The 50879-nt window shown below is 39.5% G+C and overlaps 1 protein-coding gene and 1 long non-coding RNA gene across 3 annotated transcripts; one reads left to right on the forward strand and one right to left on the reverse strand.

Annotated features, from left to right (window-relative positions):
• Positions 1-5576: 5576 nt before the first annotated feature.
• Positions 5577-41142, reverse strand: HLF (HLF transcription factor, PAR bZIP family member). 2 transcript variants are annotated; one of them, XM_083148646.1, is made up of 4 exons: positions 40869-41142; positions 37415-37750; positions 13504-13724; positions 5577-11105 (listed from the first exon to the last, which is right to left on the reverse strand). In XM_083148646.1, the coding sequence occupies exons 1-4, from the start codon at positions 40981-40983 to the stop codon at positions 10890-10892; spliced, it is 888 nt and encodes a 295-aa protein (XP_083004772.1). In that variant the 5' UTR covers positions 40984-41142; the 3' UTR covers positions 5577-10889. The 2 variants fall into 2 exon arrangements, with proteins under 2 accessions (XP_083004772.1, XP_083004770.1); XM_083148644.1 differs by having other exon boundaries at positions 5577-11108.
• On the forward strand, positions 22822-50104 carry LOC146008869 (uncharacterized). The gene is made up of 2 exons (XR_014444582.1): positions 22822-23002; positions 49731-50104. It is a non-coding gene; the product is annotated as an uncharacterized LOC146008869 (long non-coding RNA).
• The last annotated feature ends 775 nt before the right edge of the window (positions 50105-50879 follow it).

Genomic DNA, 50879 nt, shown 5'->3' on the forward strand with positions numbered 1-50879 from the left:
AGCCTGAAGCTAGCTTACAAAATACGGGGGACCCTTCCTCTTTTTGTCCCCATATTTTGGGAGCGAGGATTAGGCCAAGAGCCTGGTGCTATAGAAATACAGGGAGACCCCAGGCCTTTTTTTCCCCTGTATTTCTGCAACCAGCACCGGCTCAAAGAGCCCAGGGCTGGTTATGCTCATGGAACATAGAAACACCGCACAGATCTGACTGATCTGATCAATGCTTCAGCCTTGTCCATATTTGGCTGCCAGGAAACTCAACAGCTAGATATGAATCACTGATCAGAAAATACGAATCCAGACAATATGGCAGATTAGTAAATTAGCCGTATTCTCAGGTCTTATTTTTGGACCGATCCTGATCGTACACATTTGTACCGTGGATAGGACGTGATCGGCATTCTTAGTAAAATTACCCCATTTGGGTGTTATTTTAAATGGGGTTTGGAATGATTCCAAGTATCTGCACTACTGGTCCTTTAATTGCAAATCAAGACTAATATTTTCCTGCTACACCTCTAAAGGTGCCCATACACGGTACAATTGCCGGGTGTGATGAGATGCACGCTCGCGCGCACAGCCCAACGAACAGCTCAAAAAGTATGTGCTGCATTTTTGTACTAGATTGCAACTCATTGCATTGAAAAATGTAAGCGATGCGATCTAGTCCAAATTGCATAAAATAATACCCCTTTTAGACCAAAACGCCGGGTCGCACCCGGCTTTTTGGACCCTGGTTAAAGCCGGGTGCGACCCGGCGTTTAGGGGCATTTACACCGGACGGGCTTAAACGCCCGCACCCCCCTCCCGGCACTTGAAGATGACAGCGCGATGTCATCTTCAAGCGCCGATCGACGCCGCCGTACCCGGAATGCTGCTGGGGGCAGCCCAGCACTAAGGTAAGCTGCTAGGCTGCCCCCAGTCCCCGCGCGCACCCCCCGCCATTGGACAGGAGGTGAATGGATGCCGCACACAGGCATCCGTTCACCTCCCGCCGCCGCCGCTGCTGTCTGCAGAGTATAGCAGACAGCAGCGCCGGCTGTCAGTGTCAGACTGACAATCCGTCCAACCTGCGGACGCTGCGGTCCGCAGGTTGGACGTTCCCCATTCATGTAAATGGGAGCCGGGTCATCCGACCCGGCGTTCCCATTTACACCGCCCTCTACCTAGGTCCTAGTCGTGTTCTACCCAGGTCAGGACCTGGGTAGAAGTCCCGTGTAAAGGGACACGGCGGTAGGGATTTACACCACCGAAGATCCGGGTCTGACCCGCCGCTGACCCGGATTTTTCGGCGGTGTAAAAGGGGTATAATTGTACCATGCATGTGCACCATAACATAACACCTACAAGAACTGTTTATTAACTTTCACTTTTTTTAAATAGCACATTCTACTGTTTAAAAAAAGAGTGCCATTAATACCAAGCCTGTTAGCAGTTCCTATGCTACTTTTGTGATATGTTCATGTAGCCAGCAGATGTCAGTATTGCTATTCCTATAACTAAGCCATTGTTTTCCAAACCTTTTTCATTCACGGCATCATAGAGAATCAGCTTCTTTTTCTTTTTCTTTTTCTTTTTTTTTACAGCACCCCTAGGATAAAAGGACCCCTAGGATAAAACAGCACCCCTAGGATAAAACAGCACCCCTAGGATAAAAGGACCCCTAGGATAAAACAGCACCCCTAGGATAAAAGGACCCCCTAGGATAAAACAGCACCCCTAGGATAAAAGGACCCCTAGGATAAAACAGCACCCCTAGGATAAAAGTTTTTTTATTGATAACTTTAGAAAAAAAATACATGAAGTAATTTGACTGTCATCCTTCTGGTCAGTTATGAGGTGATGTACAGTTGTGTTTCTGACTGTCCACTTTGACTATAATTTAATTTGGTCTTGGACCAACATAAGACACCCTGCAATAGCCTTGCAGCACCACAGGGTGCCTAAGCACACAGGGCCTTATTCTAGTTCACTCTTTCTGACAAAATCCTTCTTAGATGGACAAAACCATGTGCACTGCAGGGGGGCAGATGTAACATGTGCAGAGATAATTAGATTTGTGTGAGTTATTTTGTTTCTGTGCAGGGAAAATACTGACTGCTTTATTTTCACATTGCAATATAGATCTCACTTTGAGGTAAAACCCCACCAAAATCTAATTCTCTCTGCACGAGTAACATCTGCCCCACCTGCAGTGCACATGGTTTTGTCCAGCTAAGAAGGATTTTGTCAGAAAGAGTGAACTAGAATAAGGCCCACAGTTTGGGAACCAGTGAACTAAGCCAAGACTTTGGCTATTTACAATTTCACTTCACAATGTGTTAACTAACATTTCCACTGAGATTTGTCATGTTTTCATTTGGAACTCACTCATTGATTTTTCACATTCCTCTCTAACACACATTGAGCGCAGGCCTCACAACCCCCATCTCGATAAATTTACATGAACATTTATTCAAACTGCTATTTGGAACAAGCGTCCCTTCTTTAAAAGTCATTACACGGGTGGATACCATACCTCCCAACTGTCCAGCTTATCGCGGGAACATCCAGGGCCGGCGCCACCACTAGGCAGCTCTAGGCATTTGCCTAGGGCGCCGGCACCTGGAGGGCGGCAGTTCGCCCTCACCCCCAGCATGGAGGGTTAGCGAACTGTGGTACCTGTGTAAAAAACTTGCGTCCCTGCAGTGCTGGAGCGTGCAGGGGTGTCCGTGCCGCCGGGGGAACCTGCGGCGCTGTCATTGTTTATAAGCTGGCCGTGGCTGGCGGGGTCCCTACAGTGAATAGAAAATAACTAGCGCTATGCGCGCAGCGGCGCGGGAAGCGCTAGTTATTTTCTATTCACTGCAGGGACCCCGCCGGCCGCGGCTAGCTTATACACAATGACAGCGGCGCAGGTTCCCCCGGGATCCCGGCGTTCAGAATTCCAACGCCGGAATCCCGACAGCCGAAATGCCGACAAGGGGGGGACGTGGGTGACATTTTTCGGGACTTACTCTAGGGGTAAGTATTTTAAAATAAGTGCAGCGTGTGCTGTGTGGGCCCATTACCACTCCACCCATTATAAATATGCCACTGTCAGGGAGGTCCTAGTATAGCAGACATGGCTGCCACATCTACTGTGTGGGCTGGTGGTGGAAAGTAATTCTCCATTTAAGGGGGGGGGGGGGGTTTTGTCCTACGGTAAGGTTGCCAGACCTATGTAGCTAGAGCTGACAAGGAATCAGGCGTACCATTATTCTTGGTTGGTGGATGATACAAAGTGCCTCCAATTCCAGTTTAAACCACCATCATCTTCTGCAGCAGCTTAGAACTCAATCTATAACTCTGTGCCATGTGTGGAGTGAAGCACACTGTATTGTCATGCTTAGTGAGCAATGGGTTCTTTTGGATTATTTGGTGGCATGGTGGCCTCTGAAATAGGAATGGGGCACCCCTAGTCTTGATGAATTTATAGTTTGCCATCAGGAACTCTAGTTGATTCCTTTTGTATTTTATAGTGGTCTCCAGTATAGTGAATAACAGTATAACTACTTCTTGCAGTGTTCACAAGAATGCAGTCTGTATTGCAGAGGTTTAATTTTGTATTGAGAAGAAATAGTGAGTTTATTAAGACACTCCGTACATTTTTTTATCAGTCATTTCCTACAGTATTTCTATAGTAATTAGCAAGGGGCGCTGAAGTGAATCATGAACTCGATTTAATTTAATAAAATTTATTAGGTACACAAATTCAGTAAATTCTGTGCGTGTGCACAATAAGAATAATACTATACATACAATAACAACAATAATAAAAATAAATAGAAAAATAGAAAAGAAAAATGAAAATGAATAGAAAAACAAAACATGAGGGGGGGAACAATGGACGAATAGTAAAAACAAATTAGCAGCACTGATTTATCAGCCTATATTAGGCACAGAGCACCGTCCAATTGTGTGATATACAGATACCCGCGTCCGGGTATAGAAGTGAGTCCTTAAGCATGTTTGGCTTTAGTTAGGGATATCCTTGATCAAAAAGACTCAGGTATTGCTATAATAAGCACATCGGATATTTAGTGGTTTAAGGCCAAATGCCCAATAATTTGCAAAGGACAATGTCAGCAATAAATTTTATATTACCGGTCCTTGGGCTGAATGGTCGCCGCTTTTATGGAGGGTCTTCACTTGGACCTGATGCCCGGAGACGCCGCTTAGATGGTGCGACTTTCTTGTTGGTTCACCGTTGTTCATCCTTGGACCACTTTTGGTAGCTACTTACCACTACACACAGGGGATGCCCCAAAAGACCTGCCATTCTGGAGATGTTGTGATCTAGTCTAGACAATTTGTCACTTGTCAAAGTCAGATCAGATCCTTACATTTGCCCATTTTTCCAACTTAAAGTATAAGGCATCAAATGAAAGCCCTGACTGCTCACTTGCTGCCTAAAATATCCTGCCCATTCACAGGTGGCAGTGTAATGAGATAATCAATCTAATTCACTTCACCTGCCAGTGGTTTTAATGTTATGTCTGATGGTTTTCATTTCAGGCATTGTTTTTCACACCTTGGGTGAGATGCTGCAAGCATCATCGCCAGTCTCCACATGCATTTAGTAATGTCAATGGATAGCTCTTGTGGTAAAAGACATATTTTGTGATTATAGGACTTCCGGGTTATGGACCCTGAGTATATGCACATGCGCCAAATGATAAGTGCTATCAGGGATGCTGGGAATGATCCAGTTGGATCCCTCATAGCAGAAAACTGCAATAGAAGCCCATAGGCAACACTGATTTGAAAACCACATTTCCCACTGCGTCCAAGCCCCAAAATGTATTGCAATCCGGGCTTGGTGTATATGGAGGGTGTGGCCAAATCTCGGAAAACGTACATTTTGGAGTGTTCCCAGGGCAGAGGGTAATTGCTCCTGATGATTGAATAGCTGCCCAAGTGATAGCCAAGGTGTGGGCTACGGTAGCAACTTATGGAGCTTTCTGAAGAAGTTGTACTATGCTGTGAGACCCGTATGCTGCAATGCTGTAACCATTCTTGCTTATGCTGATTACGTGGTATGCTGTGTACCTTCCTTCTACTAAATAAAGACCAAGACTTCATCTTATCCAGTGTGTGTGATTCCTTGTTACATAGGAAACTAGTAAAGATGGTGTAATAGCATTACTGCATCACAGCACCACAGCCTGTGGAGGTTATATATTTTCCTTATAGATAGGTGGGTTTCCTCTGGGTACTCGTTTCCTCCCCCAATCTAAAAATATGCTAATACGTTACTTAGCTTCTGACAAAACATTAACCCTAGTGCGTGAGTATGTACGTATGTTTAAGGCAGACTAGATCGGTCAAGTGGCTCTTATCTGCCAATCAATTGCCAAAACAGAATTTTAAATTCAAAGAATTTGTGCATCAATAAATCCAACTTTAAAAATAGATATCAATTAATGGCCACACTAAAAATGTACTAGTTTGCTGTAATACAATTACTAATGTTCAGCAATGTTAGGGTAGTTTTGGATAATGTAGTTTGCAGATCACAGGACTGAATTATTGTTTAAAAAAGCACATCTGAAAGATTTATTTTTTAAAAGTTTATTGTACATTACAAATAAAGGAAATGATTGGTATCAACAAGATGCAATTCTGTAAAATAAAAAACATACACTGCTTGGTAACTTTATATCAACAGTATTATTGTATGGTGTTGTCGATATTATACAATGGTTTATCTCCTTTGACTGATTATTTCCAATACTGTATTTCTGTAAAACCTATAGTTTATCTTAAAATTTAGTTGTTACAAATACAGATAGCAGCTTTTCCCATTCATTTTCAATAATACCTAATCATGTAGAAAAATAGATCATCTTAGCATTGAAGTTATGAGTTTGACTGTAATAAACATAAATATGCATTTTTTTATGTAAATGTAGTCTTTTAATTAGTTATTATATAATTTCGATAGTTACCTACTGTATAACATTTCCAATAGGATGATCGATCCCATAAATGTATTAGTAAAACAATTAAAGTCATAGGTGTAAAAATGCCCTATGAAAAATCCCAGAGGGCAGGTGTAGGTTGGATGTGTGTTACAGTAAATGTGAAAAAGCCAATTGTGGACCTACTGTAGCACCCAGTTCTGAATTTTGAAATGAACTGGACAGACCACTTTACTGACAAAGTGCTCAGATCTGGGAGGCTGGTCTACTCTCTCACGAGCCCATGATAAATACCCAATTGCCTATCTATGACCTTCTAGTGAGATTGTTAATCAAATAGTACTATCCAACTCCGAATTTATCTATGTGTCACACAGAACAAGGCACCAAAATATAAGTAGACGAACAACCTCAAATCTACCTTGAATGCCTATTGATCATATTAGCAAAAGATCTGACACATTAATTGTCGCATTGCCATTAATCTACAGGCTGAAGAGGTGAATACTGTTATGGGTATATTAGTCTCTAAATGTAGAATTATCAATCCAATATCGATGATATATGCCTGTATACCAAGATCAGGTCACTATTTAAATATGCTATAATTCTGTACATCTATCATTACAGTTACCAAGGCAAACAGTAACCCTTTTCTGATGACATTTGCTTCTCAACAACATAACAATGGAACACTATTATACAACCAAAAATAAAATTTTAGCTTTATCATATGTGATCACTATTTATTTACCCATTAGCAATTATTATGGGCTTTTATTAATGTTAGATATGCAAATCAGACAACGGTCTAGGGATGAACACTAGTTGATCCATATAGCAGCTGGTACTTCTTATGTTTTGCTCAAAATAGATATCGATTGGACACAACAGTTGCCAATATGGTTTACAACTAAAACTAAATCCGTTATCAAAATAGCTCTACGTGGCCTGCTGTTATCAGGTTAGGGCCATTATGATGATGTGCTATGTTAACTAAATTTAATAGCTACAGTAGGTTAACATTTTTGGTATGTTTTCCTATCATTAGAAGCAATGTGTTTGGCACTGCGCACCCAAGATGGATCGTTCTTCCACTCAAATGTACAAGTGGTAAATTGTTCCCATAATAAAGGGCATCTCCTTAATACTGCACAATAAAGGAAAAAGTATGAATACAGATATATCCTCTCTTAGTTTATTCGCTGCATGCATATGCATCGTGGATCATGGAAGCATACATAGTGCGCCAGAACACTATTCACGGACATCAGCTCACGATTGATGTTGCTACCCGCTAAGATGAGTTAGGACTCACCTGCAGATGCTCCTTAATGTTCTAATGAACCAATTTGTGTTTCAAAATGGAAACTCATGGAATAATACTAAAGTAGGCCTATCAATTATTTTTTTAATACTATTGTTAGAAGTAAGAAGACATTTCATGGCTCATTTGTCGTGACATTTTTTTGCCATTGGGACTGTCAATTGGCTATATTCCTCAACTATAGACACTGTCGTCCTTTGAAACTTTGGCCCATCTCTTTCAAAAGCAGAATTTAATGCTAAAGGTGTGGACATCCCCAAAGCACATATCATAAGATTTTTTGTTGGCTCTGGACAGTGGCTGTATTGGACCAATAACAGCCTAAAATTTCCATGACTGCAAATTCTTATTGGTCAATGCAGCCATGCTTCCTTTGCTGTTTTACGCATTTTGGGGCCGCTACAGTACATACCGCTGGTGGGCTTGGGACTTTGCAATGGAGAGAATTGATTGCAGTGCTTTTTTTCACCCATTACCATCTTTAAGTATGCAGCATAAGCTCTTTTCTTTAACATTGGGGCATCAATAATAACTATTTAGTGGCATTTGTTCTTATAATTAACATTCAAAAGCTGTCTTGTTGATAAACACACGACATTTTGAAACCAGCAGAAATATAGACCTTACATAAAAAAGTAAAAATAGACATAATATATTAGCTTAATATATTTTTTTACTTAATATATTCTCTATATTTTTAGATTATAATCACTGTGCAAAATAACTTAAAATATATTAAACCCTGGGATGTACAACCAATTAATATACATTTTGTCTATGGAAAAACCTCATATTAGTCAGATTAACCACAGTATAAGACAACACCATAAATTTCCTTATATTACACATCTCTTACATTCTTTCTGCTACAAAGCAAGCTATTGGCCCAGTATGCAAATAGGACAAGACAAAATGAAACTTGTCATTCAGTATTGCTGTAGTGTGGAAAAATGGCAGAATAATGATTAAAAAAAATAATGATTTTCATAGTCTGTAACCTATACAAGAAATACTGTCCTTGGGTTCATTCCATTTTTTAACACTACAGCTTAATTGTTACAGAAATAAACAAAATATACAAAAGGGCAATGAGTTAACTTTTCTTACGATTTACATAATAATCATATTTTGCAAATCAAACTCATTTCACAGCTACCAAGTTTAAAATGACATCACAAAGAAAATACATATTATATCTGAACACAAATAAACCACAGAGTTCGTTACAAAAATTGAAACTGTACATGCAAATATTGTGAAATGCAAGACTTATGAACAAAGGCTGGTGTGGAAGGTGTAAGTGTGAACAATTCATCTTGATCTGAGCTGCAACATTTTATAAGAGTGTTGAAACAATTCATCTACAACATTGCACTTAATTTGTAGAAGAAGGTATGCATATTTTAGATAAAAGAGAATGACCAAAAGAATTATCAATAACTGTAATGTGTCAACGCACATATTTATTGGCAACATTGGAGAAGGTCATCAACATACACATTTACATTTGATTAAAGGGGATGACTATCAGATCCCACTTGTTTTAAATGAAACACCCTAATGCAGGGTACACACCAGAACGATCATGATCGTGAGACGATCGTATAATGGTTGCACGATCTGTTGGAGCACACGATCTGCACACAATCTGCATACGATCCGATTACAATCTGTACCCAATTGAAGGGATCTTTTACAAAGATAGGATCTCCAAAATTACCAAATGACCAGCAGGGACGTGCATCGGATTTGAATCTGATCTAAAACATGCCTAAACAGGCCCAATTTACATACAATCGGTCAAAATTGCATTAAAATTGACGGGCTTGTGGCCAAATCATTATGGTGTGTACCCGGCATAAAGGATCTGTAGATTGCTAATAAAAAGAGACATTTCTTAACCCTTTGAGTGCCAACATCTCTATAAGAGATGTGTAAAATAGCCCCTATAAAAAGCCAGTTTCTCTCACATTTGTTATATAAAGTCAAATAAAAAATGTGTGTAAAAAAAATTATATATATTTTCTATATAAGGTAAACATTACAGGTCATTATGATGAATAAAAATGTTTGCTTAGCAATTTTCACACCTGTTTCTACAAATTCACTTGGCTCTCAAAGGGTTAAAAATACATTTGTTCCAATGTAGGTCTTCATGTTACAGTATTTGTATAGTCCTAAGCAGATGGTAACCTTGGCAATTTCAATTTGTACAGCAAATCTGCTTATCTCTTCAAACATACTGTACCACCCTTATCTGTTTGATAGATGTTATTAAACAATCCGTTCGCACTGGTGTCAAACTCATGGTCCTCCAGCTGTTGTGGAACTACACGTCCCAGCATGCCCTGCCACAGTTTTAGCAATCCATTATATAAAATCTGTGGCAAGGCATCCTGGGACGTGTAGTTCCCCAAAAACTGGAGGGCCATGAGTTTGACACCACTGCAAAGCATACTGAATATGAAATAAAAATACTAAACCCTGTAAAACCAGGTCAACTATTGTGTTTAAACTTTTTTCTGTAGAGAACACAACATACAAACAGGGTGTAATACTCTCCATCTCACAATGAAGAAATTAGGGGGAAAGGGTGTTCTAGCAGGGTTAGGTTGCTCACCACATCAGAAGAAAGTGGTTTATAAGTCAATGTGATTCAGATTCAATAACTCATTTTAAACCACCTTCCTTATTACCATGGAGAGCTGTTTTAGAAATGAAGGGTAGAAGTGCATACTAATTAACTTGAGAAAGAGAACAAAAGTGTAAATTTACTTAATAGGACACTCAAACCTTCAACTCCACAAAATAAGAAACATGTAAATGTGTTATTTGAGCCAGTGAAGTCTATGCAAGTGGCATGTCGAGTGATAAATATTATTGCTATAGGTATATGGAAAGTGCAATAATTAAGCATTGGGCTCCTGTAAATCTTAATGATTTCTGTCAAGGAAAAAAAATGAAAATATAAAAAATGTATACAGATTAAAAATCTAACAATGAACACTCCTATCATGCTGTTTGTTATACAAAGACGGATGAAAATAGATATTGTGATGCAGTATTTTATCATTATATACTGTGTGTGTGTGTGTGTGTGTATATGTATATATATATATATATATATATATATATACATATACATACATACATACATACAAGTATTACACACACTCACACATTTGGAGTTTGTTGCCGACTCAGAGACGTTTGGTGATGAAACACAATGATGGAGTATGTTTGTGTTATAGTCTGATCTGTGGTGTTGAGGAAGTTTAACATACAAAGTTGATTTTAAAAATCCTTCTTGCTCCAAAGTTTTCTAGTATCACCATAATTTAAATCCAAATCAAAAATGGTGGGGAAAAAAGCACTTTCTACAGCAGAATTTTTTTTACACAGTCTTTGTACCCTTCTATGAAGAGTTTTGTAGTATACAAAGTGCAAAGACAAACACACATACAGTAAGGAAATTAAAAAGAAAAAAAAAAGTAAAAAAAGAGAAATTGCAAGTCTGTTTCTTTTTCCAGTAAAGTGCTGATAACAGAATTAGCTTGGTTTGTGTTTAGTGCTATTCGGCAGGGATGAAGGTGTCCATCTATCTCCATGGCAAGAGACGTTTACACAGGCCCGTGACGGGCTTCATACTTTGCCAAAATGTTCTTGCATTTGCCAAGCTCTTTCCGGAGGTCCGCAACCTCCAGTCGTAAGGCAGAATTTTCCTTCTCAAGGAATGAGGCCCGGATGGCAATCTGATTCTCTTTTAGCCTTCGTGCATCTCTAGACCGCTTGGCTGCCATGTTGTTCTTTTTGCGCCTTGCCCAATATTTTTCATCCTGCTCATTTGTTCAAGACAAAATAGAACATTATTTTAGATTTTGGAATAATAGAACATAGAATGAAATACACAGGGGAATACTAAAACAGACACTATAAAATACTTTTGTAGGCTTATCTAGAGGGCAAATATAATTTTTTTATGTTTAACGCAAAGGTTCTCAAACTCTGTTCACAAGACACCCTAACAGTTCAGATTGTAAGGATAAATATGCTTGGGCACAGGTGACCTATTTAGTGCCTCAGACCATTTGATCTGTGCTCAGCCACTATACTTAAAACTTTGTCCAACTTTGAGAATTATCCTAAAATATTAATACAAATGCAAATTACCCTAAAATACAAATTTCTGGGCCGTGCTTTATACTTGTGCCCTGGGTATCTGACCCTCTAACTCAGCACTTCATACAGCCCTGGGCACAACAAAAACCTTGTCAATTAGATTTATTTAATTTGCACTTTATTGATTAGGGATAGTTGAAGATAGCCTGTTAATTGGTTAGTGCAACATTGTATTTAGTCTAACAAAACCTTGACTATATAAACATGGCCCTTATTCAGATCTGATCGCAGTACAAATTTGTTCTCAAAATGGACAAATCCATGTGCACTGCAGGTGCGGCAGATGTAACATGTGCAGAGAGAGTTAAATTTGAGTGGTTTGTGTTGAAACAAATTTAAATTGCTGAGTATAAATAATGCAGCCAGTATTTACCCTGCATAGAAAAAAAATAACTAACTCAAATCTAACTCTCTCTCTCTATATACATCTGCCCCACCTGCAGTGCACATGGTTTTGCCCATTTTAAGAACAAATTTGTACTGCGATCAGATCTGAATATGGGCTGATGTGTGCGAATGAGAGTTCGTCACAAAAGATAGAGTAATGTGTTTCTTTTGGCACAGCACAAATACAATTCCAGTAATGTGTCAGTCCCGTACTTTCTTTCAAACTCCCCAGGGATAGATTTACTATCATCTTACAAGACATCGCACATTATTATTACCTGGAAAAAAAATGCAGCTGGCCAAAATGTAATCTTCAATTTTCCATCTAGCTAACCTGCCACAAAATCAGCTTTGAAGCAATTAATTATGCAGTCACTCGAGTCACAGCCATCCTTATTTTAACAAACTGCAAAAGTAAATCTTTTAATCCTGCCATGTTCAAGCCAAGGTTGGCAAGCTGTGATCACGTGCCCTCCGGAGGGGATTGTCTGGCTTAATCTCCCTAACCTGTCCCTAGAATCAAACAGCCAATCAGTCTCCTGTAATAGAACAGTGAGCCAGGATTAAGTATTCCGATAAGTGACCAGGCCAAATGATGTGATTAAAGCAAGACTGAGGCACTCTAGATCATTGGCTGGAACATTTAACTGGCTGTCTGGTGTCAAATTTCCAAAATAATTTGAAAATGTTTTCCTATTTCTCATGTGACACTAAGAGGATGTGTATCTATATTGTATCCAAGGTTTCGGTTCCATGGGGAAACAAAATGAAGCAAAATAAAGAAATCTATAATTATCCCACGATTTATAATGGAGGGCGCCAAACTGAATCTACTGTACAAACAATTCACATGCAAGCGCTCAAGTTACCTACAGGCCTAAGAGACAATGTTCACTGTCACTTCAGAACCACTTGAAATAAGTTACTTTCCGTTATCAGAAGTTATTTTTGCACAATACGTGTACTGTCTCTCACCTATATATGGATGTCGGAACAGATTTAGTTACTCGGCACAAGTTATTCCGCACCCTGTTAATTCACATGTCACACTCTGTATGGTCTCCTTGTGACCAGATCTCATCACATGGCAAACTACGTATTTAATGTTTTGGATGACCCTCTCCATTGTACTCAGTAATTTAACAACAACACCCAATGCTGTTTCGCATGACATGCTTGCAGTTGAGCAGTTTCACATTAAAGATATGTCTTGTCTTTTAAAACCGGTCTTTTCTCAAAAGTGTATGGGGCCATAGATAGAGCTTTCTTTCCATTTTCATTAGACTTTGGTCATATTAATAAGTGTTGGCCGTTTACTCTGTATGTCCGATATTTTGATTATTGAGAGATGGATGAAGGACAGAAAGTTAAACAGAGAATTGTGGAAACACTCTGGTACAGTGCTGTTCCTACAGTTCAATGTTGAAATCAATCATCTGTCTATTCATCCCTCCTTCATTCACTTAAAGATGGAGTAGGCAACCCCTAAAAATATACTGAGAAAAACAACAATCCACATACGCAAATGAAACTCTCGATAGACGATATAGGTCAACCCTATTACCAAATTACTTCAACTGAAAATCTGTTACAGGTAGGTCAGAACAATTCTAATTGGGGATATGAAAACACCTGAAATATAGATCTTATACACCGTTTCCAACTTACCTTCAGATCATCAGGTATAAAGATTTTACGAGCCTTTTTAATCATTGGCTGTGGCTTTAGCTCCTCCTCTGAGAACTTGTGTTTTCGTGGATCAAACATCTCTTGCCCTGGAATACTGGAAAGGGCGAGATCTGCAGGGTCTGGTTCATATCCCACAGCCACTTGAATGGATTCTGGGTCAATTGGACTTGGGGTATTGCGGTTTGTGGGCAAAATTTGACCTGAAAGAAAGTCAGTAGATTTCATTAGATCATATCTCCTAACACTTCTCTTTACTGCTTATAGTATACTAAGAATGTTAAATACACCTAGGCAGATGCATTCATATGACCGCATGCAAATTGGCAGACTGCATGTTTAGCCTTTTATGTTTTCAATCATCCGGACAGGCCAATGTCCATGTGTAACAGCCCATACACACTAGAAGATTAGCTTTCCAATCTTGCTGGTTGGAATGAAATTCAAGAAATTTCTGGGAACAAATTACAATCAACCGTTTGCTCCCAAATGCTGGAAAATGGACAAAAGCACTCATCTGCATAAACTGATTGAACCAATTTGTCTTAAGGACCAATTTTTTTCTGTTTTCCATGTTTAGGAGCAAATTGTCAATTGTCATTTGCTCCCAAAAATTTCCAGCTTTTCATTCCAACCAGCCAAATTGGAAAGATAATCATCTAGTGTGTATGTGCCTTTATTTAGCTTTTCTCCACCTGCCCCAGTGCCGGGGATGCTAATGAAAATTTGCTCTCAACAGTTGCAGTGGACTGTAGGTCAGTGCTTTTTTGTCATAAAGGTGCAGAAAATGTATTTGAGGGTTTCATTTGAAGACATATCTATATATGTTTTATTAAATATATGCAAATAGGGAGCAAAAAACTTACAGTTTGCTTGTAAATGGCTCAATGATTATTTGTAGGAAACAATCTAAAAAAAGCACCGGGAATGAAAAATAAGAGGACAATGACCTCTTTATCCTTCAGAAACGAAACAATCTACACTAGATGCACTTTACGTAATTATGGTATATTTCAATGCTGTACTGTTCTATTCTCTCCCTCGTTGCTATGGGATACTTTCCAGATATACAGTATGCCTGGTTTTATCATTTTGATTTATTTCCTAAATCCTATAAATTAATGCTTATATAGAAACATAATATACAAAAGCTAAAAATATTTGAATGAATTCATACACGATACTGTGAATACCATTTTATGAAATGGAAAACTAAAACGATGAAGTGCATTTTTACATTTTAAAGCTTTACACGAAAATACATTGCATGGGTGCCAATATTCTCTGTTTAATATTCTAGATATAATTTCTCTCTGAAATATCAAGCAGTACAAATCACTGGCACACAACTCTTGCATGTCTTCCAAGTGATTTCCCCCTCATTTAATCTAAATTGTATGTCTTGGACTCTGCTGTAAAGATTGTGCAGTGCTGGCAGATGCAGCTCATATACAGAACCTTCTTGACGGTTTGTATGAATGACAATGCTCCTATCCTTAGCATGGACAACTGGCAAGTTCTCCATTACATTAACACAGTAAATACAATTGATGATCTGTCTCAAATCCCAATTTTGGGCAATAAATAAACTGTCATATTATATAATCTGCTACAGCATTTTAACCTTTTTACTGCATATATATATATATATATATATATATATATATATGTACAGAAAAGAAAGGGAGGTCAGCACCAGGTAATATAACAGGAGAGAGAGGAGCTAGGTGCCTATTCTACAAGATACTCCCCCTACTACTTATTAGGGGTGTCTGCTCAGGTCCTAAAAAGACAGTGGTGTACTGTCTCTATTGGAGAGGGGTTATTGTGAAAGGTACTTAGAACCCGGCGACTACGGTTAAAAATATATATATATAAGAATAGGCTTAGTGTTAAAAGATTAATACATTTATTTTACAGGTGAATAAAACAATCAATAAAAAATAGGGGTGGGGATACCTCAACAATATATCAGACTAGGGAGAAATTTCATATACAATAGAGTGTTATAAAATGACAAAAAATATATATGCTAAAACGTATGCACCATTTAAATGGATAAAAATACAGCTCAGAAGCTGCCCGACATGTTTCGTCTCTAAAGGACTTCCTCAGGGGGTGGGGACAAGCTGGTGGGAGCAGATATTTATGCAGTGGCAGACATTACATCACTTCCTGTAATTAATTAATAAATCAATTAAGAGCTAAAACGTGTGCTTCCATAACATTGTGCTATAGAACACTCATAAATGGACCGATAATACTAAATCATGCAGATGTTAGCAATTAATTAGTGTACACTATTGTAGTTACTACCATGCATACAATATACGATCGGGATAGCGGTGGAGTGGGGCGCAACGTCATTTCCGCCGAAATGACGTTGCGCCCCACTCCACCGCTATCCCGATCGTATATTGTATGCATGATAGTAACTACAATAGTGTACACTAATTAATTGCTAATATCTGCTAACATCTGCATGATTTAGTATTATTGGTCCATTTATGAGTGTTCTATAGCACAATATTATGGAAGCACACGTTTCAGCTCTTAATTGATTTATTAATTAATTAATTACAGGAAGTGATGTAATGTATGCCACTGCATAAATATCTGCTCCCACCAGCTTGTCCCCACCCCCTGAGGAAGTCCTTTAGAGACGAAACATGTCGGGCAGCTTCTGAGCTTTTTATTCTCTGCACTAAAACTAAGCGATTCCATTCAATTCTTTTACTTTGATCATATTTTGCATCTTATCTTGTTTATGAAATATCTCTCAGTATTTGTATCCATTTAAATGGTGCATACGTTTTAGCATATATATTTTTTGTCATTTTATAACACTCTATTGTATATGAAAGTTCTCCCTAGTCTGATATATTGTTGAGGTATCCCCACCCCTATTTTTATTGATTGTTTTATTCACCTGTAAAATAAATGTATTAATCTTTTAACACTAAGCCTATTCTTATATATATATTTTTAACCATATTACATACAGTACCTCTCTGTACAGTATATTGCCAATCTGTGCAGCAATATCATAATAGCCTCTCCGAGCTAGTATATAGTGAGATTTACCATACTTGTGTAACTAGTTCGTACTATACCTTCCTATTTCTTCCTACATTTGCATAAAAAAGATTTTGTGCAAGCTACATGTAACAATTGATCGATGTTTTAGAATGTATAACAGTTTATTATCATTTATGTATTTTGGGTCATTTATATATTTTTAGTCACTTGTTATTTTTATTTTGTATACTATCCACTATTCTTCTTGCATTGTCCTTATTTCCTTAGTAAAGGTTTCATGAATTACCTTACAACTTTAAAACAAATAAGAACAATGACTACTGCTGTCTGCCAGCAGAGGGCGCAAGTCAGTTAGGTTACTGCTTAGACACATCAATGAGCTGAACTGTCATTAAACAGATGAAAATCCTGATTAAAACTTTATTCTGGAGGCAGCAATCAAACAGAAAGGGTAGAGAAAGCAGCCTGATTAAGGAGTCGTCCAAGTGCTTGATTGGCGTGACTGAAATTTGCCAGTGACAGAAATAGCTTTGATGCAATCACATGATGTCTTCAAATTGGATACATTTGATGTATTCCTTATTTAACCTATCATGTACCATAATACTGACATTCTGGAAAAGTAAATGTACATATGCTGACCCAACATCTCTCTACCCCTATGTGAGTTTGGGCAGAATCAGAAATACAATATAAGCCCCAACCAATCAGCTTCTGTCATTTTTCAAACACAGCCTACTGTATAAAAGGAGAATTAGAAGCTGATTGGTTGATACTTTATCTCTCTCCAATGTCTGAAATATCTACTCAATATTTTTAAGGTCTATACACACTGGGCGACTATGCCCAGTGTGTATGGACAGTGATGATCGTGTTCATCGCTGGGGGGAAAGCCGTTCAGTGCATACACACTGAGCGACTTTCCCCCTGCCCGGCACCACCAGCGGGGAGAGGACGGCTTTGCATAGCGCAGCGCTATGCAAAGCCATCATCAAAGCCGCTCATCTGCTGGTATTACCAGCAGATAAGTGGCTTTCCCAGCGATGATGCGGGAGTGCGCAGCAGCGGGGGCATACACACTGGGCGGCTTTAAGCTGTAAGCCATTCAAACTGGGTGTTTTGAGCGATTTTCAGCTCAAAGTCGCCCAAAGTTGTGTGTGTGGGCCTTTTCAAGTTTTAGCATGTCATGTATGTATTTGATATACAGTATAACACACAATCTCACTCACACACACACACACACACCCTGCTTTAATACATTATTCCATACAACAGACACTCTTAAGGTGCCCATACAAGTAAGATTTATCTTCAGATCTGGCTGGTTGGAACAGAAACATGGTTATGGATGAGTGACAGTTTGTCAGTTTTCCAGCATTTCCAAGCAAATGGCCAACTGTCATTTGCTCTCATCCATAACCATGTTTTTGTTACAACCAGATCTGAAGATAAATCTGCGTGTGTATGGCCACCTTTAGAAAAAGGCTATGCATGGATATCTCAGAAACTGTTGGAACCAGAAGTTTAACCTTTTGAGTGCCAATGTTGCTATGAGAGATTGTGGAATCCGCAGTGCCTGTATTCGGCGAAAATAGCGGCGGGGGTTGAATACCCCATAAGTTTATATATTTTATCACAATCATTTTTTTTATCTTCTTAGAACTTATTAATGAATTGGAGCTTTTAAAAAAAAAAAAAAGATTAACAGACTAAAAATGATGCTTATTTAGTAGGTGCTGTACTTATGTCACTTGTTCAGCCCAAACTGTCCCTTGAGATTTTTTTAAAAAGTCAGTGTGTACGGTATATGCATGTGCCTCAGCTCTAAAGGAAGCAGAGTTCCATCAGTATGTATACAATCATGATTCTTTAATGTCATACTTTCGTAAAGATACTATTAAAAAAAAAAAACTATGCCGTCTAAACCTGGCTTTTCAAATCTTATTTGCTGGAAATGTTCCAGACATTCAGGGTCGAGCTGTTAAAACCAGTTCACAATCCTAATTTTACTTACTAATCCTCTCTAATATTAACTCTCCACATGCAAGACTGAAAGGCTGTACTGTGTGGATGGTAACTAGTAGACAGGTGGTGCATACTGTACAAGGCAGATTAGACCAGGCTTATCAAGATTCTGCTCCCGTAAGGCACGTCCACCTAAATAGATCTTCCTTAGCCCTTCTAGTAGTGATTGATCAGCGAGTCACATGTCCGAGTCTCAGTTCAGTGCTTTCCATTAGCAGTGTGCATTCACAGGGGCCAATACTCCCTTGTACGCAGAGCTGTTTAGGAAATGGTAGAGATTTATCAAATCACGGAGAAATATAAAGTAGCAATCAATGAGCTTCTGTCATTTTACAGGCTGTGTTTAAATATCCTTTCCTGTCCTTGTACCATAGACATGTGCTTCATAACAGTATATGATTATCAGAATGAAGGCACAATACTAGAGTCAGCAAAAGTACGCACCAAAGATTTATCTCCACAGTGGGAAACACAAGCAAGTGACTACATCCACCTGGTCATAATACCTAGTCTGACAGGATCATATTTATAGGAAACAATAATAACAAATCCTTTATCATGTCCTCTCAGTCACGCTCCTGCAGCCAAGCACTCTCTGCTCCCATATTGCTGATGGTAAGATATGTGGGATTCTGGGAAACCAGACTGAATAACATACATTTCTCTGTGAGCTATTCTATAAAAAAAAAAAATGTATTGTCTTAAAATGTCTTCTCAAATATCAAGTTTCTGGTCCTGCTTGTGAGTGCACGTGCAGGGAGACCCTTCTCTTCTCAGAGCTATGAGAATACCTTCTCAAAGTCATTTGCATATATGGCCTTCATAAATGATCTTTTGCTACTGAAAAACATTTGACTTGCTGCTGAACATATTTCTAAAGGCTAGTGCGAGAGTTTGCCCCGTATCTTGTACAGGACACATTCTGTACCAAGAGTTCACCCAAACTGCACCAGACATAATTATTAAGGCCTGAAAATAATCTTTCATTTTTGCGGGGTACTTTCCAAAGCGATCAGTGGGTGATAGGCTGTCTGGACATATGGATACAAACAAAATATAAGCAGTTAATACCAATGACATGGCAATTGATCAGCAAAAGGACATTAATAAATTCATGAACCTGTCTTATACCAAACCTAATGTGACAGAACCGAAAGCTCTGGTAGTGCTGCTAAGTTACCATGGGAGATATTGATCCAACCTTCTAAAGAGGACAGAAGTTGCCCATAGCAACCATTTAGATTTTTTCTATTTATGTTCAAGAATATGCTAGATAAATGATACCTACAGATGGAGCCCGCTTCATGTAGTGGGGGTCTGGAGGTCGGATCGCCAACCACCAGCCCCCAGAAGGGGATGCATGCGTGTCCCCTTACAATGGAGCTCCCTGCCGGTACCCACCGCCCGGAAACTGGGCCCATCCCAGTTAGATGAAGCGCCAACTCGCCAGTGGGGGCATTCTGGCGAGCCCCGACGCTGGCTGAGAGGCGCTCCATCTGTAGAAGCTGATTGGTTACTACGAGCATCTCCTCCACTCTTGAGAAGCTTTGATACATCTCTGCTATGTCATCTATTAAACCTAGAGGCATTGGTACAGAAGCTTAGGGAAATAGTGTAGAGAAATAAAGTACAAGCAAACCAGCTCCTAATTGCCATGTTACAGGTTGTTTGAAAAATGACAGGAGGTGATTGGTTGGTACTTTTATACCTCTCCAAGGTTTGATGCATTTCCCTCCTAGTACTGTTAATAAATCTGTTAATGGGTATGCTGCATGTACTCCGATAAATTGGCAGGATTGTTACCAAGGGACTGTTTAGGGAGTTTGATCCGTTAAGATGCAAAATTGCAGAATTATGGCTAAGACTTTAAAAAACAAAAACAAATTGTTCTTAAACAGCAAGAGTTGCAACCCAAGACGGGGTGGGGATTGCAATGAACAGCCAAACAGGGATCGCTGGCACTGAGCTGCAACAGCAACACTGTATTTGGTATGAAAAAAACATGGTTACTTTTAAACTTATTATTATGGTTCCAGAAGTAGTAAGCGAAATGAAGTCATCATGCCCTTAATAATCAATGAAAAAACTAACAAAAAAAGGACCCCAAGCGCTAATAAAAATGAGAAATTATATATATCATAATTTTTTGGAGCAGTAGGTATGTTTTACACATGTAAGATATATTCTATTCTTGAAACTTGCATTTGTATGATACATATGTGCATTTGATTAGCATGGTTATTATTTGTACACGACTTTCATTCGACAATATTAAATATATATAAGAAATAAGAATACAAATATGTAATGTGTTCTGATATCTTTATTATATCTGCCATATTAGATGTGGTGTACTGATTTTTAAAAGATAATAAACAACGAGCCTATAAAACTGGTCCATTCATCAATCTATGAAAATGCATCTTTAAAATGACTATTACCTTTGTTAGACCTCACAGTATGTATGAAGCGGACTTTGAGAAAATATAGCAATTATCGGAGCCGAAAACCCCGAAAATTGTATGTGTATGTTATATATATGGAATCGGTACATCTGTCAGACCAGACTCAGGTCTACAGTCATTAGGTCGACCCCAGAAGGTCGACTGGCCCCAAGGTCGACCTTGGTCCATGTCGACCTTAAGTCATGTCGACCTTGACCCATGTCGACCTTTAACTCTGTCGACATTGGGGCCAGTCGACCTTCCGGGGTCGACCTAATGACTGTCGACCTAAGTGTGGTCTGACAGATGACCGTTTCCCAAAATAGTAACAGTGACATTGGGGCAGATGTATTAAGCTTTAACAAGAGATAAATGCAAGGGTGATAAGGAGAGATAAATGTCCAGCCAATCAGCTCTTTACTTAATTTTTTTCAAACACAGGCTGTAGCATGGCAGTTAGCAGGTGATTGGCTGGACGTTTATCTCTCCTTATCACCCTTGGATTTATCTCTTGTTAAAGCTTAATACATCTGCCCCATTACATCTGTATGCAATTAAATTAGACATCTGTGTACAGTCATATGCATATGAATTCAGCTATAAAAGTTCTGTTATTTTCAAGCAATGTAAAAGGAACTGCAAATCTAGAATTTTGATGCAAATAAGGATAAAATATAGGAATATTGTCTTAAACATAAGGGAGGCAGCTACTTTAATATTGTATAGATAGAATTTTAATAGACAACCCTTTCAGAACTAAAATGTAACATGTACAACACTGTACATGCAGAAATTGCTTTTGTTTATTACATATTCCCTATTTTTTAGAGGCCTTCACATTTGTACACTGTGGGTGGCAAAGAGAGAAAATACACAACAAAAGTGGTGATATTAAGGTCATCACCAACTGAAGCTGAATCATGAAAGTCAAATAGCTTTTTGCTACCACTCAAAGATGATCGCAATAAAGACCTCTGTTTTTTTAGGTTGATGCTTCAGATTATTGTCATAAAGAACCTCATAAAACTCTACATAAAAAATCCAGAATTTTGCCACTAGTTAAAACAGTTCCCATGGCAACACAGAATGTAGAAAATTTCCCAGACAAATGTTCAGCTTCTTTAAAAAAATGAATTGCTGATAAAATGGACAATCTTTTCTTACAAACTTTTCAGCTACACTTTGCTGGATGTCCCAACCATGGAAATAATTACCTTTACACCTTAATGATATTAGCGTACTTTGCATAATATCTACCGGTAGCTTAAAGCCAGATTTACTGAAAGTGACCCTTATTCTCACACATAGCGGCTCGTACCTTTTTTATCCACCCCCCACCCTGTCACCACCGCCGCTCCTCCTGGTCCCCGCAGCGTTCCTGGCACCTGTGCTATGATGACAGCCACTGGGACTGGTGCATGCGCAGTACAAACCTCTGTACTGTGTATGCGACCAGCTTCTATGGGCTGCTTCAACAACAACCCATAGAAGGGGAATCATGGTCCCAGCGCCTGTATAATACCGATGTAGGTACTGCGCATGTGCAAACTTCAGATTTTTCGCTCGGCAGCCCATATAGAGGCGTCCCGGAGGGAGGGAACACCTCCCAATGGGACTGTCTTGGTGACTGGCAGGTCAGACTTCCAATAGGAACTCACTGCCAGTCACAGTGAAGCCAGTGCAGTCTCATAGGCTTCAATACAGTAGCAGATTTTACCTGGGGGGCTGCAGTCCTGCAGCCTATAGGTAAAAACCACCACTGCACATATCACATGAATGCCAGCCCCTCTTATGCAAATTGTACATTTATATGATGACAAATAAAAAGAGCCTCAATGCCATAATTTAAACTATTTAAACATGTAATAAACTTTTTTTTACAGCGATTTTGTGTTTGAAGAGTCACTAGACTGCAGGCTCCACAGTCCAGGAAGAAGTTTGCCAAAGAGTTAAAGGCTTCATGCTAGAGAAAAGTAAGATTTACACACCAAACTAATGGGGAGATTTATCAACGCATGGAGAGAGCTAAAATAGTAACAAATCAGTGTTTGTCATTTTACAGTCTGCATATAAAACAATGAAAAGAAGCTGATTGGTTGGTACTTTATCTCTCCCCAAGCTTTGATAAATATTCCCCTGAGTTTACTGAATTTCGTTAACAGGGATGCCTCATTCAGGGGCAGATTTATTAAGCCTGGTGAAGTGATAAAGTGGATGGGTATGACGCACCAGACAATTACCTCATAATTGTCAAGTTAAAGACTGGGTTTGGAAAATGACAGTTAGCTGCAGTCACTTTATCACTTCACCAGGCTTAATAAATCAGCCCCTTATTTCCTTAGCTTCAGTTAGGCATCAACTAAATGTAAGCATACACCCACCTTCAACTTTGTTGTATATGAAAGTATAAGCCCCTTTACTGCTGATAAGCAAACAACTTTAATGCAGGTTAGATTTACCATTCTCATTGCCTATCATTTTTAATTCCTCTCCCTTAGATGCCAGGAGTGGATAAGCTAGTGGGCCTCAATGGGTGCGAGGCTGGGCTAATGGCATTATTAGCATTAGAGATGTGCAGGTTCGGATTTACCAAGATCTCAAAATGGGATCTTATTGGCTATCTTGATGTCACATGTTTTGGAGCCAAAACATGTGAGAGCCAATAAGATCCTGTTTTGAGATCCATGTTAATCCGAACCTACACAGCTCTGATTAGCATTGGGGCAATTTACAAAGAGCAAAGCTAAAATGACACAATTAGCATACAATAGTGTCATTAGGCCATGTCCCCTGTGCAGGGACAGTGTTATATTGTATAAATTTCCACATTCTGCAAACTTCACTAGAAAGTGGGAGCAGGAGGGGTGTCTGCTCCTCTGTATATTAGAGAACCCCAACATCAGACGCATACAATATGTTAAGTATATATCAGACTGTCTCAGTGCATGTTTACTGTACAGCTACAAGAGCAAGGTATTAAAGGCATTTAATATGAAAATATGGTAGCCAATTTCACTTTCCAATTCTAAACCAAAGCAATTATTTAAAAATTTGCCTTTGGCTATTGATTTATTTAAAAATAACTATATCCTATCTCTGAGTAAACAATATAAACAGTTAATTGTATAGTTCAGAATGTACAAACTATAATAGATGTAACCTTGAATTTCTGTGTATACTAAAATATACTATTCACATATGGACTTTCCCAGCCTCATGTACAGTATATTGATGATTACCTGACAAGGTAAACAACATACAGTATGATGCTATAACAACCTTAGCATAAACATGGAATACATAGAGGTACAGCAGTGGATACCAGGGCAGCAGATGTTACAAAGCATTGCAGCTGGAGGGTTTCATCTTTGGTTTTCCAATAATTAAATATCACACACAGAGATTTATATTGAAGAAATTAGATAGATAGATAGATAGATAGATAGCAAATTAATTTGTGGCCAGTTGGTCTGCCCTGCCCACACAGCCTGTTTCATTAAATAATGTATCCAGTAATATGCAACATCATTTCACTGTGTTGAATAAATTGAACATTGATTTTAAGTGGGTTTATTTGTTTGTACTCCAGGCTAGTTACAGTACACTCCAATCTCTATGGTACCGACAGGTTCTCCAGCCCTGGTGTGGATCCTTTCAGTCACACTGCTGTTGAATTGCCTTCCCAGTTTAATTAGGTTAATTACTTACAAAATGTACCGTAGGAACAAATGAGAAGAGAGAAGCAGCAGTATTTGGGCTGGTGCACCCTAGTTCCCCGTGTAAGCGCAGCTGCACTGACCGCTCTCCTGTTGCACTAGCAGAATCCTACTTGATCATGCTGGTGTTCTCCAACTGGAGGTCCTATGAGGCAAAGCCTCACAGCTAAACTCAAAGTGACAGTAGGACTGCTCCTACAAGCTCTGGGACCATTTCTTATGGAAGCCATATTCCATATGAAAGGGACAACAGACCTTGGGCCCCCAAGTCCCAAGCTGAAGAATCCACACATGAGTCACACAGTAGGGTCACAAAAGAAATATATTTGAATAGACACAGGGAACTGTCCCCCAGAGTAAGAATTCACCACAAAAACATTTATTTAGCAATGTGCCCTTCACTTTTGTTTATATCAGAGTAACAGCCTTGACACTGTGCAAACATTTGAGTGAAGTCAATGGTATAGCTCACACTTCAAATTTGTGCGACCTTGAAGTCTCTGTCTAATCAAGAACTCTGTTAACATATGGACTTTCCCAGCCTTCTGTATAATGATTTAACATATGCTAAACAAATATAAGCATTTACTGTAAATGAAACGGATTCAGTACTGAATCCCGGCGGTCGGGATCCCGGCGTTCAGAATCCCGACAGCCGAAATGCCGACAAGGGGGGGACGTAGATCGCCCCCCCTTGCGGGCCCGGTGCCTCGCTACGCTCGGCACACTAATTTATTCTCCCTCCAGGGGTGTCGTGGACACCCACGGAGGGAGAATGTGTCGGGATTTCGGCGGTCGGGATTCCGGCGTCGGGATCCCGACCGCCGGGATCCCGACCGCCGGGATTTTAACTGCATCCCAATGAAACACAAAGAGGGCAAGGGAGTAACTTCTTGGGCAGCACTTGCTAAATGGCAGATTATTGGCTTCCAAGCATTCAGGTCACATACCTGTATATAGTGTTCATTCTAGCACCCACCATCTTTGAAAACCCATGCAGTTCTTCTTCCCCGCTGTAGTGCTTCTAGTACAGTGTGGTCTGTATATCAGCACTGATATGCAAACCAGACCTGTGTTTGAAACACCACAGTAGACAGCGACACCCCAGGCAGGGAACAGGAACTGCATGGGTTTTCAAAGATGGTGGGTGCTAGAATGAACACTATGGGGGAAATTTACTAAAGGAAATTTGTAAAAAATAGGTGTAAAAATAGGTGTATTTGTATCCAGAAATACACTTATTTTTAAAATTTTCTATCCCGAAAATACGGCAATTCATATTCGTATTGATAGCACATCAATACGAATACGAATTGCCGTATTTTCGGGATAGTAAATTTCAAAAATAAGTGTATTTCTGGATACAAATACACCTATTTTTACACCTATTTTTTACAAATTTCCTTTAGTAAATTTCCCCCTATGTATATACACTTAGCACATTTTGCAAAGTAAGTACCTCATCAGCTAGTATTGTGTATCTTGCTGGTGAAAAAGAATAATTGCTGCCACAACCATTGTTTAGGGAAGGCACAGAGGTGTGCAATTAGCACAGTTGGTAAAAAAGTCAAATAGCGGTATTAGTTGTCAGTAACAGCAGTACACCAATGGTAAGAAGCGAAGATACATTTGTAAAACCTCTGACACCAAGGAAGAGTATGCACAGGTGTATTAAAAAGGTTTGGGGAAGTGTATAATTGTATTAGGGGGAGATTTACCAATGCTTGGAGAAAGATAAAGTAGACAGGGGTAGTACCGATCAATGTCTAATGTGGGGCACACACCAGGGCGATATGGCCCAAGACAAGCGAATTTAGATACATTCTCGACCAATTGTATGTAAATCGGCCGTGTTTTGGGCCATTTTTCTGCCTTTTTGATGCGATCCCGATCCGATGCCAGCCCCGCGGGTCGGTCAGTCTTTTCTGAGATCCTACCTGCTGCACCCATTTATGAATAACACTTATGACAATGACAGACTACCCTATCCTGAAAACATGCACTGCAGCATTGTACATGAATCTCCAAGCTACTACCTCTTAAAAGGGGTGTGAGAGCACTTAAGGAGTTTTGGAAATACCAGCTTTCGCACTATGGTGATTATTCAGATCTGAAATTCAAATTTGTTCTCAAAATGGACAAAACCATGTGCACTGCGGATGAAGCAGATGTAACATGTGCAGAGTTACATTTGGGTGGGGTGTGTTGAAACTGAAATCTAAATTGCAGTGTAAAAATAATGCAGCCAATATTTACCCTGCACAGAAACAAAATAACTCACACAAATTGAACTCTCTCTATATGTTACATCTGCCCCATCTGCAGTGCACATGGTTTTGCCATGTTTGAGAACAAATTTTTACTGCGATCAAATCTTAATAAGGGCCTATGTTGCAGACATTTGTTAAAAGGCAACCTACAATATCAGGCAGTATACTGTAGGTAAGGAAATTCAACAGTGCTTATACAGCATTAGATACAGGGGTGCTGTATACATAGTGTATACTGTAGTATACAGCATGGCTTTACTCAAAAGTGGTTCCTAAACTGACTTATCCCAATATATTTCATTATATTGGGATAAGTTGCTCTATCATTTTCCAGGTTAATGCTGAGTATTTTACTGTATTTACTCAAAAAGCTGAGCCTCAAATGATTTTATCTTCTGCTTTTAATAATAAAATACTGCAAATAGCATTACCATATTGTAGTCCATGGCAACCTGAAAACAGGCACTACAGCTGTAACGGAACGAAAATAAAACTTTAACACAAATATAATGCTGTCATTTTTTTAGGGACTATTTTTGTTTACTTTTATTAAAACACATGATATAATTGAAAATATATTTTTCTCTTTTTTATTCCAAAATACCTGGTGAATAATCCGTGGAGTAGTGAGTTTATTATAGGTTTTCCCTGACACTGTAGAGAGATGTCAGAGGGTACACACAGGTATATCTATCGGTTTTAATAATGAGTAATCGTATTTGATATCTGGCCAGCGAAGATTCATAGTCCACCAGCAACCTGGTTCTTCATATGGAAAAACACAAATAAAAGAATGTATCATTGGATGGTTATTATCACTGCCTTAACATCAGCTGTTTGTACTGGATATTAGCACCTATACTTTGGAGTAAACATATTTAGCAGTGTGAATAGTATTGGCTGCACAACTAGCCAAGAAACACGAACATACAGATGTGTAATAACTTGAACGGAGACTCTTGCTCAGTATTACTCTTTATAGTTTCCTACTGAAGTATTGTATTAGGCAGGAGCAGAAAGAGCACGAGGTGTGGATGACCCTCAACCACTGATGGTTAGAAACCATGAATGGTTGCCAGCCAATGGTAAAATGATTTACTATACCTTTGATGGGGATGATACCGATAATTTCCCACCACTAATAGTAGCCGTGGTCCAGGTATTTTTTTCTTCCACTCTTGCATAGTGGTCCAGGAGCTGCGCAGGGCTACTAGGCTGTCAATCGGTAGCTCTGCACCATGCTTGGCTTACACCAGCGGTGTAGTTAGGTGCCACGGTGCCTAGAGCAAGGGCATGTCGCCCCCCCCCCCCCCCCCCCCCCGGAGGCTCTCTCCACAAAATGTACACTAACCATTAGAATATAAACAAAATAGTTCATCATAAGCAGCAGTAACCATGACCACATTTTGTGGATTCTTCCGAAAATGGTCCTACATCCTATGTCTTCCTATGTTACTAAAAAGAGGTAACTCCATACTTTACTATACTGTACTGTACTGTACTGTACTGTAATGCCACAATATTTCTCTGTTTCTGGGATTTGCTGTGTGTGTACAGCAAAAAAACGGAATCCATTACAGTTACAGAAAGATTTATAAGAGAATTTTAACTTGGCAACAGAGAGGGGTTTTTTTTGTTATTTTTTTTTTCCTCTGGAACCATTTAAGGAGACATACAGTACAGCTGAAAGCACAGGAATTATGTTGTGTGCTGAAATCAGACAGATACTCTGAAACAATTCATCTGAAATGAGCAACCTTCATGTTCTACACAAAAATAGATTCCAATATGTTTTTGTACATGAATACTTTTTATTATCTTCGCTGAATCTGCTGGAGTCTTTTTCATTCAGTTCTGCAGGGCAATGGGAAATGTCTTAATCTGACCCAAATAAATAGGTTTACTTTTTATCTCTATATTCAATAATCTTCTTCTGCTTGTGTAGAAGATGGAATGTGTATCCAAGCCTCTCTTTAAGAGTCAAGTCCAATTGCTTTCAATGATGTGTTATGTATTTTCTTAATCCATACTTACTGACTTCTTATCTTTACCCTCCAGGAGAGTTCTCAAGTGGTCATTGGAAGGAGGGAGGGGGGTTGTTTAAATTTATGTCATTATAGCTCCATTCACTATAAAGCAATGTTGCAAATTCTGAGAGCAAGGTGTCCGGACCAATACACCATCCATATACACCAGCCATTAAGAAAGAAAGCCATCAATTATTTATTTGTTTACATTTCTATGAGAATTTCTTAAATCGTTTTCCCCTCAGTTCCCTGGTTCTAAACTTTAGTCTGTGCAAGTGGCAGTGACTGTTTAGGTTGAAACAGTGACTTGGAGGCAGTTATCTCCTATTAGATTCTACCTATAGAGTATTAAATTAAAAATACAATAAACTAAGGGAAGGCTTCAAATAGCCACAGATGCTGCAAAAACAGGATTTGCTTGTAATCTTATATTAGCTAATATCTGCTCTCATACTATGGAGGTGACAGGAGAAATCACCTCCCGTGCTAATTGCATCTTCCCATAATTGTCTTGTAGCCAACTTATCATGCCTTTACATTCACAAATACATTTATATATATATATATATATATATCTAGAGAGAGAGAGAGAGATAGATATAGATATATAGTGGGGGTAGGTCAGCACTCTGACTGGTAGTGTCCCGGTACCATGTTGCCTTCCTTGTTGGTAGGTACAATAGAAAAGGAAAGAGGCGGCACTCACGGTTTTTGAAAAAAAAAATGTGTCTTGACCACGTACAATCCGACGTTTTGAGGTTTGTAACCTCTTTTTGAAAAAGAGGTTACGAACCTCGAAACGTCGAATTGTATGTGACCAGTACACGTTTGTTTTTCAAAAACCGTGAGTGCCGCCTCTTTCCTTTTCTATTATATATACACAAGTGTAGGATATAGAAGTGCGCATAAATTCTCACCAATTGTCTTATGTGACACATACAATTTGGAATAAAAGACAATGATTTTATTCAAATACAAATACAGATGCGGTCATTTCCATCAATTCAGTAAGCAATTCTTCAGAATAGTAACATCCAAGTTCATATATGACAAATGAAGAAACCCTTCTGGGTGGGAATGGAACCCATGACCTCATTGCTCTGAGGTAGTAATGCTAACCATTACACCACCCGTGTACTGTAGTCCATACGGATTAAACCATTTTGTCATATAGACACCATGTTCGCACTCTGGAAAAACTGACTTAACCATATGATGGAAGAAAACTTTTAGGAATATTGAGTAAAATGTGGACAATTTAAAAAAGTTAGATTGATTTATCTATACTCAAAGTGTGAGCAGCTGCTTGTCCTTTTGGTGTGTGTGTGTGGCCATTATTGCTTGTATTGACGATGTAGCCAAGTATAAGCTTTGTATATTTTTAAGGACTCTTATGTGTTTCAGATTTTATTGTGGTGATAGAAATAGGTTTCCCTACACAGGGTCGCTGAAAGCCCTTGACCATCCCGTTCAAGGGCTTTCAGCGACACTGTGTAGGGAAACCTATTTCTATCACCACAATGTAGCACTCCCAATATTTCCAGTTAAGGAGCTGCCTGATGTTTCTCCATTCAAGTGGCTAACACATATGTTGGTGGTGCAACTGAGACATAAAACACAGATCTGGTGATGTACTAAGCCTAGGAGACTCAAAGTGGAGAGAGAGAAAGTGCAACCAATTAGCTCCTGACTGCCATGTTGAAGAATATATTCTTCAACATAGAAAATACTTTGTATTTCTTAGGCTTAGTATATCTGCCCCTGAATGAGTAAGTTTATAGCACTCCTGTTCTAGGGTTGTAGAGCTGTCTCTGTCTGCTTAAGTTCACTAAACACTTATTTTTGAAGTTTGTAAGTTGTGTAATATATAGGAGATACTATAAGAGTAAATTTATTTGCCATCCCATGGCTTAGTTGTTTCAAAATTAGTTACTACATTGTATTATTCACTGAACAATATAGTATTACAAATATAATTAGAGTACAGTATGTACTGTACTTAATTGCTTACAGTGTACTGTACATTCTCACTGATGATCGTGAAAGTGAGTGGAAGTTTGTACTTTCTAGTTAGCACAAGTCATGCCACGTGACATAACATCATACAGTTCACTTCCACACCCAGGACACAGAACACTGCCAACTATCTCCTACTTGTTCATCCAGATGTAGAAAAGAATCTTCAAAGTTACAAGACTTGGCAGAGTACCTGGACAAGCAATGCATACACAATGTACAGGAAGTGCCAGTGTGTCCTTTGGGTTCCATGTGAACTAACTAATGACAAGTATTGAACAATTCTGTTTTATTTAATTCACAAATATTGCACATATGGTGTAATCCAAGAACAAAATGTTACACTAGAACCTAAAGTGAAACTGTATTCACATTGAGATATCTCTCTCTCTCTCTCTCTCTCTCTCTCTCTCTCTCTCTCTATATATATATATATATATATATATAGTTATTTAGAGTATAAAAAATTATGACCATTTTGGGGATATATTTGGGAAAAAATATCACCCAGTTAAGTAGTTAATAAAGTGTAAATTTGGGAATATTGCACAATAGTAAATTAATATATTACATTGAAAGTAGTGGTGGCAGCTTGCACCAATAAGGAGGCAATGGAAACTACCAAAGGGATTCAGATGCGTATCGCTGAGCCAATTACCAATCATCAGAGAAGGTGTGTTTTCTCTTCTACTTGTCATATCATTCACCCAGCACCATGGGTATAACATGCCCACTACAAACAGCAGACTTTAAACCAAAAAAATAATAATAAAGAACACGATGGTGGGTGCAGCTTGTTTACTAAATGTCTTTGAACAGGCCCATCAAGCTAGCCTTGGGCCTAAATATGTAGACTGGTTTATATACACATACTGTACAGTGTTATAGGAGTAACCAGCATTTTCAATAATAAAAAGGGATATTGTCCACAAGCCTGTTTGCTTCAGGAAAGCTGCACTTTGCTTTTACTAAAGACTGACTGATTGAATTGAATGTACTGTGAAGGCCTTGTGACCAGGGTCAGACGCTTGTGACGCACTGCTACAGCCCAGAGGGACTGAATTATGGCTTTAAATAAAAGTCTGTTTGTTGATCCACCATTATAATAAAAATGCATTATTTTATTCCGAGCTGATTCCTGATTAATCTGTCGCCCATGTAGAGACAATAGCAGTCTACAACACAAATTAGCAGAAAATGGTAGTTTAAGATAACAAATATACATTTTAAAGGTTGAATAAAAAAGGAGATCAGACCCTTATGAAGTTATCAATGTTTATCCCCTACTCATTCATCTGTCAATAGATTGGAAGAGTGCAGGGGCGTTATAGCCTCTGTATATTACACATGTTTATTGAATAACACTTAGGGACTATGTGGACTATGTCATAGGTTCATTTAGACTTCATGGGGCCCTAGGAACGATACCGGTTTGGTTCCTCCCTCGAACAATCCACAGCACTATATCTTTGCTGCTGATTGCAGGCGGCATCGATAGAGTGCACAGTCTACCTATAAATGCTTAGCTACGTGAACATCGCCATTGCGTACAAACATGAATCAGGCTCTAGGTCTTTTGTACGTAGGCCTCATACCTGTGTCACATTTAAAGTGAACTCTGGTTTACAACATTTTTTATTCTTTCAATGAACATCAAAAGGAATTTGGGAGTGTGAGCAGGTCCTTTTGATGTCATGACATCACACAGTAGTCACGCAATTCTCTTCTGGGAACGTTTTGGATGGCCAGGATATCTTTATGTGGCCACTTAGCACCTGCGGGTCTCTAGGCAGATGCCTAGGTTGCTTGTGGAAAAGTTGCCTCTGGTCTATGTACTAAGCCATGGAGAGAGGTACAGTAGATGTAGATAAAGTTAATGTTTGAAAGATTGCAGTTAGGAGGTGATTGGCTGGCAGTTTCTCAGTCCACTTTATCTCTTCACGAGACTTAGTACATAGACCGCTAATTTCTCTCACTATAAACTGCAGTATGATTTGAGGATTTTGCTGTGCGAATATACTTGTCATAACTACAGACCATTGCAACAAATTCACCTACAAATAATTAAGAAAAGCTTTCAATCCTCCCAAAGTATTCAAGAGATTTAAGAATAACCTTATTATTTGAGAATAACCTTATTATTTATTCATTTTCTCTTACTATATATATATATATATATATATATATATATATATATATATATATATATATATATAGGTACTTATGTAGTATCTGGGCTGCCGATTTCTAAATCGGGTCGGATCGGGAGATCGCATCGCATCGCATGCGACCATGCGATGCGATGCGATGCGATGCGATGACCCGATTTTTCCATAGGAATCAATGTTAAAATGGACTGAGTTCATTTTAACATGGAATTCAATGGGGAAAATGGGTCATTTTCATACCCCTACTATCCAAGTGGGCATGGAGTTGGATATAAACCTGTGGCGAGCGTAGCGAGCCACCGAGCCCGAAGCGTGGCGAGCGAAGCGAGCCCCGCGAGGGGACGAATACCGTCCCCTCGCGGGGCTCGCTTCGCTCGCCACGCTTCGGGCTCGGTGGCTCGCTACGCTCGCCACAGGTTTATATCCAACTCCATGCCCACTTGGATAGTAGGGGTATGAAAAGGACCCCTTTTTCCATAGGAATCATTTTAACATTGATTCCTATGGAAAAATCGGGTCATCGCATCCGATGGTCGGATGCGATGCGATGCGATGCGATGCGATATCGCATCGCATCGCATCTGATTGTATGCCTTAACTTAAGGCATACAATCAAAAAATCGGCAGCCCAGATACTACATAAGTACCTATATATATATATATATATATATATATTAACACCAGTGTAATTCCATAATTCTAAAAACTTAATATTATTAAAGCCACAGATTTGGGCTTTTTCAATGATTATTTTGGTGACATTAATGTTGGATATCATGGGACACTTTAAAACTTACTGTATGTAGTAAACCAAATTTTACAATTTTGTCTGATGTTGGTAATAAATTAGTAATACCGCTACGGTCACTCCGCAGATTTCTTCATTGATTACTTATTTTTCTCCCTATGCATATGTTTTTGTGGATGTAGCATGGCAAAATGCAGTCAAAACTGAGTTTTGGCAGCATTTCTTATACATTGCAGGACATAAAAGGGAAATGTTCACTGCCCTTCTTGTTCTGGAAATATCTCTGAAACATCTGAGCCTTTGTGAAATGAATTTAAAGTTAACATGTGCATAATGGTGCTACGGAGGTTCTGATTTTATGGAAAGAACCAGTATGACCTATTATAAACAATTAGTAATCAATTAGCCAAATATGTGTGGGTCTTGTGTTACTGTCCGTCCTGGTAGAAACATGCAATGGGACAGTACAGTACAGAACCATGTGTACAGTGCAATCTGTACTCGTATGGAATAAAATGTGAGCATAAGTATGTGAGAAACGTGCTCACACGTGTCTCAGTTACAAGCTGTGGAAGTAAACATGAGAGGGGCGTGTTAAGTGTGTGCGTACACCACTTAATTATCCAGCCATTCGAGTATGGTACAAATAGGTAATGTGATGTTTTTCTCCAGCGATAATCTTTTATTTATTTATTTATTTTATAAGTAGAATTAATTGTTTGCCTCTACCAGGCAGCAGAACATATTTAATCAGGGATTTATCTTTATAATCCAGGCTCATTTTGCATTGAGCTTTCAGTGGCAATTGATAAGGGTGGTGTGTATCCTAACAGCTGTATTGTAAGTACAAATTACTTGTGTCTTGTTTTACAGTTTATACACATTCAGTGCAATGTCCTTAAATGATTGGAACAAGAGCACATGCTGCCTTGATTTTTCCATCATGAACCGCGCCACTACGCATCACTGGTTACAAGGTATACGGTACTGCCGATCTCTAAGTCAGTCAGCTTTTAATAGGTCCATTCTGAGGATACAGAAAATATTTTATAGCATGCTACAGATGAGTCTGCTAGCCACGGCGATCACTGAATGGTATGACTAGTGGGTCCGCGAATGTGGGAGGGTACTGCATGCATAGGATCACATGGTGCACATGCTTCCATGGCTGATTCACACACGGGCACGAATAATCACACCCGTGATATGCACCCATACAGCGAATGCATACATTTGTAAATCTCTATTTAAATCAGTGGGAATGGTCTACACATGTAGCATTGACCTTAGGATACAATTAGCATGCAATAGCGTTGGGCAATGACATGTAACATAATCTCTAGGTGCTATCCTTAGAGTTGTCTAACCAGGACAACCGTAAACAAGGCAGTGTTATAAAGTTATAGGAGATCCATATCTTCAAGGACAGCAAATGCCCCTATCATTCATCATTCTGGTTATGCCAAGACCATTAACGGCAGGAGAAGTGTTGCTTTCTGTTGGGAGCTATAAGCTCATTAAGACCAACAGGCCACAGGAAGTGGATGGTACTGCCCAATGCTATAAAGGGGAAAAAAACTATTGTTGATATTCAGAGGTATATAATTACACCAACGTACACTTGTTCATACAAAAAGGCAACTTTTACCACACCAACCATTTCTTTTTGAAGAATATGCAAATTAAATGTAAAAATGACAAATCTACAAACATATTTTATAATGTTCATTGTCAAACGGGAAGAGGAACCCATACAACCTTCGCTTTGTAGATGCTACATTCTAATATTCCTTGTTCACCAGTGGAAAAATACAACACATCTTTTTACATTTCTTTTCCGATTTCTCAATCTGCACAAAGGCCAAAGAAGTTAAGCTAAATAGTTAAGTGAATGTCTTGAATTGCCTTGATGCACACAGCTATTTGAAGTCATGTCTTTATATGGACACAATGCATCAACAAAGGTTAGTGGTTTCTGCATAAGAGTGTGGGCAATCCACAGGCAGCCTTGAGAATTCAAATTCATCTTGTGCTACTTTGTCCTAGAGCCAAAAAAATCGATGTGCAATGGCCAGTAATAGCTAAAAACGTCCATATGCAGAAAATATATATTGAGAGAGAGCGAGCAGGCATCCACTAATTTAATATAGAAATTGATTCAAGTTTTATAGCAGTTTATAAGTCTTCTGATGATTGTTTTATGTATAGCTGGAATGATTAATCTCCATTTTAGAACAATAAAACATTATCTGAAAAACAATACCAGTACTGGGAACTGTCGAATTCCACCCCCCAAAAAAGAAAAAGCATTGCATAATAGTTATATATACAGTAAACTGTATGCATATACTTTACTTCTACATTTGCACCAACATATTGTCAGGGGCATAACTCCCAGGAGCAACGGAGATGCTTGCCTCCGAGCTCCAAGCCGTGAAGGGACACCTGCATGTACAGCAGCAGCCTTGTGGTTCACAGCAGGAACCAAGTGTGGCTGCTGCTCCTCCAACGGAGCTCTGGGCTACATGCACCGCTACTGCATAGCTAATTGGCTCTATCCCAGGTGACCTACTAACACCTGCAATAGGGGACATAAGAGTTCCTGTCTGGTAGCACTCTGGGGGTTATTCAGGTTGACACGCAGCGCTGCTTCATTCGCATCGCTGGGTGTCATTTTTCATTCGCATTTGCCACCGCCTCCCATTCGCAGTGCGAGTTCCCCCACATGGCTGTGACTGGATGTTTAGCATAAACATCCATTAACAGCATATGGGGAAACATCTACATCATTCAATGGTTGCCGACCATTAATTGATGTGGAAGGTGCACGCATATCTAAGTGACTCACAGGGTGATTTCCATGGGAACACCCAGCATTTTCATGGGAACGCCATGGGAACGAGCATGGGCGAATCCCCCAGCCCGACGTCCCATGCTCCCCCAAGCCTCCAGCCCGCAGTCTTGGGTGCATGCACCCAGCGAACACTCTGTTCGCTGTGGTCGCGCACACCCGGCGCATGCACATGCGCATTTAAAAACATTGCATGCGAGTGTGTGGACCAGAATAAGCCCCTCACTCTGTGCAGCAGCAATGATGGTGCGCCTGCCACTGCTGCTGGACTGTTAGATGGCACCAGTGATCACTGATTCTACATGTAGCAGGCGGTTGAATCACGTTAGTCTGATCCTGCTTTCCCTTTCTTTTAAAGGGGGCACCAAACTAAACAGATATTAGTAACTATATGTAATGTATGTATTTATTTAGAACTAGATCATCTATAATATTTTATGAATGGTAGATAGCATACTGTAATATATATATATATATATATATATATATACTGTATATCTTACGAATAAGTATACCTAAACCACATGATAGCAGTGTTTATGTAATGTTGGCATGTCATCCTTTGACAGAAGTTCTAAACAATGCTTACCAGGTCTCAATGGATTGTGCATGCAGTTCTGGGGCACCAAGCCTGGTAGGATGGATGTTGATGCCCGACTGCTCAGATCAATGACGGAAGGTGATGTTACAGGTGATTGTGGCAGACCTGGCTGATGGGAGCTAAGTTCATGTGAGGACTGACTAGGTGGAATACCATTCTCAGAAAGAAACTCTTCCAGGTCCATGTACTCCAGCTGGAACGTATCTCCATCATACGGCAAGGTCTTGTCCCAGAGTGTCGGCCCCAAGAAAGCCGATTGTGGGATAGTTGAGCCTGTGGTGTCATCTTCCAGCTTCTTCTCTTTATCTTTCTCTTTACAGAAGGCTGAGGAAAAGGTAAAGAGGCAATGTTACAAGGCTGAATTAAGATTTGCAATATGTAATTACAGTAATTAGGATTCTCTATAATACTGTACATTAAAGATGTGAAAAAAGTTGAGATTTCCTTTGCACAGTTACCAAAAACATAAAGTATAGTAGCTAAAAGCAAGCAGACAACATAGTCACTTATCAAAGTAAAATAAAGAAGGGTTATAATTGTATTGAAGTTAACAGAGAGAGGCATTTAGAATGAAGCCAACTTTTTCTTTAATGATCCCGTAAAGAAAGGAATTTATGTTTTAGGATCTATAAAGATTCAAAATACATGCAATATGGGAATCATTGATAGGTGTGTGCACATTCCTTGCAGCTACAAACTGTTCATATACTGCACTGGACATCTTTAGAAGCCAAATGGTAAATTATGTTATACTTTTCAACTACTATGCCGTGGCACACTAGTGTGCCTTGAGCTGTTCTCAAGTGTGCCCCCAGATCTAGAGATGCCCAAACCGGTTTACAGCCACCACCAGCTCAACTGTTATTTACTGGTCTCTTCTTTTCATGTAAAGGGCCAATGTATTTTATTTTCTATGGGGGCCAATGTATTTTGCCCTGTGGGGATCTCATGGTGTGTCTGGGCAATTTTAAAATATTATTTAGTGTGCCGCAAGGTAAAAAGGTTGAAAATCGCTGACATATAGTATGCATCTTTGTGCACTTCAGCAGTACGTAAGGTACATACTAAAGTAATTCAAATCTATGCAGAGAACACAACTGAGTTGTTCCACGACTAAATTGACACCAGGGAAATGTCTATCTTATTCTGGGCATACATTTTCATATACAGGGCCAAATGTAATAGCCTCTGAGATGCCGGGGGTGCAGGACTTTATGCCAATATGTCTGTTTTTTTAAAGCAGCAATCAATTGAAAACCAAAACCAATCTGGCTTTACTTTGTAAATGATTGCGGCTTTAATAAAGCAGGCAGACTCGCAGAAAGTGCTGAACCTCCGGCAACAAGGAAGCTATTACATTTAGCCCAAAATGTCTGTAAATGTTTGAACGCAGTGGAGAGACGGGAAGTGTTCTGAACAAATCCTGGTCAGCTCAGATTGTGTGTACACACTGCAGCAATGTTAATGATGGATGTAACAATGTTCCATCCTTCATGCATTATGACACTAGCGATGAGCTACGATGTTAGATATCCAACACATCAAACCTAGCTTCATCACATCCGGGAATGTGCCTATTGGCTGTACACACTGAGCAATATAGGTTATACTGTATATTGGTTCAATCCCCCCAAATGTACATCATGTTGTTCAGTGTGTAACCAGCTTTAGATCAACAGATATTTTAACCAACAGACTAATACCAACCGATATTGTGGTCACACACAGTGAGTTATTTCACAATGTATGGTCATAGTATCTTCTTTTCTCCCCTGTGAAGGAACAGAGGAGATGTTGGACAGTAGACCATGGCAATGTATAAACGGCCAGAAGTGGCTAAGCAATTATTGGATCAGTCGGGCATGTTGGAAGATTCTTCTTTCTAGACTGTCCGATCATTGCCATACACTATACAATTATCATCCCAATCTGCCAATAATCAGCAGACCGGGCCAATAATTACACAATGTGTGACTGGATGGAGATGGAAGCTAACAGAATACAATAACCATCCACTATTACCTATCTTCTTGATGTGAGACTAGTTTAAAATGTGTAACTCATACTACCGTAGCCCTTGGGTAAGGGGACCTCATATTCAGAATCTAGTTTTGTAGACAGAACTTCCTTTGCTTATGGTGTTTTGCTACTTAATGATAATGTCAAACACATACAAGTGGTCACCAAGTTCCCCTCCTGTAGTCACCATAAGAATCACTGCTAATACAATTACTCCAAGGCAGTATGCTGAATGCATAGGGTATTTTTTGAGACTTTGAAGTGCCCCAAATTAAAAAAAAAAAAAAAAAAAAAGTCTCTCGCTTCCGCATAATAGATCCTAGATCTGTTTTTGGACCTTGTGGAGGAAAACAGATGAGCAGAAAACCTACCAGAGATATCATTATATCACATATGATTTACAAGTTGGATGATATTTATTTGGCAACAGGAGTAAATAATATTCTCTTATCATTTTGAAACCTTTTATTTCACTTAACTAAGTACAGTAGTATACATCAGACTGGTGATAATATTTTTTGAAGACCGTGTCTATGGTTTTTTTTACTGTCGGAGCAGCTAAACTTCAAAATAATCACAGTGACACTAAAGTGGCAAAAGACGTCCAATCAAGAAAATGGAGCTAGTTTGCTAATGAAAGCAGGCAGATAAAAGGCGCCCCCAATATAGTGTGCATCATAGTACCCTAAAACTTTAGGTACAGCTGTACATTTATAGGAACCGTAGCTGCATGCACCATAGAATTGCTGGGTACTGTAGCTGCACTGTAATCTCATTAAGGAACCAATTAGGCACAAATAAGTCATGTGTTTGCCTGCTGCATTTACGGACAATCCTTTTTATCCCTCAATCCACTGCCAGCCAAGAAAGACAAAAATCCAACAGTTTTTAAGGAGCTCAGAATCACACAGACCAGCACATTGTGGCAGGCACTACATTCTTAAGGTGAAAACACATCGGATTCTTTGTATTGAAACAATGATTAAAGGAGAAATGACAGGCAGTTCAGTGCCCATACTGCCGATGAACAATGTACGGAAAATACACACTTATCAAGCACATAAGTATAAGGCATACCCCTACCAAGGAAAATTTATATATATATATATATATATATATATATATATATATACATACATACATACATATATACACAAATATTTTCTCCCTAAGTAGGGTTATGTCTATATTGATGTAAAAGTGACAATTATAATAGTAAGACATGTTTATTATTAATAAACGTATACTGCTACTAAAACGTAACCATTTGGAGAAGTATTTCTAGGAGATAAATCAAGCGTTTTGCAATTTTTAACAACATCTAAACAGATATTATAATAGTTTTAGCGCTATAGAGACATTTTTGCACATAAATGAGCTAATGTGTATACACTTGTATAGAACTGAAGTGAATGTCATTTACCTTCTTCGTGCTGTAGCGGCAGTTTCAGGGGGTTCTCCAGCAGAGATTTCAGCACTCCATAGGTTGGAGGTATAAAAGTTGGGTTCAAAGATAACACCCTTGACATCTTTTCCATTCTTACGAATGTGTCAATATATTTTGATATAAAAGTGATGCCAGAGAAATGCACGGCTGAGATGTGCAGAAGTTCTAGCAGGTATCTGTGCAGCTGGAGACCTGTTACACAGTAGCTCCTCACTCTCCTGCTGCAAATACAGATCTGTGCAGTGATGCTGCGATCAGTCACATCTCCATGTGCAGCAGCTGAGAGCAGTGACATCACAGCCACACCTCCCCTCCTAAATAGGAATAGCTGGGAGTGCTCCCGTACTGTTCCACTTACTGTACCAGGGATATCTTGGTTGTAGTTGACGGCACAGCATATTTTTCTCATGCCTAGTGTTACTTTTACAGTAAGCAAATAATGTGTAGTAATAATATTGGTTTTTCTTTTTGGAAATAATATTTTATATTTATATGCTTATATTAAATGTAGGAAATATATTTTACATTGAAAAAAGAAACTTTATTTAGCTTAATTTAGATTTTCTGCTAAAATAAGAGATTTCACTGAATGCAACTGGTGGTTTTAGTAGACAGAATAATGTTAGTAAAATGTCCATTGCAAACAATTATTATACATTATTCGTGGTTACTTGGTTAATGTACGAACAGAAAATGTAATTATCCAGAATCCTGACAATATCCATGGCAACCGGTTTCTAGGATGCAAATTTAATAATGATCATGTTTGGAGCCGCTCCGTCGGTGGAACGTGGATAGGGTAAGTACTGTATGTGTGTACTGTACATTAATGTGGGTACTCTTTACCTAGAAGGGCGCCCATCGTGGCCATCTCGGGCATTGAATGCACTAAAAAGTCGGGTGCGATGCGACCGACGTGATGCCCGCGATTTCCCATAGGGAACAATGTTTTGTCAATTGAGACAAAAATGTCTCAATTGACCCGATTTTCCTGTACAATGCCTCAATTGACCTGATTTTTCCATAGGAAACAATGTTAAATGGGCCACAGATGCCAAATAGGCACCCTGAAGTGTGAAAAGGCCACCCCAATTGTTAACGCCACCCCACGATCAACGTCAACCCGAAGCGTGGCGAGCGCAGCGAGCCTGCGAGGGGCGGCGGTATGCGTCCTACGACCTTTTCATACCCCCACTATCCACGTCGGCGTGGAGTTGAGAATAGAAAGTGTGGCGAGCGTAGCGAGCCCGAAGCTTGGCGAGCGGACGCGGATACCTTCACAGGTATCCGCGTCCCCTCGCGGGATTCACAGCTGTCCGCGTCCGCTCGCCACGCTTCGGGTTGACGTTGATCGTGGGGTGGCGTTAACAATTGTGGGGGCCATTTCACACTTCAGGGTGCCTATTTGGCCTCTGTGGCCCATTTAACATTGTTTCCTATAGAAAAATAGGGTCAATTGAGGCATTGAACAGGAAAATCGGGTCAATTGAGACATTTAACATTGTTCCCTATGGGAAATCGCGGGCATCGCGTCGGTCGCATCGCACCCGATTTTTTAGTGCATTCAATGCCCGCGATTTTTTACTAACGATGCCCCCGATCAAAATAGTGGGCGCCGTTCTAAGTAAAGAGTACCTTAATGTGTTTATTAAAGTTATACTTTTCTGTGTCTTGGCCTATTTTGTTTACATATTTTTCACAATAGAACTACCATGCTGGGATTTGTGGTCCTCCAAGTATCAGCATGCGGGGGAGGCATAATTTTGGGGGATGCAGTCAATTTAGCTACAATCAAAATCCCGACGGTCAAAATACTGACAACCATTGACCGACGGTCAAAATACCGACATTTAAAATACTGACGCGGTCAAAATACCGACACGGTCAAAATACCGACATTTAACTTGTTCATACTTTACATCCCAGTGGACATGGAGGGGAAATACAATAGTGTGCCCGAAACATGGCGAGCCATGCGAGGGTACGCGGTACTACGTTTGACTGTCCATGTCGCACAGACATGTGCCGACAGGCAGAGTTTCATGCCCTACCATGCACTAGGGCGTGGAGGGAGAATAAAATAGTGTGCCCGAAGCATGGGGAGCACAGCGAGCCATGCGAGGGGACGCGGTACACTCATACAGGTTTTATGTCGACCTATGTCAACATACAGACCAACATACAGTAATATGAATAATTACTTGCGTATACTTTTTGACCTGTGTGTGTGTGTGTATATAAATATATATATATATTTATTTATGTCCATGGGCGGATTCAGGGGGGGCACCCGGGCACGTGCCCCCCCTGTCATTTCAGACATAGCTCATTTTGTAGCTGAGGACCAGGGCTTTCCAATGAGTCTGACCCCGTGGCGCTACCCCCCCCCCCGGGAACCGGAGATATCGCCTGGCAAACCTGAAACGTTTTCCCCATAGTATAACGTGGGACCTGTTAATTCCAACCCCCACCCAGTTCCGACGGCTGCCAGTTCCCCCACTGGCATCACAGAAGCTCGTGGTTGATCTCATTCAAGTCGCTTTAATCTGATACCAGGCAGGTCCATATGGGTCAATTGGTTCCGGAGATATTGCGGGTAAACTGATTTTTTTTATTTTTTAAATATAATTTCATAGCTGTTCATGTCCTTTGAGGGCAGATTACTCTGGAACCAAAATCATTTGAAGCACACTGAAAACGTCTTATTATTATTTATTTATTAACAGTTTCTTATATAGCGCAGCATATTCCGTTGCGCTTTACAATAGCAGACAGTGATACAACAAAACAGGGTATTTACAGACAGTCAAAATGTAGGAGGGCCCTGCTCGCAAGCTTACAATCTATAGGGAAATAGGCATTGATACATAAGGATAGATACTGTATTCTTTATTGCATCGATTCCACCAGAACGCAAGGTTCTATGACTGGTTCTGGAATTTGATAAGCTTGCCTGAAGAGATGAGTTTTTAGGGAACACTTATAGGGTTGGAGACTGGAGGAGAGTCTTATTGTGCTTGGGAGGGCATTCCACAGAGTGGGTGCAGCCCGAAGAAAGTCCTGCAGTCGGGAATAGGAGCGAGTAATGAGTGTGGATGAGAGACGCAGATCTTGGGAGGAGCGTAGAGGTCGTGTTGGATGATAATTTGAAGATATGTATGTTGGTGTAGTTTGGTTTATGGCTTTGTGTGTAAGTAAAAGAATTTTGTATTGAATACGGTAAAATACAGGTAACCAATGAAGTGACTGACAGAGTAGCTTTGCAGACGATGAACGTCTGGCTAGGAAGATTAGTCTTGCAGCTGCATTCATAATGGACTGTAGTGGTGAGAGTCTGTATTGGGAAAGGCCAATAAGGAGACTATTGCAATAATCAATGCGTGAGATGATGAGAGCATGGGTTAGAGTTTTTGCAGTGTCTTGTGTAAGGTAAGGGCGAATTATAAATATGTTTTTTAGGTGCATGTGGCATGATTCTGAGACAGATTGAATGTGGGGTACAAAGGAAAGTTCTGAGTCAAGGATAACACCTAGGCAGCGAGCTTGAGAGGTAGGAGTGATTGTCATCTTCTCAACAGCGATGGAGATATCAGGTTGGTAACTACTATTTATTGGCGGAAATATAATTAATTCTGTTTTTGAGATATTAAGTTTGAGGTGGCGAGATGACATCCAGGATGAAACAGCAGAAAGGCATTCAGAGACACGGCTCAATACAGATGGGGACAGGTCCGGGGAGGATAGGTAGAGCTGAGTATCATCCGCATACAGATGATACTGAAATCCAAAGGAGCTGATTAGTTTGCCAAGAGATGAGGTATAGATTGAGAAAAGCAGAGAACCTAAAACTGAACCCTGAGGTACTTCTAACTGAAAGAGGTAGCGAAGAGGAGGTAGAATCAGAGAAACGAACACTAAAGGAGCGGTTAGAGAGGTAGGATGAGAACCAAGAGAGGGCTGTGTCTTTAAGACCTATGGATTGTAGTGTTTGTATGAGAAGTGTGTGGTCAACAGTGTCAAAAGCAGCAGAGAGATCTAGAAGAATTAGTAGTGAGTAGTGGCCTTTAGACTTAGCAGTGACCAGATCATTCACAACTTTAGTCAGTGCTGTCTCTGTGGAGTGTTGGGCACGAAAGCCTGACTGATGCAGGTCCATTAAGTTGTGCGAGTTAAGAAAGTGTGTGAGGCGAGTATAAGCAAGTCTTTCAAGTAGTTTGGAGGTGCATGGAAGTTGAGAAATGGGACGGTAGTTTGAGAGAGAGCTTGGATCAGAATTCTGTTTTTTCAGAATCGGAGTAATAACTGCTTGTTTGAACAATGAAGGAAAGACACCAGTAGAGAAAGAGAGGTTACAGATTTTAGTTAAGATTGGAATGAGCACAGGAGACAGAGATTTACTTATTTGCGAGGGTATAGGGTCAAGAGGAGAGGTAGTAGAGTGGGAGGCAGAGAAAAGTGCAGATACTTCATCTTCATTTTGGGAACAAATGAAGCAAATGCTTCAGAGGGCTCAGATATGGAATTGAGCATATCACCAACTGAGTTGGAGCATACCAATTCATCTCTGATCTTGTCAGTCTTATCCCTGAAGTAGGAAGCAAGATCTTGTGCATGGATAGTGGTTGGTGGCTTGGGTGAGGGAGGGTTGAGAAGGGATTTAAATGTATTAAAAATACGTTTTGGGTTAGAAGCTTGAGCAGAAATGAGAGTTTGGAAATATGTTTGTTTGGCAGTTTCCAGGGCATAACTATAGTACTGGTAGATATTCTTATACAGGTATGTAAAGAAATCCATTGGACTGTGAGATTTACGCCATTTACGCTCAGCTTTGCGTGAGATATTTTGTAGGTGTCTCGTTAATTTAGAGTGCCACGGTTGGCGTCTAGGCCTACGTGGAGTGTGGTGGGTAACTGGAGCCACTTCATCCAGGGCTGTTTCAATATGATACTTGTCTCATGTAAACGGGTCAGTTGATTCCGAAGACAATAATCAGGCGCAGACTAAAGATCAATTTAATTGCTCTGAATAAATACTTGTAGGATAAGGTAGCAACTGGTATGCAGCTCCCAGCAAAGGTTAATAGAATAGAAATAAACAAATTATTGAGAGCGCATATGAACCAGTAAAAAAATAAACATTTATTAAAAACAACAGTATTAGACACTTAAAATGGTAGATACGGTAATTAGGTAATAAATATGGGCAATAATCCCTTATAGTAGGCAAGGTCCTATGGACCAGAGTCCTCTGACTAATTAAGTCTCCAATTTTTAGTTGAAAAAATAAAAATCACTCTTGCTTGTAGCATCCAAAAGCATGGATTTAGTGGATACAATAATTGGATTCAGTGTCTAAACATCTTAGTGAGCATTTAATAGATGTGTAGTGTGCCATTGAGTGGGCATCTTACACTGCTGAAAGTACATGTCTTGCTCCACAAATGGGCGTTTATGCTTAAATGCTTGTAGTTGCAAGATATTTCTATATAACTTTAGTAACAATATATTTTGGGAAGCTTATCAAGTTTTGATATTAAGTAGGATGCACAGACCAAAATTGAATTGATGGGACAAACATTACTTAGGGCAGGTTAGTGAAGAGGTCGAGGCACATTTGGTGGGTTGGGGCTGCTGCTTTTAAAGATTTATACTGTATTTCTTCCTTCATCTGGTACAGTGCAGAACCAAGTAAATGGGGGGAGAAGAAATAATGATGCCAACGGGTTCTATGAAGTTTAATAGGCGACAACAACTGCCCGAGTACAAAATTGCTACACATATCGGGATGCATTATAACGTGTTTAATAAAATGTGGAGCCCAGCAATGTCTCACAGAATAAAAGCTCCCAATATTATTTTGTTTAGACAACATAACCCACACATGGTGTTTTAGGTGTATGAACACACAAGAAAATGAGCCATACTCCTGTCCGGGTCCAGGCTTGAAGTCATTTGAGCATACACATAAGAGGAAAGTCTGAGTTGTGTGTAATTAGGTAATTGTTCTGAAATGTCATATTTTCAGTACTCAATTCTGTGTTTGATCGAATAATGTCAAATTGTAGGGGATTTTAATAGCCTTGCCGGATGATTCTAGACATAGTCGTTGTCTACTTCTGTCCATTGTTCTGCACCATTTTATCTGGCCATTGTTCATGTAAGCATTACTTCATGGTAATACCTTGGGAACACTGGTAAGCCCCAAACACTTCTTACACATTCCTAGTGAGCTACATAAAATCAAACAGACATTGATGTTGTCTGTCCCATCCTTGTGTACTGTTGTTTCCTCTGTGTAAAATATTAGGGGAAAAAAAACAAAATTAAGACTGCTTGTGGTTATGCATTGTATGAATCCAGGAATCATCAAAATAAAAAAAAATCTGTATCACCATTTTTTGGATAATTAGTACCTCAATGAGCTCTATGCATGTGCAATGGGAGAATCTGAAAGAGTTCAATATAACTCACCACTAAACACTATAGCTGGGTGCACACTAGCAGATATATCTGCAGATCAATTGATCTGCAGATATATCTGTGGTCGAATCGGGCAGCACGTTCTCCATACACACTGCCCAATTCGTCCTGCCTGACTTCACAACATGCGCCCGCTTAGTTGACCTGTCAATCACCATTGGCTACTGTGCAGCCGGTGTACGGGTGATTTGACGATCACCTGTACTCACAGCACCATCTTTAGATAAATATATATATTGGGCATCGGCTATGTTGCACAACCGATTCAATATGTTTGTGAACAGTGCTGGTAAACACTGGACGATGTTCAATCAATATATCAGCCATTCAATCGAACTGCTCTTATATATCGGCCAGTGTGTATACAACATAAAAGTAAAGATTTTATTATCAAACCAATGTTCTAAAACACTCTATCTTATACCCAAATCCATCACGGTGCAGACTTTCACTCGGAATTCGAGAACACTATAAGCTCTTCTGCAGATGGAATATGATCATAGTTCTGTTTGTACAGTCCTGCAACATTATTCATTACATTTTCCTTAACAGATCAAGCCAAATACTATAATATTTTTACCTTTTTTTTGTTGCATAAATCAGCAAAGCATAATAATCTTTGTAATCTTTGCCAAACAAGAGTTTGAGTAGTTTTACAAAAGTGACATTAGAAAATGTGTTTCTCCCCTGCTGTCCGTGTACTGAGCATGAAAGCAAAAGCTTTGTGCTGGTTATAAACTGCAATAATCTCACAATAGCCCAGTGGGTATTTACCTGCTCCTCAAGCTGCATTTCAGGGTTTTTTTCTGCAAGAAAGACTCATTTATTTGTTATCGCAGCCATTAAATTAATTGTGTAAGCTATCACTGATGTCAAGTCAACCTCTACATTTGGAATAGCAGTGACTCGCAGATGTCAGAGGCCTGGTGCTTCTCCTTCAAATCCATAAAAGTTCCATTGGCTGAATTCACACAACCGCAAAACCATTTTGCTCTGCAATAAGTGCGTAATTGAAAAAAACTGAAATTTTCAAAGGTAATTACAAATGATTATAAGGGCTTTTCAAAATGTAGTTGTCCGTTGAGATCTCCAATGCTCCATGAGAAGTAAATAGGAGCCTCAGTGGTTCTAAAGAAACACATTAACCAGTAATTGGAGACTCTGAATACAAAACACATAGACAAATTTTAGCTATTACAGCATTCATTTCATCTGACTTTGTTAATAGGAAATCAAATGGATACAGCTTCAAAGGTTGGTGGTGAGTCTTCTGTTCATCGTCAACTTGACTTGATTTGCAATATGGGTTATCCACAACATAAAGTACACTGTAGCAAATAAAAGCACACAAAAGGGCAAAAAGCTCTCATTCACACTAGTTTCTTTCATTAACATTAACAATGAATAGATAATTAGTAAGATGGATCGCATAGTGTAAAAACGAATTTGAGTGTATCAATACAGGAGCTCCAAAATAAGGGTAGGCATAAAAAATGATGTTCACATTTATATGTATAACAGCTGAAACAGATTCTGTAGCAAGCAGGCCAGGTACACACCAGGACGACATCCAGGTAAATGGGTGGTGTAATCAGATGAGATCTGGCCCCACTGCTCCTCACTGTCCCAATGATTGGAGGCTACAAGAAGTCATGTCCAATACCTTTATAAGGCATACACATTTTAATGATACACTTGATTTTAAAAGGATTATTTCAATCCACACATGCCACCAGGGTCAACTGCCCTATGCTAGAATTTGGCTTTCCATTCTATAATGCTAAAGGAAAAGGAAACGATGCATAAAAAAAATGTTTTATGACAAGATAAAGCATTTTTGCACTAATTTTAATGTTACAGGTTGTCTCCCATCATCTATATATATGTCTATGTATATGTGTGACTCCGAAACTATGCTACTAGCTTTGGAAGCATTTGCTTTGAATGGGCTTACTAGTATACAATATACAGCACAGAGAGTTCGACTTAGATAGTGACACATTTTCTTTCCCATGGCTCCATATACAAAGGGAGGAATGCAGAAAGCATTGCAAGTTTGCTGCCAATTCCTGCAGGCATACCGGCGTCTAGTAACACTGCATGCATGAGAAATTTGGCAAAGCAAGGCTCTTGCGGAAACAGCCTCCCTTTACGATGATAGGACTGGATTTTTGGAGTCCTATCTGCGCATGGGTCCACTAACACTCGCTTCACTAGGGATGCTGGGAGGGATCCGGTTGGATCCCTCCCAAATCTACAGCATTTTTGGAGATTTGCCCGTATTTTTTTACTTTCATGCATCTCATCCTATATTTTTGTTCCATTCACAAATTATTATTTTTTCTAAAATTATCTGCAGGCATTCAATCCTGGTCGCTAGGTGGTGACATACCAGCTCTCAAGAAATCATCACCACTTGAACCAGCCTTGGATTATCTTGTTTATCAAGTAATGTAACTTCATTGAGGTACTATCTACATACAAAGAACTGCTTGATATCACCTACTGGATGCTTACTATCCATGGGAGCTAATAACCCGAACCCCACCAACCAAGTGGTACCATTCAGTGATCTTCCCACATGGCGACAAATCTGGTAAATATTTAATCTCCTCCTACCTCACAACTCAATTTAAAATTTTGAACTGTTCAGGGCTTGTCACAATCCAACTGTATTTTGTGTGTTAATTATCTATTGTTGTATTATTACTTTTATTAAATATACTAATCATTCATGTGTTTTAGTGCTGCTTCTTTATACATGTGTAGCCAACAAATACTGTACTCATATGTGTAAAAAAATGTCACTTGTTTCTTTTGAGGACTGACTATTCTCTACAATAAGCCCTAACTGTGTTAAGAGCTGCCTCTGGTGGGTTAGTGTCATTCATGTTCTGTGGGAGATATATGTTTTCTCCAGATCAGCACTCCAGGTTTTTCTGATCCACCTTGACTGGTTTTTATGCATACCCTGGTCTTTGGACGTGGCTGCCTGCTAGGCCTCTTGGTATATAGGTATCCTGTCTGCACTGAGAACCTGCCAGTTATAGTCTTGTCAGAGGCTTGTTAGAGTCTGGTTAAAGTCCTCAGTATTCATGTGATACTCATTGTATTCTGCTGGTTCCTAGACATTCTCAGATTCCTAGTAAATAACTGTCTGTATATACTCCAGAGTCTTGGTCCTATTCCAGCCTGTGTCTGAGGAGTCCTGCAGGCATACCTGCCGTGTGTCTGAAATCCTGCCCTGAGAGCCATTATTTCCAGTCCTGTCGGCGTTCAAAGTCTTGGTCCCAGCCTAGTAGATCCCCTCATTCCAGCAATGGAGACAAGTTATCTCTCTGCTATTTCTTGATTCTTCATGTATTGTTGCATACATGTGCCCATCTTAAAGGAATTATTGATATGTTTAACACCTTCATGCATTGTTGCATTTACAGTAGTTAGGTAGAAAATTGTATCACTGTTTCCTACTTCATGACCTTTGTTAGTAGACCTGCTTAGTAGTCAC

This window comes from Crinia signifera, chromosome 6 (genome assembly GCF_055691185.1).
Source record: "Crinia signifera chromosome 6, ASM5569118v1, whole genome shotgun sequence".
Classification (NCBI taxonomy): domain Eukaryota; kingdom Metazoa; phylum Chordata; class Amphibia; order Anura; family Myobatrachidae; genus Crinia; species Crinia signifera.

Excerpts from the sequence above, each read along its gene's own strand:
- HLF (XM_083148644.1), bottom strand. The coding sequence starts at position 40,983 with ATGGAAAAGATGTCAAGGGTGTTATCTTTGAACCCAACTTTTATACCT. Across the intron at positions 13,725-37,414 it reads GCACAATCCATTGAGACCTG|GTCAAATTTTGCCCACAAAC; the intron begins GTAAGCATTGTT and ends ACTTTCTTTCAG. Across the intron at positions 11,109-13,503 it reads TTATACCTGATGATCTGAAG|CAGGATGAAAAATATTGGGC; the intron begins GTAAGTTGGAAA and ends TGAACAAATGAG.